Here is a 72,089-nt window from a genome sequence, read left to right as displayed (position 1 = left end):
TGGGGGAGAGAAAAGAAAGGGAGGAAAATGGGATAGGGGAGGTGAAAGTGTTTGTTGGTAAGTTACCTAAAGTTGGATAATTCAATGTTCATACCATTGGCTTGCAAGTGTTTGGAGAAACGATTGCCTGGTCCATGTTTGGTCTCACTGATTTGAATGAGACCACATCTGAGGCACCAAATGCAGTATATGAGGTTAGAATAAGTTCATGTGAACCTCTGTCTCACATGGAAGGGCTGCTGTGGTCTCTGGATTGATGTGAGGGTGGAAGGTAAGAACAGGTGTTGCATCTCCTGTGGTCGCAGTGGGTAGTTTGGGTGTAAACCAAGGAATGGTGGAGGGAGTGGTCTCTGCAGAAAGTGGGGTGGAGATGGGAAGGTGACTGGTGGTGAGATCACGTTGGAGGTGGCATTTAGGTTGGAGAACGATTTTTTGGATGTGGAGGCTGGTGGGTTGAATGGTAAGAACCAGGGGAACCTTATCCTTGTTCCATCTGGTGTAGGAGGAGTAGGAGATGAACTGCAGGACAAAGAGGAGACACAGGTGAGGGATCTATCAATGACACCAGGAGGAAACCATGTTTAATAAGGAAAGAGTACATCTCAAATGTACTAGAGTGGACCATTTCATCTTGGGAGCAGATGTGGCACAGACGGAGAAATTGAGAGCAGTGGATGGCGTCCTTGCAAGAGGCAGGATGCGAGGAAGTGTTTAAGAGAGAACTGCAGATGCTGGTAAAATCGAAGATCGACACAAAATGTTGGAGAAACTCAGCGGGTGAGGCAGCATCTATGGAGGGAAGGAAATGCTGATGTTTCGAGTTGAGACCCTTCTTCAGACTGATGTCAGGGGAGCGGGCAGGACAACAAAAGAATGTAGGTGGAGACAGTGGGACTAGTGGGAGAACTGGGAAGAAGGGGGGGGGGGGAATGAAGAGAGAAAGCAAGGGCTACCTGAAGTTAGAGAAGTCAACGTTCATACCACTAGGGTGCAAACTACCCAAGCAAAATATGAGGTGCTGTTCCTACAATTTGCGCTGGGCCTCACTCTGACAATGGAGGAGGCCCAGGACAGAAAGGTCAGATTGGGTGGGGGAGTTGAAGTGCTGGGCCACCAGGAGATCAGCTTGGTTAGGACGGACTGAGCTGAGGTGTTCAGCAAAACGATCGCTGAGCCTGCGCTTGGTCCCGCCAATGTAGAGAAGTTGACATCTGGAACAGCGGATGCAGTAGATGAGGTTGGAGGAGGTGCAAGTCAACCTCTGCCTCACCTGGAAGGACTGTTTGGGTCCTTGGATGGAGTCGAGGGGGGAGTTAAAGGGACAGGTGTTGCATCTCCTGTGGTTGCAGGAGAAAGTGCCTGGGGAGAGGGTGGGTCGGGTGGGAAGGGACAAGTTGATCAGGGAGTTATGGAGGGAACGGTCTCTGTGGAAAGCAGAGAGGGGTTGAGGTGGGAAGATATGGCCAGTAGTGGGATCCCTTTGGAGGTGGCAAAAATGTTGGAGGATTATATGTTGTATACGACGACTCATGGGGTGGAAGGTGAGGACAAGGGGGACTCTGTCCTTGTTACGAGAGGGGGTGTGAGAGCAGAGCTGTGCGATATCAAAGAGACCCTAGTGAGAGCCTCATCTATAATGGAAGAGGGGAACCCTGGTTCCCCAAAGAATGAGGACATCTCCAGTGCCTTGGTATGAAAAACCTCATCCTGGGTGCAGATGTGGCATAGACGGAGGAATTGGGAGCAGGGGATAGAGTCTTTACAAGAAGAAGGGTGGGAAGAAGTGTAGTCAGGATAGCTATGGAAGTCAGTAGGTTTGTTGTAGATATCAGTCAATAGTCTGTTTCCTGTGATGGTGAGATCTAGAACCGGTAGGGAGATGTCGGAGATGGCCCACGTGAATTTGAGTGCAGGATGGAAATTAGTGGTGAAGTTGATGAAGTCAGTGAGTTCTGCATGGGTGCAGGAGATAGCACCAAAGTAGTCGTCAATGTAGCGGAGGTAGAGTTCGGGCCTAGGGTAGAGTATGCGGGCAGTATACGCCTGGAACAGGGATTGTTCGATGTACCCTACAAAGAGGCAGGCATAGCTAGGGCTCAGGCAAGTGCCCACAGCTACGCCTTGGATCTGGAGGAAGTGGGAGGAGTCGCAGGAGAAGTTGTTGAGGGTAGGCGGAGGAGAGTATTGGTGGATGGAAATTGGCTGGTTCTGCGGTCGAGGAAGAAATGGAGGGCTTTAAGACCCTCCTGGTGGGGGATGGAGGTGTAGAATGAATGGACATCCATAGTAAAGATGATGGAGTGGGGACCTGGGAAAGAGACAAAGAGATGGGAGGAAGTGTAGTCCGGATAACTGTGGGAGTTGGTAGGTTTATGAAAGATGAAGTGAGGCAGGAGATCTTGCAGCTTATTTCAACAGAGCCATTGAAACAGATGTTGTTAGCTGATATTAGGGATTCCAAAGTTGAACTAGACCTATTGACGACCGGAATTGGCAGACACAATCTGTCAGGAGCTGTCAACAGTCGACGGTCCTCAGTTTGTACATTACAGAGTCATTTCAAGCATTCATTGGAGACATTTGCAGACTTATTACTCAGCAGCATCAAATTGTATTCGGCAAGTGACAAATGCATTGTTTGAGAGGACTGCAAAATAGGTCAGCTTTATTCTGTATAATGCCAGTCTGAATGAGACAGTACTTTGTTATCATCCATCCAGTTAAATCTAAACTAACGCCTACCAACATAATGGATTATTTGGGGTTCACTATTGACAGCTCACATGTCGGTGACTTTACCAAAGGACAAGGCTACAGTCTTAACTGAGGACTGTAACAACCCCACGGACATCAGTGAACCGTCTATCAGATTGGTAGCAAGTATAATTGGCATATAGTGTCTGCCCTTCCAGCCACACAATTTGGATCTTTGTATTACCAAAAATCTACAAAGGGCAAAAATACAAACACTCAAAGTTAATACTGGTCATTTCGACAGACCAATAAGCCACCAATCAAAGCTTATGGAATTAAAATGGTGGAGGGATAACATTCAGCATTGTTCCAACCCTATCGTTATCAGCAAACCCTTAGTGGTGCTACAAACTGATGCCAGTGCGCTTGGTTGGGGTACTACCAATTTCCATCTCCATCTGTGGAGGTAGATGAAAGGCACAGGAGGCATCATTATCACAGACACTGGGCATAAACTACCTGGAAACGTGGGGTGCGTTCTATGGCCTAAAGTCATACTGCTCTGGGATAAATCACCAGCATGTTAGACTACAGAGTGACAATCTGACTAATACAATTTGGTAATGGTGTATCCAGAGAAATATTGGAATATCAGCTACTTACCTACCAGGTAATCCAAAATTCAGTGACAGACATCAGGTCACGCAAATTCAATAAAATAAGACTTAATCACCAGTTACCAAACTGTGTTTCTTGGGAACCAGACCCTGGGACAGCAGGGACAGATGCCTTTCACTGCATTGAGGGGGCAATTGTTTATCTATGCATTCTCTCCTTTTCTGCATCATCAGTCGGGTATTACGAAAAATACAACAAGACTCAGCGTATGTTAATTGGTAGTGCCGATTGGCCTACTTAACCATGGTTCCCTGTGATACTCAACATGAGTTTTAACCATGCATCACCATCCTGAAACAACCAGATTATTGGTTCATCCCATAACAGGGGAACCCATCCACGTCAAAAACAACAAACCTATCAATTTGTAGAGTCTAAAGAAACCTCTACTGCAACTGGGACTGGCGGACCGAACATTGAACATTATCTCAGCGGGCCACAGACAGTCCACCAAAAACTATATCTGGTATACATCAGGAAATGGGAGATATATTGTCACAGAAACAACATCACCTACAGTTTGATGAACATAACGTCTGTTCTCGAATTCCTGGCAGGCCTCCATTATGATGAGGGGCTCAGTTACAATGCCATTAACTGCGTCAGAAGTGCCCTTTCAACATATCTATGGCGAGGATCAGAGCGTCATTCTGTTGGGACTCACCCATGGTAACCAAACTTATGAGGGGAATTTTTAATATCAATCCCCAAGAACCAGGTACTCTCTAAATGGGATATGAGTATTGCCCTAACGTTGCTAAGGAATTGGTCTCCAGCAACAGCTCTGTCCCTGCAAAGACTGACGCACAAAACAGTCATGCTGATGGCTTTGGTCACGGCACTAAGGGTACAGTCGTACATAAGTTAAGGCTGGACTATATGACTTCTTCAACAGGAAAATAACGTTTCATATTACGAATTAGTCAAACAGAACAGACCGGGATCATCAGGCCTCAAATAGAATTTAGGGATTACCCTACAGATATCGTCTCTGTATAATAAGACAATTATTGTTCTATATGGAGAACACCGAAAACATCTGAGGCTATGAGATGGCACTACTAATCAGCCACAAACAACCCACAAAAAAGTGTCGGTTCAAACTATTTCCAGATGGCTGAAACAGGTTTTAACAACAGCTGGGGTGGATACTAACATATTCAAATCTTATTCCACCAGGGCTGCAATTACATCGGCAGCTATGGAGTTGGATGTACCAATGAACCAAATCCTCGAGACAGCAGGATGGATCAGGGGAAAATGTTCCAACTATTCTACCACAAACCAGTAGTTAAACTGGAACGTTGCAGAGTCAATTTTAAGTTCTGTAATATAATTTCACCCCATAAATAGGGGCTATAATTTGTTGTTAACAATTTATCATGGATTTCAATGTTGGATTCATGTCTAAACATGTTAACAAAATTCTTCCCACAGTCAATTAAGGCAGATGTGATGCATGGACTCGTTTCCACGGCATGAAATCACAGAGCTTTGAAATCTTCACGTAGTCACTCACGTGACTCCGAAGTAAAATAGTAAGATTAAACGAGAACTTACCAGTTCGAAGTTTGATCGTTATTTTGTGAGGAGTACGTTGAGGGAATACGTGCCCTCCGCTCCCACCCTTGATCATATACACAACTGGTATTTTCTTCTCTAATCTTACTATGTTCAGTCATTACAGTTATCTGTGATTTCACACCGCTGCTTTGAAGAATGACACGCATGCATCCTGGCGGGGTTCTTCACGTATTCCCTCAACGTACTCCTCACAAAATAACGATCAAACTTCGAACTGGTAAGTTCTCGTTTAATCTTACTATTCACTGCCCTAGCCTCATTGATCTAATGTGCCTTTAAAACTGCAACGTCAGACTTCTATTGTTCTGATTCCCATCAGATTCATATGACAAAATAAGCACTCTGGAATCTCTTGGCTGTGCTCACCATCTTCCAGGGATGGGCCACAGTGGAGAGCGCAGTTATATGTTCCAGCATCTCTATCAATTTTGTCCCGACTGTATTTCTCTCACAGGGCAGACTTTGCATCCATATGGAATCACCATGGACTGTGGCAGAAGGATCTTCAGAAACTAATCATTGCTTCCTTTCCCAACCAATTATTTTTGGACTAAAAGTAAAAATCATAACTTTAAAATCAACGAGGGGGATACCATATTAGAGCTGCAGCTATGAGAATTGGCATCCGCTGACCTTAGCAGAGCCTAGCATGTTAATGTTGATAATATTGAAATCAATATGGAAATAAGGTGGCTTCATATTATGAAGTAAGGTCACCCACTATTCTCAATGCAAGCAGAGTACTTGATGCACAGTGTCCCTTTGTCTCTATATTTTGAGAGATTCATGAGGTTTGGACTCTCTGACACTCCATTAGCATCCATTAGATTTGATGCTTGATTCTGCCCTATGGGTCAATATGAGAAATATTAAATTCACTCATTTATATTTATCGAATTAGGTGCTAATTGGTAACCAGCATAAGTTAATAACTATATTCCACATAGATACTAATTCACAATTTTAATGATAAGAAAATAATTATAGGGCAGCACAGCGGCACAATGGTATAGCTGTTGCCTCACAGTGCCAAAGACCCAGGTTCGACCTCGGATACTGTTCGTGTGGAGTTTGCACGTTCTCCCTGTGACTGCATGGGTTTTCTCCGGGTGCTCTGTTCCTCCCCAAGTACCCTAAGGTACTGGAAGAGAGAAGGTGGGTGACAGTGAGAAAGGGTGGGTAGACTGGGAAAATCAGGTTGGTTCAGGACCCCAAGAAAGAGAGTTTGTAGAATGCCTCCGAGATGGATTCTTAGAGCAGCTTGTAATGGTGCCGACCAGAGTAAAGGCAATTCTGGATTTAGTGTTGTCCAATGAACCAGATATGTTAAGAGAACTCGAGGTAAAGGAACCGCTTGGAGGTAATGATCATAATATGATTAGTTTTAATCTGCAATTTGAGAAGGAGAACGTAAAATCAGAAGTGGCAGTGATGCAGCTGAACAAAGGGGACTATGAAGGCATGAGAGAGGAGCTGCCCAAGGTAGACTGGAAATGGATCCTAGCAGGAATGACGGTGGAACAGCAATGGCAGGAATGGCAGTGGGCATAATCCGGAAGACTCAGGATCATTTCATTCCTAAAAGGAAGAAAGATTCTAAGGGGAGTAGGAGGCAACCGTGGCTGACAAGAGAAGTTAGGGATAGAATAAAACTAAAATAAAAGATGTATAACACAGCAAAGAGTAGCCGGAAGCCAGAGGATTGGGAAACTTTCATAGAACAACAGAAGGAAACAAAACGGGCAATACGGGCTGAAAAGATGAAGTATGAAGGGAAGCTGGCCAGGAATATAAAGAAGGTAGGTAAAAGCTTCTTTAGATATGTTAAAGGAAAAAGAGTTGCAAAGTCAAATGTGGGTCCCTTGAAGGCAGACACGGGTGAAATTATTATGGGCAACAAGAAAATGGCAGAAGAGTTGAATAGGTACTTCGGATCTGTCTTCACTAAGGAAGACGCAAACAATCTCCCAGATGTACTGAGGACAGAGGATCTAAGGGGGTAGAGGAACTGAAAGAAATTTTCATTAGGAGAGAAATAATATTGATAGGCTAAAGGGACTGAAGGATGATAAATCCCCTGGGCCTGATGGTCTGCATTCCAAGGTCCTCAGGGAGGTGGCTCTAGAAATAGTGGATGCATTGCTGATTATTTTCCAATGTTCAATAGATTCAGGATCAGTCCCTGTGGATTGGAGGATAGCTAATGTTATCCCACTTTTCAAGAAAGGAGCGCGAGAGAAAACGGGGAATTATAGACCAGTTAGCCTGACTTCGGTGGTGGGAAAGATGCTGGAGTCAATTATTAAAGAGGTAATAATGGGGCATTTGGATAGCAGTAAAAGGATTAGTCCAAGTCAGCATGGATTTATGAAAGGGAAATCATGCTTGACTAATCTTCTGGATTTTTTTGAGGATGTGACAAGTAAAATGGATGAAGGGGTGCCAGTGGATGTAGTGTATCTAGACTTTCAGAAAGCCTTTGATAAGGTCCCGCACGGGAGACTGGTGACTAAAATTAGAGCACATGGTATTGGGGGTAGGGTGTTGACATGGATAGAAAATTGGTTGGCAGACCGGAAGCAAAGAGTAGGAGTGAACGGGTCCTTTTCAGAATGGCAGGCAGTGGCGAGTGGAGTGCCGCAAGGCTCGGTGTTGGGGCCGCAACTGTTTACCATATATATTAATGATTTGGAAGAGGGAATTAGGAGCAACACTAGCAAGTTTGCGGATGACACAAAGCTGGGTGGCAGTGTGAACTGTGAAGAGGATGTTAAGAGGTTGCAGGATGACCTGGACAGGTTGAGTGAGTGGGCAGATGCCTGGCAGATGCAGTATAATATAGATAAATGTGAGGTTATCCACTTTGGCGGAAAAAACAAGGGGGCAGATTATTATCTCAACGGGGTTAGGTTAGGTAAGGGGGAGGTACAGCGAGACCTGGGTGTCCTTGTACACCGGTCACTGAAAGTTGGCGTGCAGGTACAGCAGGCAGTGAAGAAAGCTAATGGAATGTTGGCCTTCATAACAAGAGGATTTCAGTATAGGAGTAGAAAGGTTCTTCTGCAGTTGTATAGGGCTCTGGTGAGACCACATCTGGAATATTGTGTACAATTTTGGTCTCCTAATTTGAGGAAGGACATCCTTGTGATTGAGGCAGTGCAGCGTAGGTTCACGAGATTGATCCCTGGGATGGCGGGACTGTCATATGAGGAAAGATTGAAAAGACTAGGCTTGTATTCACTGGAGTTTAGAAGGATGAGGGGGATCTTATAAAAACATATAAAATTATAAATGGACTGGACAAGCTAGATGCAGAAAAAATGTTCCCTATGTTGGGCGAGTCCAGAACCAGGGGCCACAGTCTTAGAATAAAGGGGAGGTCATTTAAGACTGAGGTGAGAAAAACCTTTTCTCCCAGAGAGTTGTGAATTTATGGAATTCCCTGCCACGGAGGGCAGTGGAGGCCAAATCACTGGATGGATTTAAGAGAGAGTTATATAGAGCTCTAGGGGCTAGTGGAGTCAAGGGATATGGGGAGAAGGCAGGCACGGGTTATTGATAGGGGACGATCAGCCATGATCACAATGAATGGCGGTGCTGGCTCAAAGGGCCGAATGGCCTCCTTCACCTATTTTCTATGTTTCTATGTTTCTATGTTTCCCACATTCCAAAGATGCGCACATTTGTTGTAAATTGACTTCTGGAAATTGACCCTTGCATGCGTAACTGGGACAACCTCTAATGATTGTTGGGGTAATCAGTTATCAGCATGAACTCAGTGGGCCAAAGGGCCTGTTTCTATGCTGTATCACTAAACTCTGAACTCTAAACTCTAATTTAGAAACAAATAGTAAGCAAGCAGACTATTTACTTCAGTATTTTACATCCTTGGTGAAAGTTTGTCTGTGGCAATATTTACATTTGATTGGAAATATATAAATACAAATTTTCTTATTATGATTAACATTCACTTGGAAATAACGCAGCAGTTAATGCAGGTATTTTATTTAATTCACATTTAATCGATAATGTTTTATTATTAATGTTTAATGTTTTATGTGTCATTCCTAACTGTCACTGTATATCATGTTGTCACTTGCGGGCGGAGCACAAAGGCAAATTCCTTATATGTGAATACTTGGCCAATAAACTTACTCATTCATTCAAATAACGACTTGAATTTACTTAAAAGAATGAGATATTAAAACAAATATGTATTTCTTGTAACCACATTATTGATTAAATGCTGCAACAGTCCTGTAATTTCATAAAAAGTAAGCGGTTTCAAAGTCAAATAGCAGATTAATTTCTCCTAGGTTTTCCCTCTATAATTTGAGTTTCACTTTTAATTGCTGCTGTTTGGATTTCTTTCTCTTCTTATATATCTTGTGCTTACTGTGCATACTGCAAATAATGAGTATTGGATTGATAGTGCATTAAACTTATTAAATTATTTATGAGTAACTGCCTAAGAATACCTCTATGAAATAATGTAATATTAAAATAAGTAACTTGACTTGAATAAGTAAATTTTTATAAATGTAGAAAGTGAAAATTACAATTTTTAATAAATATTTATAATGCCTACATAAATACTTTATTAACAGCAACAAGAACGTGCATTTACTGTGTATAGTGTTTTAACATAAAGAAAATGCTAAGGCACTTCACAAGAGCCTTATCAAACAAAAATGGAGACGGATTCATGTATGGCCACAATAGGAAAAGTAATCTGAAACGGTCAATGTATTAAGTTTTAAGGACTATCTTCAAGGAAAAGTGAGGAAAGCAAAGTGGCAGATAAATAGAGTGGAGGAATTCCATTGCAAGTAAACGTAGTGTCACACACAGAATTGGAGGAGCGCAGAGATAAGAGTGGTAGTAAGACTGTGGAGCCTTGTAATAATATTAGGCTGTAATGAAATGAAAAACAGAGAGTTTTAATGTTAGGCTGTTTCCAATATCAATGTCAGTGTAAGCTGGCAGTCCAAAAACATGGTGGTGAAAGCAACTTGCCAGTTAATACAGGTGATAGTAGAGTTCAGAATGAGTTCAAATTTACAGAGTGAGTGGACTGAACTTCTTGTTAAAAAAATAACAAATCAAACTGTGGTTATAAGATTTGATAGTACGAATTAGCAAATAAAACTTTACACCATTTTTCAGAAAGTGTTCCCAGTGATTATCACATTGGTGCATTAACAAGCTATACCAAATATTGATATTATGTCAGATGCTCCTACAAGTTCTTCACATGCACAGGGTTCCTGGGTTCAGCCAAGCCCTGTTAAAATCAGTAATAGTCTGCAGTGCTAAAATCTAAATACCATGCATTTCTTCAGGACCACACTTCTGTGGAATGTCAGTGGAAACTACAGTTTGTCCCACTGTCGCAAGTGTAATTGCAGTAGACTGAGACACTAACAGCAGCTCATTTGGCTAATTTATTTCAGGCTCATAATTAGATAGGTGGGTGTGAGGATTATGATGAATAAACTGAAGGGAGAGCCATCCTGGTGCAGATTCCCAGTGCCAAACATGAAGGCCTTTGACTTACTCAAGGAAAGCGCCTGGTGGAGAACAAAATAAGTCCCACGACTTTGTGAAGGTTTGCTTCTGCATGAGTGGCTTGGACCATCTGCAAGTGACACATTGATGGATCAAAATCAATGAGGTACACTGCCTGCCATTAGATTCCATTGCATAGATTTACAGGAACTCCAGAAGCAAAACTGCTGACTTCAAGAAACTCATAATTCACTTTTTAAATGGATTTTATCTCATTGAAACTGAATCATTCAGTATGAACTGTATAATCAGATGTATGAACCAAATGAAGGTGCTAATTGACTTAGACAACACCAGATAGACATTAAATCAGCCAAGACACAAAGGTCCTTTATATTGACTCAGGTTGAAGCTTCCACTTGTGTTTGGAAGTAAGATTTGATGATTAATAGCCATTTATTCAGTATATTACGCATTCTGCAGGCATTCCAACAGTTCCAATCTTCAGTAAAAGTTCAACCTGGTCAACAGGCAGGAGAACACTGCTTTGTGTTGAATGAGGTCATATTCGTCACTATGTTTGGAGCTGGACACAAAGAAGTACGTAAGTCCAGAGCATTGTTCATAATCTTTGAAGGTGCAGCGAACGAGGCCTTGTTGATGGTGTTGCAGCTTTGCAAAGAGCTGAGTTCTGCACGACAGCATGTATCAACTTCCAGCACACTCTTAACAACATACTAAATTTGTGATTGGCACTGTCTAACTTCCCAGTGATGCCAATAACAGCTCGTAAATAAAGGGTGACAGTAATATTGATCGAAGCATTCATTTAGTATAGCATTAACTTGTTATTTATTATTCCAAATTCAAATCCTTCTAAGGATTTATTGTATTCAGGCATGGACTGCCTTTCTCAGAGTGTGCCCAGACCTCAGGGAGATGAGACCTCTGGAGCTCCAAGATGGCCACTGAGAGTTCAACCATGTTTGGTCCTGGTCTTTTCTTGCCTCCAGCTCATCCCCCCCATCACCCAACCCCCACTTTCAGTCTGAAGAGAGATCCCAATCCGAAACATCACCTATCTTTTTTCTCAAGAGATGCTGCTGTTTTTGCAATTGTGTTCCCCAACACAACCAGGAACCAGGGCTGCAGTGAAAGGTCATGAATAGTGCGCTGTCCTGGAACACTAAGAATTATGGGCCTGTCCCACATAGGCGATTTTTCAGGTGACTGCCAGTGCCTGTCACGTTGCCGGCAGTCGCCTGAAAACCTGGCAACTGGAACGGCAACTGTCAGAGTGGAACACACACACACACATCGCTTCCTTCACCAGCCCGTTATTCAGGTGGGGAACAGGGCAAGCCGGGGGGAGCTCTGTCTGAGTGAAATTTACATGGTGCAAAGCCAACGTGATACAGACACACTGCGAATGTTGGCGCTGTAATTAAGACAGCTAAAGCACAGTGTACGGAAAGTCCTTTAAAAGAGGGGGGGAGGGGTGGAGAGGGGGAAGAAGGGGGGAGAAGGAGTGGAGACAACTTTTAAGAAGCCAGAGATACACGGCTGTGAAGCTCGGCGGACATTTAACATTACCGGTCGGTTATCCTTAGTTCTGAAAACTACTGCTTACGTTTTTTTCCCCAATGAGCCAATGAAATTCACCGCTCAATACCGGCTACAACCTACGAGAACTTACAAGAACCTTCAACTTCTTGGCAATCCACTAGGACCTCCTGGCGACCCATCTACGGCACGAGAATTCTTGCTACTCTACATGGGAATCTGCACCAGGATGGCTCTCCCTTCAGTTTATTAATCATAATCCTCACACCCACCTATCTAATTATGAGCCTGAAATAAATTAGCCAAATGAGCTGCTGTTAGTGTCTCAGTCTACTGCAATTACACTTGCGACAGTGGGACAAACTATAGTTTCCACTGACATTCCACAGAAGTGTGGTCCTGAAGAAATTCATGGTATTTAGATTTTAGCACTGCAGACTGATTCCCACACTGGACCCCCATCAGTTTGCCTACCGGGCCAACAGGTCTACAGAGGACGCCATATCGGCGGCCCTACACTCTGCCCTGACCCACCTGAACAACAACAACTCCTACATCAGGTTGCTGTTCATTGATTTCAGCTCCGCTTTCAACACTGTCATCCCCGCCAGCTTGATCACCAAACTCAGCGGGCTTGGCATCTCCACCTCCCTCTGCAACTGGACACTGGATTTCCTCACCAACAGACCACAGTCTGTTAGGGTCAACAACCTCACCTCCACCACTATAACACTGAACACCGGCGTGCCACAGGGCTGTGTGCTCAGCCCTCTCCTCTACTCCCTCTTCACCCACGACTGCATCCCTAAGTACGGATCCAACGCCATCATTAAGTTTGCTGACGACACCACGGTGGTAGGACTGATCAGTGACAACGATGAGTCAGCCTACAGAGAGGAGGTCCAGCACCTGACAACCTGGTGTGCCAATAATAACCTCGTCCTCAACTCCAAGAAGACGAAGGAACTTATTGTCGACTTCAGGAAGGTCAGAGGAGGCAGACATACCCCCATCCACATAAACGGGACTGAGGTGGAGCGCGTCTCCAGCTACAAATTCCTCGGGGTACACATCTCGGAGGATTTGTCCTGGTCCCTCAACACCTCCAAGCTGATCAAAAAGGCACAGCAGCGCCTTTACTTCCTGAGGAGGCTCAAGAAAGCCCACCTGTCCCCCCAGATCCTGACCAACTTCTACCGGTGTACCATCGAGAGCATCCTGACCGCCTGCTTCACGATATGGTACAGCAGCTGCACTGTTGCGGACAGGAAGGCACTACAACGGGTGGTGTAAACCGCGCAGCACATCATCGGTGCCCCGCTCCTTGCCATGGATGCCCTCCACCGAAAACGGTGTCTGAAACGAGCTGGGAAGATCATTAAAGACCCCTCCCACCCCAACCATGGACTGTTTGCCCTCCTCCCATCAGGGAGGCGGTACAGGAGCCTCAGGTCTCGTACCAGTAGGATGAGGAACAGCTTCTACAATCATACCGTCGCATTGATGAACTCGGAGTCCCGCCGATAGATTCCTCCGGTCCCTCCGTCCCCATTGTTTAATTATTCTGTATTTTTTATTATTCTGTATCCTCTTTTTTTTTTTAATTTCTATATTGCACTACTAAACGCAAAACTGCAATTTCGTTGTACCCATACTCAGTATTTGTGCAATGACATTAAAGTTGAATTGAATTGAATGGTGGCTTAATTCTGGTCGCTGCTAATTTTTCAACATTTTTCAAAATTTGCAGCAACCATAATGAGGTCGCGACTAGTTCCCAGAATGCGGTAACTCCTCGCGACCATGAAGGCGACTCCCTGGCAACCACCCGCGAACATGTGGCGACCATGTGACGACTACATAGTCTTCTGAAGTCACCTAAAAAGTCACCTAAGTGGGACAGGCCAATTATGGTGAAAAAATGCTGCAGAACAATTAAGGCTTTCAACCTCCCTGGGTGCATAATATAGCAATGTTACAAAACTTTGAGATTTCAAAAATCAAGTCTGCAATTTATCCCATCAGATAAAGCATAACAAGAAGTTTAATTTGACACCTAATTCACTTTCATATCTTTCATATCTTCAATATTAAAAAAGTTATGGCCATTTTCATACTCGGAAATTAGCATCTTGTTCCCTATTGCTTTTCCATTGACTTAACACATCAGCTGTGATCAAGGACCATAACTTTCTTAAAAATTAAGAGAACTGAAAGAAATTTTCAGTTATTATAGATTGAAGCATTCTGAAACAAATATTAAACAATCTTACTTGGATGACCTGAAATTAAAGCATATAATTAGTTAGTTACCCAATTGTAGCTAATTACAAAATTCAATTACTAGATCTAAACATCTATCCATTTCTTAAGAAAATATTTACATTTTTAAATAGCCTAAATGTCCAAATAACATTCACACAAGAATTCACAATATAACATGATTTTTAAATCTCATTGTCATGAATTTATAGGCCAAATGGAAGGAATTTAGTGTTCAATTACTGTAAATTAATGGGCATTTAAATCATCTTGCGAGTGGGATTTTGTGGAACGCGATGGTTTGGAATGTTGCGGTTGCAGTGAATTTGAACCCCATGTCGGCAGGAAAAATACTGCCGGTTCGGATGGGCTCCAAGTCACCTTCTCGCAACTTAAAATTTTGATTAAAGGCATCTTAAGAAGTACTTTTTTATGTAAAAATAAACAGCGTGCCTTGCCTTGTCCCCTACGTGAGATCCGTCCCGTTGTCGGCGTCCACGGCTTTAGAAGATGATTTTAAATTTACCCTAACAATTAAATTATCCAACTTAGTTTAAAAATAAGTGCAGAGAACGAATGTCGGAGCGATTTTTCTTGAGCAACTAAACAGGCTGACCAACATCGATTTAAACAGCCTGGAGAATACAGCACTTTAAACCCGCCCCCCTCTCAAAGGCGCCAAAGCCGCGCACACGGGCAGTGACAGAACTGCAGCGCCGCTGAAGGTAAGTTTTGCAACATACCTACATAATCCTAATCATATCAATCCTTTGCTGCTGGTCATAAATTTAAGAAAGTCCACAGCTTTCTAATAGTTGAAGAACCCTTGGTTAACATACAGAGTCTGAAGAGCCACATGGATATAATTTGCCATTCTCTGAAGCCATTGTTTGAGCAATATTATGATAATAAAGTGGTTAAGTAACTGAACTAACAGACTGTACTCTGGGCCACTGTTGAGAATTGGGGAATTTAAATTAATGGCAGTAAATACATTTGATTATTTTCAGTCGCAGTAACCATAAAACTACCAGATTGTTTTAACAAATGATCTACTTATCCAGTTTGGGCAGCATGTGATTCCTAACAATACCTTTGACTCTTAACTGCCCCCTTACATCAGGACATTGATGTGGACAATAACTTTCAGTAACATCCATGAATAGGATATCTCTGAACTTTATTCTTACCTGGAGTGAGTCACCATGGCCCAGAACAACTTTATATCTAAAATTAACATGCCTCATCCCACGAAGAGTTTGCTAAGTTCTGACCTCAACCTTATGGGTGACTAAAGAGATTGAATGTTTCTGATGGCTCTGATATTTATAGACTTAAAAAAAAGGAAAATATTTAAATTCATAAGATGTACCAACACATTTAAATCGAATAAAAGGAAATTACTGTGGACATACACTGCTGTCATCTGAATGGCCCTATGAATTTCAACAGGAAGATATTCAAAGGTTTCAACGGTTTCAAAGGTCTTTTATTGTCACGTATACCAATAAAGGTACAATGATATTTGTATTACCTTACAGCCATACTAAAAAAAAGCAACAAGACATGCAACTACATAAAAGTTAACATAAACATCAACCACAGCGGATTTCCCACATTCCTCACTGGGATGGAAGGCAATAACGTCTAATCTTCTTCCCTCATTTTTCTCCCGCTGTCGTGGCGATCGAAGCTCCTGCAGCTGGCGATCGAAGCTCCTGCGTCGGGGCGGTCGAAGCTTCCTCAGCCAGCGATCGAAGCTCCCGTGTCGGGGCGGTCGAAGTTCCTGCGGCTTGGAGCTCCCGAAGTCGGTCTCTAACCAGAGACCACGGGCTCCGCAATGTTAAAGTCCGCAGGCTCCAGCGGTTGGAGCTCCCGAAGTCGGTCTCCAGCAGAGGCCTCCAGCTCCTCGATGTTATGCCGCAGTGCGGACAGAGATACGATACAGGAAAAAATTGCTTCTGCGTTGAGGTAAGAGATTAAAAGAAGTTTCCCCCAACCCCCACATAAAACAAGCTAAAGAACACTAAAAACATACATTTAACACATGCTAAAAAACAACAGAGAAGGAAGGGACAGACAGACTATTGGCAAGGCAGCCATTGCTGGCGCCACCCGGTTTTCAGCACAGTATATAGAGTTACAGAGTACATCACAGAAACAGGCCCTTCAGCCCAACTCCTGCATGTCGACCATAATACTTATCTACAAAATATGCCTGCATTAGTCCAGAACGCTCTCTCGTTCCTCTCTAAGTACTTTTTCAAATGTGCTTTAAACATTGTAATAAATCGTGTTGTGCAAATGTCTGTAAATTCTGTAAACACCATAAGCAGCCTATATGCTGATCTTTCAATGCAGGGGGCAACCAACAGAAGAACCCTGGCAGAAATCCTGCTTTAGTTGGTAATAACACTCAATTTACTTTGCATGCCTTGGGAAAAATACTTTAAAATAATATTGGCAGAAGAATGCAACTTTAAAAAAATAATCAGATTGTGACAATATAATTGAAACAGCAGGAGACCTCTCAATAAATCATTTGAGCTGAAGAGAGACTACAAAATTCACAAAGGCAACAGCTGGCAGGAAACATCTCTGATATTCTAGTACAGTTAATCACCACTCCCAGGTGCACTGTAGTACAGAGGTAAGTGAATTCAGAAAAAGAATAAAGGAATGATTTCAATAACTTTGTCTGCAGTTTTTAAATCTGTCTTGCTGAAGACGCAGCAAATGTTCAATATATTTTTCTCATACTGTGTTGATCTAAAGACACAAATGCATAGCTTTGATCCCCCAGTGGGAGTCGGCAAGAAGGAGTACATAGCATAAATTTAAATAGGTGCTGTGCTTAGCATTCTGAATTCAAATTACTATTCATAGAGTGGTACACAGGGTACACTCAGTGAATTGATAGACTTAATCATCCTGCACCCTATCATCCTCAGAGCCCACAATTCTGTTCACATTCTCCAGACCTGTTGAAGCCGACTCTCCACACTCAATATGGGCCATAGAGTCATAGAGTCATACAGCAAGTAAACAGACTAAGCCCTCATGCAGACCATGATACCCCATCAGGCCTAGTCCCATTTGCCTGCGTTTGACCCATATCCCTCTAAATCTTTTTTTAGTTTTGTTCAGTTTAGTTTAGTTTAGTTTAGAGATACAGCACAGAAACAGACCCTTCGGCCCACTGAGTCCACACCACCCAACGATCCCCGCACACTAACACTATCCTACACACACTAGGGACAATTTTTTAATTTATACCAAGCTAATTAGCCTACAAACCTGTACATCTTTGGAGTGTGGGAGGAAACCGAAGATCTCAGAGAAACCCATGCAGGTCACAGTGAGAATGTACAAACTCTACACAGACGAGCACCCATAGTCAGGATCGAACCCGGGTCTCTGAAATTGTAAGGCAGTAGCTCTAACCCTACGCCACCATGCTGCCCTATCGATGTACTGGTCCCGGTCTTTTAAGTATTGTTATGGTACCTGCCTCAACTACCTCTTTTGGCAGTTTATTCCATATACCCACTACACTCTGAATGAAAAAGTTGCTCTCAGGTTCATTTTAAATCTTTCCCTTCTCATGTTAAGCGTATGTCTTAGACAATAGACAATAGAAAATAGACATTAGACAATAGGTGCAGGAGTAGGCCATTTGGCCCTTCGAGCCAGCACCACCATTCAATATGATCATGGCTGATCATCCCCAATCAGTACCCCGTTCCTGCCTTCTCCCCATTTCCCCTGACTCCGCTATCTTTAAGAGCCCTCTGTAGCTCTCTCTTGAAAGTATCCAGAGGACCGGCCTTCACCGCCCTCTGAGGCAGAGAATTCCCCAGATTCACGACTCTCTGTGTGAAAAAGTGTTTCCTCATCTCCGTTCTAAATGGCTTACCCCTTATTCTTAAACTGTGGCCCCTGGTTATGGACTCCCCCAACATCGGGAACATGTTTCCTGCCTCAACTGTGTCCAAACCCCTTAATAATCTTTTATGTTTCAATAAGATCCCCTCTCATCTTTCTAAATTCCAGCGTATACAAGCCCAGCCGCTCCATTTTCTCAGCATATGACAGTCCTGCCATCCCGGGATTTAACCATGTAAACCTACGCTGCATTCCCTCAATAACAAGAATGTCCTTCCTCAAATTAGGGGACCAAAACTGCACACAATACTCCAGGTGTGGTCCCACTAGGGCCCTGTACAACTGCAGAAGGACTTCTTTGCTCCTATATGAAAGGTAAATCATGTCTGACGAATCTTATAGAATTTTTCGAGGATGTAACTAGTAGAGTGGATAATGGAGAACCAGTGGATGTGTTATATCTGGACTTTCAGAAGGCTTTCGACAAGGTCCCACATAAGAGATTAGTATGCAAACTTAAAGCACACGGTATTGGGGGTTCAGTATTGATGTGGATAGAGAACTGGTTGGCAGACAGGAAGCAAAGAGGAGGACTAAACGGGTCCTTTTCAGAATCGCAGGCATTGACTAGTGGGGTACCGCAAGGCTCGGTGCTGGGACCCCAGCTATTTACAATATATATTAATGATTTGGACGAGGGAATTGAATGCAACATCTCCAAGTTTGCGGATGGCATGAAGCTGGGGGGCAATGTTAGCTGTGAGGAGGATGCTAGGAGGCTGCAAGGTGACTTGGATAGGCTGGGTGAGTAGGAAAATGCATGGCAGATGCAGTATAATGTGGATAAAGATGTCTGAAGAAGGGTTTCGGCCCGAAACGTCGCCTATTTCCTTCGCTCCATAGATGCTGCTGCACCCGCTGAGTTTCCCCAGCAATTTTGTGTACCTTTAATGTGGATAAATGTGAGGTTATCCACTTTGGTGGCAAAAACAGGTAAGTAGACTATTATCTGAATGGTGGCCGATTAGGTAAAGGGTAGATGCAACGAGACCTAGGTGTCATGGTACACCAGTCATTGAAAGTAGGCATGCAGGTGCAGCAGGCAGTGAAGAAAGCGAATGGTATGTTAGCATTCATAGCAAATGGAGTTAAGTATAGGAGCAGGGAGGTTCAACTGCAGTTGTACAGGGTCTTGGTGAGACCACACCTGGAGTATTACGTACAGTTTTGGTCTCCTAATCTGAGGAAAGACATTCTTGCCATAGAGGGAGTACAGAGAAGATTCACCAGACTGATTCCTGGGATGTCAGGACTTTCATATGAAGAAAGACTGGATAGACTTGGCTTGTACTCGCTAGAATTTAGAAGATTGAGGGGGGATCTTATAGAAACTTACAAAATTCTTAAGGGATTGGACAGGCTAGATGCAGGAAGATTGTTCCCGATGTTGGGGAAGTCCAGAACAAGTGGTCACAGTTTAAGGATAAGGGGGAAATCTTTTAGGACCGAGATGAGAAAAACATTTTTCACACATGAATCTCTAGAATTTTCTGCCACAGAAGGTAGTTGAGGCCAGTTCATTGGCTATATTTAAGAGGGTGTTAGATGTGGCCCTTGTGGCTAAACGTATCAGGGGGTATGGAGAGAAGGCAGGTACAGGATACTGAGTTGGATGATCAGCCATGATCATATTGAATGGCAGTGCAGGCTCGAAGGGCCGAATGGCCTACTCCTGCACCTATTTTCTATGTTGCTATGTTTCTATACTCAACTCCTCTTGTTATGAAGGCCAACATACCATTTGCTTTCTTCACTGCCTGCTGTACCTGCATGCTTACTTTCATTGACTGATGAACAAGGACCCCCAAATCCCGTTGTACTTCCCCTTTTCCTAACTTGACACCATTTAGATAATAATCGTCCTTCCTGTTTTTGCTACCAAAGTGTTTAACCTCACATTTATCCACATTAAACTGCATCTGCCATGCATCTGCCCACTCACCAACCTGTCTAAGTCACCCTGCATCCTCATAGCATCCTCCTTACAGTTCACACTGCCACCCAGCTTTGTGTCAAATTTGCTCATGTTACTTGTTATCCCTTCATCTAAATCATTAATATATATTGTAAATAGCTGCGGTCCCAGCACCGAGCCTTGCAGTACCCCACTAGTCACTGCCTGCCATTCTGAAAGGGACCCGTTAATCCCTACTCTTTGTTTCCTGTCTGCCAACCAATTTTCTATCCATGTCAGCATTCTACCTCCAATACCATGTGCCCTAATTTTGCCCACTAATCTCCTATGTGGGACCTTATCAAATGCTTCCTGAAAGTCCAGATACATTACATCCACTGGTTCTCGCTTATCCATTTTCCTAGTTACATCCTCAAAAAATGTCTTTGGTCGTTCATTGGCAGTCAAAGATTTTTTAACATTTTAAATAATCAGTGATGCCTGAAACTTACTCAAATAGAGTGGGGACTGGGAATGACAGGATGGGTGTGGAAGGGCTAGTTTAACTCACCAAAATCTGCAAATCAAGAATCCTAAACTATCATTGAATTTTGCCTTAATTTACAGTAAATGGTGCACCTGGGCTGGAGATGGGAAACAAAGTGCACAAAGTCACACACAATACCCCAAAAATTACAGCTGATTGGTTATGTTTGAAAGGGATGACCATTGGAATCTTAGTATTCCATTGGAACCAGAAGTATTCGTTCGCTGACGGAATTTGTCCCTGGAAATTGTAACAGGCACCATGATTTCCATATTTAAACAGCCTTCTGCAAACAACACGCTATGTTCTACTTTCTCATTTACAAACTCACATAAGCATAGTTTCTTGAGGGTTTTGAGTGTCAGTGGGTGACTAAAGAATCCCCTCAAAAATTTCAGATAATAAAACAAATAGGTTTTGTATATAAGGTCTATTGATTCTAATAGTATGAAATGGCCTGATTCTGTACTATTTCTATCTACAATTCCAAAATTCACACTTCTGATAATTGTATTGGTTTCTGATCTAATTAACCACAATGCATGTATGACCAGACAAACATTAGAAACAGGAGATGAAGTGAGCTGCGGTCATCGTGACTGCGGTTTTCAACTCGCCCCAGGCAGACATTTGACTAGCACTGGTTAAGCTGCATGCCATGGTTAATGAACACCAGACAGCATATGCCAACACATTGCCCATCATAATCAAGGACTTCGACAAGGCAAGTTTCAAGAGATCACTTCCTAACCAGTACCATAACGCGACCCACAGCACCAGAGGATTAAATTCTATCGGCCATTGCTGCTCCACCACCAAAGATGCCTACTGCTCCACCCCTCACCCTTTGGAAAGTCAGACCACCTGACTGCTCCGTCTTCTTACACATAGGCAGTGACCGAAGAGTTCAGCTCCAGTGGTGAGCATTGCATAGAGCTGGTCCGAGGAGGCAGAGGAAAGACTCTACAACGGCTTGCCATTGATAGACTGGGTGATGTTCAAGGACTTGGCAACATACCTGAGCAAATACGCCATGTCATAAGGAAATGCGTGCAGGAGTTGTGTTTTTACCCAAAACCAGAGAGTTCACTAACCAGAAGCCTTGATGAACCAGGAGGTTCATAATCTACTGAGGACCAGATCTCAGACATATAGTCTGGATTAGCAGGGTTATATAGGAAATCCAGGTACAATCTCGATAACACCATCAGAAATGTAAAGAGACACTTTTGGCCTAAACAGGAGGATCAGATGGATATTTGGCAGCAGCGGCAGGGCTTACACACCATCACTTCTTACAAGGTGAAACCAAGTAGTAGCTAAAGCGACAGTGAGGCATCACTGCTAGACAAATGCAATGGTTACTGCACTCATTTCAAAAGGGAAGACTTCCGGTTTGAGAGGTAGATGGAGTAGACGCACTAAGCGAGTGCTCCGGTAAACTTTACATTTTCACAACATTCCGCCCTCTAACTTTTACACCAGAACGAAGTCAGCTTTTTTACTAGTGTGTCCGTCTCTCTAAATGGAGAAGGATACAAGGTCGAACAAAAAGGAGGACGCTGTTGTTAGCTTGGAGGCTATTACCACACTGCTCGAGCAACACCGAGAGGCACTAGCCACCGAGTTTAGAACTTTGTTTGGTCGGCTCGACTCAAAGCTAGACCAAATTAAGCTTACAGTGGAGGACCATGATCAACGTGTCTCATCCCTGGAACTTTCTGCAGAGGACGTCGACCTTGAGAACATTTGTTCTACTCTGAGTGGTGACAATACTAAGATAAAGGCTAAAGTGGCCGACTTGGAGGGCCGAAGTCGGCGACAAAACATACGCATCCTCGGTCTACCGAAAGCGGACGGCCCACTGAGTTTTTCTCAAGTTTGCTACTAGATGTTTTCAGGAGCGAGGCGTTGACATCCCCTCCAGAAGTCGACAGAGCCCATCGCTCCCTAAACGCTAAACCGGCCCCCGGCCAGAGACCGTGGCCAGTCATTCTCCGCCTGCATCAGTACCAGACGAAGGATCTCCTCATCAGAGAGGCACGGCGGAGAGGGAAACTCGAATTTCGCAGCAAACCAATTTGGATTGTGGAGGATTACAGCCCAGAAGTTCAGAGCCAGCGGGCAGAGTACAGAGACGTCATGGCAGAACTTTACAAACTGGGACTAAAGCCTGCTCTGCTATATCCAGCTCGACTCCATCTCACGTTGTCCGGTGGAGCCAGAAAGTGGATAAACTCAGCCGAGGAGGCGCAGAAATACATCAACAGCCTCCCTAGGTCACCTAAACCCCCATAAAGATTCTGTTTAGGGACTTTGAACCCACTGGATGAGAGGTAACACTGTATAGCTCTACCTATTGGCACGACGTGCAGCATGTCAGCTAACGTCTGTGGTTTGTTTACGTGGCTGAACATGCTCATTCATCCGGGTGTGCTGCTTATTTACTAAGATACTTATACAAAATGGCTACAGCCAAATATCACTATATGTGCACTGTAAATTAGAAACGATTTCCAGCTGGATTTTTGTGTGCTGTTACCACATATGGCCTGGCCCTATATCTGTGTGCTGTTGCATTCTACCTTCGGTTCTTTAAAAGCTTTCATGGGCCAGTAAGTAACTTTCAAGCTGCAATCATATTTTTAAGGACATGTTGACCCATGTGAGTTTTCGGTTACATATAACCATTTAGTTCACTGATGACACAGTTCAGTGTTTGCACTGTTCAGTTATTCCAAAGTTGATATTCAGTCTTCATAGCCATATTTTTTGGGGGGCCAAAATGTTATTATAGAGGTGCTTAAATGTATTTTTTAGTACATAATACTGGAGAAATAGTTTAGCGTTAGACAGGAAGATTCAATTTGTAAAATGTTTGTTTGGAAGAGCTTGCTGCTTCTTTCTATAGCAGCTATCTTGGGTGGGGAGGGGGTTATGTCACTGCCAGTAACATTTTAGCAATTTATATAAACACATCATTACACACTAGTCATTTTCAACCTGCACTGATTCACTGCTTCGTTTTCAGCCTGTCATTTGGTTCATTGTATTTACATTACAACTTAACATTTTTCTTTATTATGCACGGATAGACATATAAAGTTAGTGAGCTAGAATGTCAAAGGTTTAAATCATCCTGTTAAAAGAAGAAAGGTTTTTTCGCATCTTAAACAACTCAAAACAGAAATAGCCTTTGTGCAAGAAACTCATATCCGTTGCTCAGACAATGGCCGTCTCTTGTCACGTTGGGTGGGGCAGGGGTTCCACTCTTCCTTTCAGGCTAAAGCCAGAGGAGTTTCAATCCTTATCAGCCAGAACATTTCCTTTGAGCCACATAATGTGATCTCTGACAAGTTTGGTCGGTATGTAATTGTGACTGGAAAATTATACAATACACTGGTAGTATTTGTCAACGTGTATGCCCCTAATGTAGATGATGTAGGTTTTTTCGAGCGGTTATTTTCATTACTTCCAGACCTGAACACATACTCTCTTATACTCAGTGGTGATTTCAATTGTTGTTTAGATCCTCTTTTAGACCGATCCTCTACTAACCCCAGTACAGTAAGTAAATCAGCTTGTTTCATCCAAGCCTTTCTCTCCCAGTACAGTGTCTACGATGTGTGGCGCTCTTTACATCCACAAGATAAGGAATACTCATTTTTCTCACATGTCCATCATACGTATTCTAGAATTGCCTATTTCTTTCTTGATAACCAACTTGTACCCCTGGTTCATTCTCGTGACTATGAGAGTAGTGTCATTTCTGACCATGCCCCTATTGCTCTGGCCTTGTCCCTTCCAGATCTCCCTCAAAAGAGTAGGCAGTGGCGATTCAATTCAACTTTACTCTCAGATGATAAGTTTGTAGAATTTATGGAAAGAGAGATAGCCTTTTTTCTTTCCATTAATATATCCCCTGAAATCTCTAGCCTGAGCATATGGGTTGCCCTTAAGGCTTACCTTAGGGGGCAGATCATATCTTACACTGCTCAAATGAAGTGGAAATCCAATAAAGACCGTTTAGATCTTGCTCATCAAATTGGAGAAATTGACAAGCAATATGCGCAAACTCAAAATTCAGCTCTTTATAAAAGACGATTGGAACTCAAAACCAAATGTGACCGACTCACTCACTACTCACTCAATTGAACACATACTTTAAAAAAATAAAGCCATGTAATATACATATGGAGATAAAACAGAAAAATTACTTGCAAATCAACTTAAAGGTGCTAAAGCAAAACAGAATATTTCTAAAATTCACATGCTTAATGGCCAGTTCACTTCGGATCACTTGAAAATTAATGACGCTTTCAGAGACTTTTATTCCCAGCTTTATACTTCAGAATCTCAACCGAATCATAAGGTAATGCATGACTTTCTGAGCAGTCTAAATATTCCCAAACTCTCATTAGATTTTTGGGAAAGATTGGATGAACCCATATCATAGGCAGAAATAGCTTCAGCCATTTCCTCAATGCAATCAGGCAAATGTCCGGGCCCTGACAGCTTCCCGACAGAGTTTTTAAAAAAGTTCTCTCTACTACTTTCCCCACAGTTGTGTTCCATTCTATTGGAATCCTACAGACAAGGCTCTCTTCCTCCATCCTTTGCCGAAGCCTGTATTACTCTTATCGTCAAAAAAGGTAAAGATCCAACCGAATGTGCCTCCTACAGACCCGCCTCCCTTCTAAACACGGATGCTAAAATTTTAGCTACGGTTCTAGCTCGTAGACTAGAGAATGTCCTCCCTACTGTTATATCTGAGGACCAAACCGGCTTTGTTAAGAGCAGACATTCCTTCTTTAACATACGTCAATTATTAGATATTGTCTACTCTGCTTCTGAGGATGTCCCTGAGTGTGTCGTATCTATTGATGCAGAAAAAGCATTTGACCGCGTTGAGTGGGTCTATCTATGGGCTGTTCTGGACAAATTTGGTTTTGGAACGAACTTTATTTCATGGATCAGGTTACTATCCTCTCATCCCACAGCCTCAGTTTGGACTAATTCCCAGGTGTCCAAGCCGTCCGACTTGCATCGTGGAACCTGCCAGGGGTGTCCTCTGAGCCCCATGCTTTTTGACTTGGCCATCGAACCACTTGCCATGGCCTTTCGCAGCTGTGAGGACATAGCCAGTATTTGGAGGGGCTGTACACAGCATAAGGTCTCACTATATGCTGACGACCTTTTGCTTTTTGTCTCAAATCCAGGCACCTCTCTGCATTCTGCTATGTCACTGCTCAATAATTTTGGTAAATTTTCAGGTTATAAGATAAATCTTGGAAAAAGCGAACTGTTTCCCATTAACTATGAAGTACAACCCTCGGATCTTACCAACTTCCCATTCAAAATTGAAAAAAACAAGCTCTCATACAGGCATTTCAGTTACGAGGAAATACAAGGATCTTTTCAAAGAGAATTTTATCATTCTGTTAAACCAGATCAAACAGACGCTAACACAATGGTCACCCCTGTCAATGTCACTTGTCGGCCGGATAAATTCAATCAAAATGACCATTTTACCAAACATTTTTGTACCTTTTTCAGGCCTTACCGGTTTTCATCCCCAGGTCCTTCTTTGACCATCTTGACTCAGTTATTTCCTCCTATATATGGAGAGGTAAGCGGCCTCGTCTTAATAAGGCCCACCTTCAAAAAACCAAGGCTGCTGGTGGCCTGGCTCTCCCAAACTTTCGCTTTTATTATTGGGCTGTTAACCTGCGCTGCCTTGCATTTTGGTCTTTTTTTCACAGCCAGCCCGATTGCCCTGACTGGGTAACCATGGAATTACACACAGATGATAATATGTCCATACCTGCACTACTTGGTTCCTCACTTCCACTCCCCTCAATTAAATCTGTAAAAAATCCAGTGGTTAAACACTCTTTGAGGATATGTGTTCAATTCAGGAAATGTTTTGGGTTGCATAACTTTTCTCTACTGAGCCCTATTGCATCAAACCACCTTTTTAAACCATCAACTGAGGACCCTGTCTTTAAATAATGGCATAGGAAGGGTATTGTGCGCTTCAAGGACCTGTTTATGGGTAACACTGTAGCATCATTTGAACAATTAAGCAACAAATTCAATCTTCCAAAGTCAGATTTTTTCCGATACCTGCAAACAAGACATTATGTGTTCTATAAACTGCCCAGCTCTTCTATACCAACAGACACAACCCTTGTTGATACAGTTCTTTCTTTAAACCCATCTCAGAATAGACTTGTCTCAGCTTTATATGGCAGGATGTTGGATCTAACGCGCGTCCCCATGGACAAGTTCAAGGCAGCATGGGAGGAAGACTTGGGCTTCTCTCTCTCGGAAGATACATGGAGTTCCATTCTTAAACTGGTTAATTCCACCTCTCTATGTGCTCGTCCCTACCTGATCCAATTCAAAGTGGTACATAGGGCTCATATCTCAAAAGCCAAATTATCTACTATTTACCCTGAGGTTAGTCCATTCTGTGTTAAATGTAAAATTTCTGAGGCCTCTCTTATCCATATGTATTGGTCATGCCCCAGCCTTAACAAGTTCTGGCTAGAGGTCTTTCATACATTGTCCCAGGTGTTAAACATCAAATTGGAACCAAAGCCTCTAATCACTCTTTTTGGGGTCACTGGTGAGGAGGTTAGATTAACTGCAGATAAACGCCGCACTATATCTTTTGCTTCTCTTCTGGCTCGGCGAACAATCCTGCTCAGGTGGACGGAACCTACCCCGCCCACTCATACACAATGGCTGACAGACATTATGTCCTGCCTAAAACTCGAGAAAATCAGGTACTCACTTCAACATTCAAATGGAAGATTTCAGAAAGCATGGGGACCTTTTTTAAATGCATTCCAGGCTTTGTAAATGCTTGATCATCAAGTACAGTTTAACAGCTTAACAGTCTACCCATTCACTTATCATGGATTATTGTTGTGACAGGCTGATATTTGCATATGCTCACTGGCAGTGACTGGGGAGGGATTATTTTTGGTATCTCGTTTTTCTTCTATTATTGTTGTCTTGTTATATGTTGGCATGTTGTTTTTTATTTATTCTTTTCGTACACTCTGTCTGTAACAAATGGACAACTTTGCACTTTGTTATGTCCTGAAAACGAAATATAAAAATAAAAAAGATTTTGATTTAAAAAAAAAAAAAAACAGGGAAAAAATCAATGTGTCTTTTTGAGCTCCCATAATCCCCAGTGATATAGTAAAGAGATCAAAATTGTACAAAGTAAAATGAAGTGATTAGTGATTGGCAAAAAGTTGGCACATTGATTAAAAAGGAGCGAAATGTGAAGCAATCCGCTGCTGTAGACAGAAGGAATATTTTTTAATTTGTTTATCAGGATCTGAATGTCATTGGCCAGACCAATATTTATTATCTATCCTCAATTTCCTTTGAATTGAATAGCTTGCTGGGTCAATCACATCAGAGGTCCAGAGACACACATGTGTCAGGTAACATTCAAAGATTTCTTTGTAACCTCCAAATCCCTCTGGTCCTGCAACTCCTTTATATCGCATATCTGAATTTTTCCTTCCAAAGTGCCACAATTCATATTTCGGAACATTCTGTCAACACATTCAAATCATTTCATCTTCTCTTTGGTGTTTGCTACACTTGTGAGTTTTGCAATATTTAAAAACTTGATGATCATATTCTTTATACCAAAGACCATTTACTTAATTTGTATCACTATTTGGTTCCTTCCAATCTGAAAAAATATATAATTCATTATAATCCTGTTTCCTCTTTCTAACCTAACTTTGGATCTGCCCCACCATTTTCCAATTATACTGCCAAGTCTACTTATTCTTCATTAGTTCTGCAGAAAGTAGATTTTGATAATTGATCCATGATATCAGCCATATAACTCTCACTCAACCCAACCCCTAAATGCTCAGAGATCACAATTAACTTAGTCAAAACTCAATTGCATTTAATAAATTCCTATTTGTTTTCCATTTAGCTTATTGTAGATTGAGGATAGCTATTCCCCTAGCAGACGGTTGAAAGACCACAAACACAATTTCACAGCTTGGGGTAAAAGGTACATGGGGAATTTGAGGAGAATAATAATAATAATATAATAACACAATTTATTGTAAGTGTAAATACATACTACAAAATTTCAGGCGCACTGCCCGAGCGGAGCTCCAATGTATCAGATACATAATAACGAATAACGAATAACAAATAACAAATAACAAAAACGGCAAGAAAACGCCGTCAAGTCATAATTTGCAATGTGCAATGTGCAATGTGCAATATTTCACAGTATAGTGTTGTGGCAGGACACAATATTGGCTATGGGGGCTGTGTGTTCAGTGCAGAGTTCAGAGTGGTGATGGCCTTGGGGTAGAAACTGTTTGTTAATCTTGTGGTGTATGATTTGATGGACTTGTAATGCTTTCCTGAGGGCAGAAGGGCAAACAAGTGATGTGCGGGATGAGATGAATCCTTTAGTATGCGTGATGCCTTCCGCAGTAGATCTCTTCCAGGGCAGGCAGGTGTGTGTTGGTGATCTTCTGGGCTGCATTGATGACTCTCTGCAGAGCCTTCTTGTCACCCGCAGAACTGTTGCCATACCATATCAGGATGCTATGTGTCAGGACACACTCTCTTTGGCGCAACGGTAGAATGACACTAGCAGCTGTTGTGGCAAGTTGACTTTCCTGAGTGATCTTAGGAAGCAAAGCCATTGTTGTGCCTTCTTTACCAGGGAGTGTGTGTTAGTTGACCATCTGAGATCTGCTGGTCCACTCAGGGAATACTTAAGGGCCTGTCCCACTGTACGAGGTAATTCAAGAGCTCTCCCGAGTTTAAAAAAAAATCAAACTCATGGTGAGTACGTAGAATGTACGTAGCGGGTACGTCGGAGCTCAGGACGTCTCTTAACAGCTCGTAATGCCAACGGAAGGTACTCGGAAAATGCGGTAAGCTCGTGAAGAATTTTTAACATGTTGAAAAATGTCCACGAGATCCCTGAGTTCCTACGAGCGGCTATTACCGTAATTCTCCGAGTTCGAATCAGGGGAAACTCGGGAGAACTCTTGAATTACCTCGTACAGTGGGACAAGCCCTTTATGGTCTGGAGCACACTGCTTTCAAGGGTAGTGGGAATAGAATCACTCCAGGCTTTCAAAAGGGATTTGGATGGGCATTTGAAAGATAATAAACTCTGGGGAAGGATTGTAAATTGGTGAAATTGGCGTAGACACAAGAATCAAATAGGTTCCATCAATGCCAAAACAATTCTATGGTTTCATAATATGTTTCACATATTACCAAACATCATGAATATTTTTCCAGATTATTGCCTCTAAATGATTCCACTATTAGGCTGATTGACCTGCAACTGTCATGTTTATTTCTAATGTTTTTGTGAATAACATTGTAACATTGGCATAATCAGGCACTGACTTCCACAATTTCCTTCCCCCCCTGCTCCCACCCACATCCACTGACATACAGATGCCCTCATGGATTAATTGATTCCATAAATTGAATAGTGTCACATCTTCTTATATTGAAACACAATGTTTCATTTTACTTATCAATCTGGTTAGGAAATCAGTGGATCCATTAGGCCAGTGTAGGCATTTGTTCAATAATGTAAGACTGATTGAATAGGCCAAGCCTCTTTCTTCTCAAGTTTAGAAGAATGAAAGGTGGCTGCATTGGAACACGTACATGTTCTTAGTTGGCTTGACAGATTAGATGTGAAGAAGATGTTTCCGCTGAAGGAGGAGTCTGGAACTCGGGATGATAGTCCCAAAATGTGGGAGAGGCCATTTAGCACTGCATGCAGGAGAATAATCTTCATTGAAAGGGTTGTGAGATTGGAATTTTCTACTCCAGAGGGCTGTGGACTCTCAGTTACTGATTGACTTTAAAACTTAGATCAATAGATTTATGAACTTTAGAGAAATTGAGAGATATTGAAACAAGAGAATGGTGTTGTAAAAGGTCAGCTATGATCTTGTTGACTGGCAGAGAGGAGTCCAGGAGCCGAATGATCTACCTTGACTACTATTTTAAATGTTATTAAGAAAACTCTCCTAAGAATTCCAATCACATGTTGTTGCCCCATCATCAACAACCTTGAACTTCCAATAACTTTTTTGCATGGTGCCTTTCCTTGTCTGATTCAGAAGTCATAAAAATGTTATGCCACAGGATAGGGCCATTCCATTTATGTGGTTGTACCAATCATGGTGGGGGTCAAGGAAAGAGCGTTCACGTCGCGGCTCTGTTTCCACTAATCTTTCCACCACCACGCACAAGAAGCACAAGAAGCGTAGGACAGGCACCGTTGTGCCGATGCCGAGAAGTGTGTTCAGCTCTGGCTGGACAACTTTTAATCTTGTATGTGGACTCGATAAGAATAAGACCAATCATGGAAAAGCTACCATCCTAATCCTATATTTAAAGCACTAGTTCTGCATGCCTGTGGGTCATAGGTCTTTAAGGACTCACAGAATGACAGTGGAATGAGCCAGCAATATCGTTGGTATCGGGTTAGGACAGGCTGACCCCGACTTCATTGATCCTGTGCTGCCAGGACACCAAGCCGAAAGTGAGAATATAATAAATTGCACATCTCCTCAGGCTGTGGTCCCTCTTCACTTTAGTGGAGAGCCAACACATTGTTAAATGCACATGCCTCAACTTCAAGTTTACATTTATTGTCACTGTACCAATTGGTACAGCAAGATTTGGGTTGCTATACAACCATACAAATAAAAAGGACACAACACACGATGAACATCCCCACACAGCGGAATCAACATTTCCCACTGTGGGGGAAGGCAATAAAAGTTCCGTCATCTGCCTCTATGTTCACCTGGAGCCTGTGGAAGTGGCCAATAGAATCCTCAATTCTGACAGAACCATTCACATATCTCTTGAAGTATCTGTGGTTGATTCTGCAGGACATACAAAGGCCACACCATCCACCTCAGAACCTAAAAATCCACCGAAGTGCAGGAGTGGAGTGAGAACAACTAAAAGGTCAAATTCTGTGATCCCTCCCTGCCCAACATCCCAAACCATACATTCTATGCCTCAACGTATATAGGAAAGAAACCTTGTGTTATTTCTGCATTCATTGATCTGTGTTGGTACTTCTAAGGATCCATGGACAAAAATTCCAAGGTTAATTTGGTCATCATGCCCCATCTCCATATCCCCCCCCCCCCCTCCTCCACCCCCACCCACGACTGAAAATATTGTATCAGGATTCATCACAGCTTGGTTTGGGAACAGCTCCATCCAAGAAATTGCAGCGAATTGTGGACGCAGCCCTGACCATCACATAACACAACCTCCCTTCTATTGACTCAATTTATACCTCATGCTGCCTCGGCAATGCCAGCAGCATAATCAAGGATGAGTCGCACGCTGGCCACTCCCTCTTCTCCCCTCACTCATTAGGCAAAAGGTATAGAAGTGTGAAAACGCACACCACCAGATTCAGGGACAGTTTCTTCCGAGCGTTATTAGGCACTGAGTCATCCTACCACAAGCAGAGAGCATTGCTGAACTACTATCTACCTCTTTGATGACTCTCGAACTATCCTTGACCGGATTTTGCTGGCTTTACCTGTTTTATGATCATGTATTGGCTTTCTGCTGACTGGTTAACACACAACAAAAGCTTTTCACTGTACCTCGGTACACGTGACAATAAACAAAACTGAAACTGAAGCAACTGAATTCTCCCATTGATCGTGCAACCCATTACCTTACGGTTACTCCCTTGATGTATTCCCTCACACATCACTGTTTTAAATTCTATCATTCACTATCTTGCCCAACAGACCAGAGAGTGTCAGTACATCTTGCAGACCTTTGACAATTGTCCACCATCATCAACAGCCTTTTTTAAATTATAATCTACAAACTTCTTTATTATGCCCCCTTTAATTTAAATCTGATTTCATCCTTGTGAATGTCCATTTACATTTTTTTACAACAAATGTGCTTTCAAATTTAAGCTATTATTATATTACTACATTAATATTAGTGTTATATTTATGGTGTGTTAATGTAGGTATGTTACAAAACCTACCTTCAGCGGTGCTGTAATTCTGCCACTGGCCGTGTGTGCGATTTTGGCGCATTTGAGGGGGGGGCGGGGTTAAAACGGGTTTTTTTCCTGACCTGGTCCTGAATTATATTTGTTGGAGTGCAAGATTTTGCTAAAGAATCGTTCCTACGGCCGTTCTGTGTGTTTTTTTTAAAAAATTCACCCGACTAGTTAATCGCTGGAATGATTTTAAAAGCAGCTTCTGAAGCCGTCAATGCCGACAACTGGGACGGATTTTATGGAGGACCAGGTAAAAGAAAGTAGTTTATTTTTATGTATAAAAGTGTTTATTAAGGTGTATTTAATTCACATTTTAAGTTGCGAAACGGTGATTTTTCCCCCCCGAAGAACCGGCAGTGTATTTGCTGCAGATATGGGGGTATAAATTCATCGCAACCTCAACGTTCTAAATGGCCCCGTTCCAGAAAATCCCACTCGCAAGCTGATTTAAATGGCCATTAATTTACAGGTATTAAACATTAAATTCCTTCCATTTGTCCTATAAACCCATGACAATGAGATTTAAAAATTATGTTATATTCTGAATTATTGTGTGAATGTTATTTGGACACTTAGGCTATTTAAAAATGTTAATCAATTCTTAAGAAATGGATAGATGTTTAGATCTAGTAATTGAATTTTGTAATTAGCTACAATTAGGTAACTAACTAATTATATGCTTTAATTTCATCTAAGTAAGATTGTTTCATATTTGTTTCAGAATGCTTCAATCTATAATAACTGAAAATTTCTTTCAGTTCTCTTAAATTTTAAGAAAGTTATTGGCCTGTAAATGTTCTCGATCACAGCTTTTGTGTTAAGTCAATGAAAAAGCAATAGGGAACAAGATGCCAATTTCCGAGTATGAAAATGGCCATAACCTTTTTTAATACTGAAGATATGAAAGTGAATTAGGTGGCAAATTAAACTTCTTTTTATGCTTTATCTGATGGGATAAATTAAAAACTTGATTTTTAAAATCTCAAAATGTTGTAACATTGCTAGTTATTGCTGAGATCCCCCTTGAATTAGTAAGAGGAACTCTACTAGTACCACCATGATTTAGGATTGCTAAGCTTTCTTTTAATTATGGGATGTCATGAGGTCATTTCATAAGGTCATAAGCCATAGGAGCAGAATTATGTCATTCGGCCCATCAAGCAATTTAATCATGGATGATCTATCTCTCCCTCCTAATCCCAGTAGCCTGCCTTCTCCCCATAACCCCTGACACCCGTACTAATCAAAAAGCCATCTATCTCTGCTTTAAAAATGTTAATTGACTTCTGTGGCAAAGGATTCACCACCCTCTGACTAAAGAAATTCCTTCTCATCTCCTTCCTAAAGGAACATCCTTTAATTCTGAGGCTATGACCTCTAGTCCTAGACTCTCCCACTAGGGGAAACACCCTCTACACATCCACTCTATCCAAGCTTTTCACTATTCGGTACGTTTCAATGAGGTCCCCCTCATTCTTCTAAACTCCAGCGAATACAGGCCCAGTGCTGTCAAACGTTCGTCATATGTTAACCCACTCATTCCTGGGATCATTTTTCACCTGTTTTCAGCAGTGGGCAAAACTGACACTCTAGGAGGAGCCATCTTGGGGAACGGCTGCTAACCAGCAGCCGTCCGTTTAACTCACTTTTTTTTTGGAGTTTTAGTAAGTCCTGTCCTTTGTCTGTTGGAGAATGGACTTTTTAATGTGGATGGAAGGAGGTCATTATACTTCTAAGTCCCTACCTGGTCGGTGAGGCAGCTTTTTCTCCGGGCTGCCCCGTCGACCCGTCCTCGTGGCCTACCAGCGGGCATGGAGCGCCGTTTCCTGGCGGGGACTGCCCAGCACCTCGGCTTCGGTGGCGGCACAGCGCTGGGGCGCTATCGCGGAGCGGAACGGGCGATGCCTTGCCTGGGTCGCCGCGCTGGATCGACGCGCTGGAGCTCCGGTGAGCTGTGACCGCTGAGATCAATACCTCCGGGCTGCGAGTCTGCGGAGCGGGCGGCGCCGACTCTAACATCAGGAGCCTGGGAGCTCCAAACCGGCGCGGCCTTTTCGGCTTCGGAAGCCGCGGTCCCCAGTCAGGAAGCGGCCATTCCAGGTGGCCCAGCCGCTGAGAGGACTCTCCCGACACCGGGGCAACACCACCCGGTGAGAACGGCCAGGAACATCGGGTTGAAGCAATAGCGGTGGCCTCAATAGGCCTGACTTTGGGTGAACTGTGGATGGGGACTGGACATTGTGCCTTCCCCCACAGTGGTAACCATTGTGGGGGGATGATTTTTTTTTTGTGTGTAAGTAAACATGTTAGTCTGTGTCCAAGATGGCTGTCGGAATGGAGAGTGGACGCTGGCGCGCTTTAGCTGCCGCTGCTCTCTCTTGACATTGTGTTTTTGATTTTTTGTCTTTGGAATGAATTCTGTTTTTCATTTGTGTTTTGGTGATGTCTTTATTATTTATTTTATTCCGATTATATGTTTTATTATTCTTGTTAATCTCTGTAAGGTGTCCTTGAGATTTTTGAAAGGCACCCAAAAATAAAATTTATTATTATTACTATTATTATTGTCCATGTCTAGTTGTCCTTGAGAAGATAATGCCCCTGTCCCACTTAGGAAACCTGAACGGAAACCTCTGGTGACCTTGCCTGCGACCCTAGGTTTCCATGAGGTCGCCGGAGGTTTTGGTCACTCGCCTGGAAAGTCTCGAGCTGCATTGACCAAAGCATGAGCTGCATCTCCCGACCAAAAGATCCTATAGGACCGCACACACACACATACACACACACACACACACACACACATACACACACAAACACATCGCGTAGGTGGGGGCCAAGGAGAGCGGAGCGCTGTCTGCGCGATGAAGAGGAAGGTAAACGGCTGCCACAGAGCATTGTAAGTCCTTAGAGATCGCGGGGGGAGGGGGCGGGGGGGGAAGGGGGAGAAGGGGGAGAAGGGGGAGAAGGGGGAGAAGGGGGAGAAGGGGGAGAAGGGGGAGAAGGGGGAGAAGGGGGAGAAGGGGAGAGAAGGAGAGAGAAGGGGAGAGAAGGGGAGAGAAGGGGAGAGAAGGGGAGAGAAGGGGAGAGAAGGGGAGAGTGGGGGAGAGAGGGGAGAGAGGGGGAGAGAGGGGGGAGAGAGGGGAGAGAGAAGGGGGGAGAGAAGGAGGAGAAGGGGAGTAGAAGGGGAGAGAAGGGGGGGGGGAGAAGTAGTGGAGACAGTTTTAAGAAGTTTAATAAAGTTTAGCAGGCATTTTACCTTCCGATGGGTCTTCTAGGTCGTGAAACTCCAATGAGCCAATCAAAATGGCCGGTCAGCGAAGGAGATGGCCTTCAACTGCCTGTAAGTAAATAGCGACCCCACTCCACTGGCTTTAACCCAACGGCAACCACATTTTTAGTCAAGGCTGGTTTTGATTATGTTGAAACAATCAAAGAAACTTAGAAGAAGCCTCGACCAGGCGGAAACCACTTTCGACCATTAGGGAGAGCGACCAAAACCTCCGGCGACCTCATGAAAACCTTGGGTCATGTGCAAGGTCACCAGAGGTTTCTGTTCAGGTTTCCTAAGTGGGACAGGGGCATAAGGATGAGCCACTTTCTTGAAACATGACAATCTTTTAGGTGAAGATACTCCCATAATCCTGTTTGTTTTGGAGTTCCAAGATTTTTCCCCAGTAATTATGAATGAAAAGCACTTTTATTTGGGGGTAGAACTTACAAGTGGTGGTATTTGATTTTGGCTGCTGCCCCTGTCTTTCTCAATAGGAATGATCATAGGTTTGACCAGTTGTTACAAATTACAGGAATTATCCAGGCGTTTTCAGAGTATTGGAGAGGACTGGAAGTCCTTACTGCGAATTATCAGCCAGGTAAATGCCACATTTTGTAAAAAAACATCTTGGCCAGAGGGTTGGTGTCAAGGGTTTTTGATCTTTATGTCAGCGTATATAAATCAGATCTGTTTAAGCTGTGATGGCAGATACCTGAAGCTCGCATGCAATTTTGACAGTCGTAACATTTCAGCTAGTCATGTTCATTTCTTTTCATCTGTAATTTGAATGTTTGACATTCTCAGAAATAACAAATAATCTAACATCCAGGTCAATAAGCACAGTTTACCTGTCTTGAACCCAAGATGTTGATTAAAATGACATTTTCAATGCATGTACATTATTTTTCAATTTAACAATATATACACTCAAGGCAATGTATCTTGACTCTTCTAGAAGATGCATTGGACATTTAGCAACATAAAAAATAAATGTTTGCAAAATGTAACATTGGACCTTCTCAGCAAATAATGTTTAAATGTAAGTGATTTGATTTTATTACTCGGAAATGGTCGAGATACTTAGGACTTTGGTTTAGTTTTTTTGTGTTCCTTTATCACAGAGAAAAAGGCTTTGTCATATTAGAGTCATAGAATAATGTAGTCTTGCACTGCGACCTATGAGGTCCATGGCAGATATCAAATACCTACTTGTTAAAAATTGGTCCATAGCCTTCTATGCCATGGCAATTTAAATGCTTATGTAAATACTTTTTAAATGTGCGAGAGTCTCTACCTCCATCACCCTTTCGGGCACTGTAGTCCAGTTTCCAATCACCCTCTGTGGTTCTTCCTCAGTGCTGCAAGACAATTTACTCACCCTGATTTTAGCATTCATTAAAGGAGGGATATTGACCAAGATATCATTTGATTTCCAAAAAAGAGTACATGCCAGCACTTTTCCCTCAGGTTGACACTGGAGCAAGAGCTTAAGCATAGGGGGTTTAATCACACCTGTACAGTATTAATGGAGATAAGCTTAAAGCTATTGGCATAGTAAGGGCTGGTTAAAAGCAATCAAGGTATACTCTTTAATTTAATTGTCCCATCATTTACTCTAAACTTTTTGTAAGATCATTGTTGTTAAAACTGTTGAAACCTGCATTAACAGTTTAATATTGAAGTAGGTAAGAAAATATAAACTGCTGGAACCAAAAGAACACAGGTGTCATGCAGGTCATTTTTTTCTGGTCCAGAACCTGCAATAGTACTCAATGCAGATCTTCACCCAAAGCGTCAACTATACCTTTGTCTCCACAGATACAGCTTGACCTTTAATTTAGTTCAGAGATGAATGAATGAATGAATGAATGAATGAATGAATGAATGAATGAATGAATGAATGAATGAATGAATGAATGAATGAATGAATGATTGAATGAATAGGTTTATTGGCCAAGTATGTACACATACAACGAATTTGCCTTGGTGCTCCATACGGCATGGAAACAGGCCCTTCGGCCCAACGAGTCCATACTGACCAATGATCACCTATACTTTAGTTCTATCCTACACACTAGTAATTTATAATTTAGTAATTGTCAAGTCTTCTAATGTTTTTGTGCAGATTCCCCGCTTGAAAGGGATCTGATTCATCCACCCCGAAATGATGAACTGGATTTCACTCAATGACCAAACCACTTCTTTTCCATTTTTTTTTCTCCTTTTATTTTGGCAGATTCAGCAATTAATTGACAGTTTCACTTGATTTATTGCTTCAGCCATTACTTTGAAGGCATTTGGATGTTGTAGGTCTTAAGGTATTTAACAGTTTAGTCTTTTAGCAGGTGAAAAACTGGCTGCCAATCGGGTGCTGTAGATAATCAGTCCTGCATGCCTTCGCTGGCGATCGCGGCAGTTTTTAGGACAGTCTCTTAGATTATACTGTTCAAGTTTTTAGCCGCAAGTCAACTTCCGTCTTTTTCCTCGCTTCCGGTGCTGTGTGCCCTTTTTTAAAGCCCCGGGCGGAACTCGGCTTATCTCTGCTTCTCTCGCGGGCCTGTCCGCTTTTCTGTTCATGGTCGGGCTGACTCTGCTCCCGACCGGGCTTTCTCTGCTTTCTCCCCCCACCGGGTTCTGTTCCCAGTTGAGCTGAAGACTCAGCCTCTGTCAGTGGCTCTCTGGACCTGTCCGTGGCCTACACGGTACTAGGCCCTCACCTGACGTCTGTGGCTGCTACTGGGGCTGGCCGTGGGCTACATGGCCCTCTTGTCGGTGGCTTTTCTGGACCTGTCCGTGGCCTTCACGGTACTAGGCCCCCACCCGACGTCTGTGGCTGCTGCTTGGGCTTGGCTGTGGACTGCACAGCCCTGGATACATTCCAGGTAAGCTGACACCGTGCTTGGTGACCCTTACTGCCCCTGCTTGTTTTCCTAGCTCTTCCCTGAGCTATTGCTTCCCGTTCCTACCTTTTTTCTTTTTGGCGCCAATTCAAAACCATTTGGCTTGGTGCTGTTCCACTTGTTTCCAAATACTACTTCTATTTTTAACTTTTGTTTTCGATTCTTCTTGCTGGCCTTGTTCTTATCTTCGTTCTTTTCTCCTCGTCGCCAATTGTTGTGTATTCGGATGCTTTGAACAGTCTTGAATAAAGGCTCGGACACGGGAGGAATCATACAAGCTTCTTTACTGCAGGACGCCACCTTGTCTTTTTTGCTCCTGCGTACTTGCCCCAGACATCACAAGACACCAATTACTTATCCTAATTATCCCATACCTAACACTCCTCCCCCTTTAACTTGGAGGCCGGTAACACCAATTATATTACATACATAATACTCCTCCCCCTTTAACTTGGAGGCAGGTAATACCTTTCATTACAGTTTGACTTGACAGTAATAGAGTAATAGACAATTTACAGTAGCCTACAAACCTGCATGTCTTTGGAACATGGGAGGCAACTGGAGCACCTGAAGAAAACACATTCAATCAAAGGAAGAATATGCAAACTCCTTACAGACAGAACCCGTAGTCAGGGTTGAACCGGGGTCTCTGGGCAGCAACTCTACCGCTACACCACGGTGCCACCCCTTTTTAATTATTATTTTCATTTTACTGAGCTCTCCTGAATTGTTGAGTTTTCATTACGTTTTAGTTTTAATTTTAGAGAAGCAGCCCCTTCAGCCCACCGAGTCCACAATGACCAGTGATCACCCATATGCTAGTTCTATCCTACATATGAAGAACAATTTACAGAAGCCAATTCACCGACAAACCTGCATGCCTTTGGAATGTGGGAGGAAACTTGAACACACGGAAAAATACCCACGCGGTCATAGGGAGAATGTACAAACTCCACACAGACACCACCCATAGTCAGATCGAACCCGGGTCTCTGGCGCTGTGAGGAAGCAACTCTACCACTGCCCCACCAGCTACAGCAATTTATTTATTGCTCCATATTTCAAGATCTGCAGCTCTTCATGTCACTAATATGGAAAATTGTCTGGTCCACTTACACAATAAAGGAATTATTAATGCAAATATTATTTAACTGGCTTTAAATTCATTACATTATAAATGCACAAAACCTGTCAGTGCTAATAAAAGAACAATTGGCGTGTGTGCTACATTTTCCTCAACTTCATTTTTGGAAATGAATCTGCTTTTGCATCATATGCCAAAGATGAAAGGTTTTTGATCCATTTCTGGATCAAAGAAAACTTCCTTCCCAATTTTCGGGATATACATTTCCTTGGTTATCTTCCTTTGGAATAGGAAGTGCCCCTGAAATAGTCAGAACCAGTTACACTGTCTGAGAAATAAACAAATTATTTTGCATTAGCACAAATATTTGAAAGTCCCGAAACACCCAATGACCCCAGGTTACAGCACTGATGATGTGTTCAGGAGCATCAAGAGATGTATTTTATCAATCAAAATTGATATGTTAGGTTATCATATATGTCATCAAATACATCACACAATATTTGGAATGTACAGTATATGTCATAATCTACACTTAGCTTCAACTTGTGATGATCTGGGGTTCTTTCCAAAAACTCTCCCCTAAATAACTCAGAAAGTTTCCTTATTTGCAGTGAATGTTTTTTTCCATCATCTAAATAACACACAGCTTCTAGTGTGTTTCGATATGCTTTACATCACAGAAGATATATGTTAGAGTGCCTTATCCAAAATATAGATTTGTCACCTCCAGCTGCTAGCCAAATATAAAAGTAACAATGGAAAACATCTGTGGTGGTTAAAATTGTGCATTGTCCCATTTGCACCTTGCCCCGTTTATTTCATTTGATATGATCCAGAATACCTTTGGATAGTTGATGTTAAGATTTTCTATCAACCAGTTACTTGCGAAATATTACTCACTGAGAGTATGGTGGATAAATGTTCATTGTTAAAAATGCCATGAGACTTTTATTTTTCCATCATTACCAATGGATTTACCTTCTGGAAACATTGCATATTCAGGCTCTGCATTCCTCCAATTCTGTTGATAAGTCTCATCATCTCATTTTAGATAGTGTTCTGGCTCAAAGTTGATGTGCTTCTACTCGAATTACGTGGGTTCCGGCAGGGTTAATGAGACCAGTTTGAGAACCTCAGACTCTGCTATAGGGTGGGCTGGGGATGCTAATGGGTGTGTAGGACAGGAAGCAGTGCTCTCCTTCTGCTATTTTTAGAAGTCTTCCCTTGTTCCTAAAGAAGAGCCATGAAGTTCTCAATGTCATCCTTCTTTGTCTTGAATAATTATGGGCCAGGATTCCTGTGGGTTTCGAGATACAAGGAACTGCAGATGCAGGGATCAAGAGCAAATCAGAAAACTGCTGGAGTAACTTAGCAGGTTAGGCAGAATGGATCGGCAACATTTTAGGTCCGGACTCTTCTTCAGACCCATGGTTGGTGGGAAAGTTCCATATTTTGGACAATGTCGTTGAAACTCTTCTGACCACCTAATATGAGCTTGCCTTGTTGGAGCTCAGTCCAGCCTGGTGACAAATGTGTGTTCGATGTCGCCCATTCATCGAAGTTGACACAGTGTGATTAAAGCATTCATGCTGGGCTGTCATCCTGGGAGAAGAGGTCATAAAAGTACTTCTCCACCTTTTCGCACAAAGAAAATTTCATGAAACAATCACCTTAACATTTTCATTATCTAATAATTAGAAAATAGACAATAGGTGCAGGAGTAGGCCATTCGGCCCTTCGATCCAGCACCGCCATTCGATGTGATCATGGCTGATCATCCACGATCAGTACTCCGTTCCTGCCTTGTCCCCATATCCCCTGACCGCTATTTTTAAGAGCCCTATCCAGCTCTCTCTTGAAAGGCAGAGAATTCCACAGATTCACAAGTCTCTGTGTGAAAAAGTGTTTCCTCATCTCCAAATGGCTTACCCCTTATTCTTAAACTGTGACCCCTGGTTCTGGACTCCCCCAACATCGGGAACATGTTTCCTGCCTCCAGCGTGTCCAAACCCTTAATAAATCTTATATGTTTCAATAAGATACCCTCTCATCCTTCTAAATTCCAGAGTGTACAAGCCCAGCCGCTCCATTCTCTCAGCATATGACAGTCCCGCCACCCCGGGAATTAATCTTGTGAAACTACGCTGCACTCCCTCAATAGCAAGAATATCCTTCCTCAAATTTGGAGACCAAAACTGTGCAGAATACTCCAGGTGTGGTCTCACTAGGGCCTTGTACAACTGCTGAAGGACCTCTTTGCTCCTATTATTCAACTCCTCTTGTTATGAAGGCCAACATGCCATTCGCTTTCTTCACTGCCTGATATTAGGCCTAAATCTCTAAACCAACATGTAGAGGAACCAACTTCTAAACCAACATGTAGAGGAACCAACGAGAGAGCAGGCTATTCTAGACTGGGTATTGAGTAATGAGGAAGGGTTAGTTAGCAGTCTTGTTGTGCATGGCCCCTTGGGCAAGAGTGACCATAATATGGTTGAGTTCTTCATTAGGATGGAGAGTGACATCGTTAATTCAGAAACAAGGATCCTGAACTTAAAGAAAGGTAACTTTGAGGGTATGAGACGTGAATTGGCCAAGATAGACTGGCGATTGATTCTTAATGGGTTGACGGTGGAAATGCAATGGAAGGCATTTAAAGACTGCATGGATGAACTACAACAATTGTTCATCCCAGTTTGGCAAAAAAATAAATCAGGGAAGGTAGTGCATCCGTGGATAACAAGGGAAATCAGGGATAGTATCAAAACAAAAGATGAAGCGTACAAATTAGCCAGAAAAAGCAGCCTACCAGAGGACTGGGAGAAATTCGGAGACCAGCAGAGGAGGACAAAGGGCTTAATTAGGAAAGGGAAAATAGATTATGAAAGAAAACTGGCAGGGAACATAAAAACTGACTGCAAAAGCTTTTATAGATATGTGAAGAGAAAAAGATTAGTTAAAACAAATGTAGGTCCCTTGCAGTCAGAAACGGGTGAATTGATCATGGGGAACAAGGACATGGCAGACCAATTGAATAACTACTTTGGTTCTGTCTTCACTAAGGAAGACATAAATAATCTGCCGGAAATAGCAGGGGACCGGGGGTCAAATGAGATGGAGGAACTGAGTGAAATCCAGGTTAGCCGGGAAGTGGTGTTAGGTAAATTGAATGGATTAAAGGCCGATAAATCCCCAGGGACAGATAGGCTGCATCCTAGAGTACTTAAGGAAGTAGCCCCAGAAATAGTGGATGCATTAGTGATAATTTTTCAAAACTCTTTAGATTCTGGAGTAGTTCCTCAGGATTAGAGGGTAGCTAATGTAACACCACTTTTTAAAAAGGGAGGGAGAGAGAAAACGGGGAATTACAGACCAGTTAGTCTAACGTCAGTAGTGGGGAAACTGCTAGAATCAGTTATTAAAGATGGGATAGCAGCACATTTGGAAAGTGGTGAAATCATTGGACAAAGTCAGCATGGATTTATGAAGGGTAAATCATGTCTGACGAATCTTATAGAATTTTTCGAGGATGTAACTAGTAGAGTGGATAAGGGAGAACCACTGGATGTGTTATATCTCGGCTTTCAGAAGGCTTTCGACAAGGTCCCACATAAGAGATTAGTATACAAACTTAAAGCACACGGTATTGGGGGTTCAGTATTGATGTGGATAGAGAGCTGGCTGGCAGACAGGAAGCAAAGAGTAGGAGTAAACGGGTCCTTTTCACAATGGCAGGCAGTGACTAGTGGGGTACCACAAGGCTCAGTTCTGGGACCCCAGCTATTTACGATATATATTAATGATTTGGACGAGGGAATTGAATGCAACATCTCCAAGTTTGCGGATGACACGAAGCTGGGGGGCAGTGTTAGCTGTGAGGAGGATGCTAGGAGGCTGCAAGGTGACTTGGATAGGCTGGGTGAGTGGGCAAATGCATGGCAGATGCAGTATAATGTGGATAAATGTGAGGTTATCCACTTTGGTGGCAAAAACAGGAAAGTAGATTATTATCTGAATGCTGGCCGATTAGGAAAGGGGGAGATGCAACGAGACCTGGGTGTCATGGTACACCAGTCATTAAAAGTAGGCATGCAGGTGCAGCAAGCAGTGAAGAAGGCGAATGGTATGTTAGCATTCATAGCAAAAGGATTTGAGTATAGGAGCAGGGAGGTTCTACTGCAGTTGTACAGGGTCTTGGTGAGACCACACCTGGAGTATTGCGTACAGTTTTGGTCTCCTAATCTGAGGAAAGACATTCTTGCCATAGAGGGAGTACAGAGAAGGTTCACCAGACTGATTGCTGGGATGTCAGGACTTTCATATGAAGAAAGACTGGATAGACTCGGTTTGTACTCGCTAGAATTTAGAAGATTGAGGGGGGATCTTATAGAAATGTACAAAATTCTTAAGGGGTTGGACAGGCTAGATGCAGGAAGATTGTTCCCGATGTTGGGGAAGTCCAGAACAAGGGGTCACAGTTTAAGGATAAAGGGGAAATCTTTTAGGACCGAGATGAGGAAAACTTTTTTCACACAGATCACGGATCAGGGGGTATGGAGAGAAGGCAGGTACAGGATACTGAGTTGGATGATCAGCCATGATCATATGGAATGGCGGTGCAGGCTCGAAGGGCCGAATGGCCTACTCCTGCACCTATTTTCTATGTTTCTATGTTTCTATAATATATGGATCTGAAGTCATGTTCACCAGGTCAATTAGTCATAAATCAATGCCAATAATTACTTATTCATCAGTGTAGATGCTCCATAAAATATAATAAAGTAAATTTAGTTATTTCTTAAAGTTTATTTAATTAATTTTCCAGGCTTAGCATTAATGCCTTAGGCCATTCTTCTCGAAAGCCTGAAAAGTCTCGGAAGATTGTAATCAATCAATTTGGTGTATTGATCGGAAAAGCCTGACAGCACCTCAAATGCATTTTATATATAATTAATGTTGCAGATACTGTCATTTAATGTTTTAATGCAGTAACTATGAAGGAAAACGTAAAAAAGCACCTATGTTTTAAATTGATTCATCTTTTTATCGATTGCGTCTGTTGTCATTGTCACCAGCAATATGTCTTTGTGAATGTTATCCGACGTGATAATTAGTAACATGACAGCAAGTAGAAAGTGGGTTGCTCGGCAAGCTTTCCTAAATCCCCGGCATGACATTGATAATGTGAGGATACATACATCACTGTCAGGGTGAACTGTCACATAATTCTCCTCTTGCACAAGCCTCATCAATCCATCATCATTTAGCACTTGGCATCTCAACAGACACATATACAACGGTGAATGAAAATTAGAGGAAACTGCCAAGAGTTGGGAATACAGATTTGAGAATCTCAGGATGAAATTTGTATTTTGAACATGAGTGCCAATTCCCTTGAAATGAATCTTCATTGCCCTTTCACCACAGGGAACACTCGGGCCTTTGTTAAAAGTACAAACAACTCTCCTTGACAGAATAAAGTACAATGATTTCACTTTGAATTTCTGTACCGTCCCCAGAATAAAACGCCTTGCATTCTAATATTTATTCTTGAAACTTGCAACACTCGTGACTTCACTTTTTCTCTAGCCAAATTACATTTTTAAAGCAAGATTTGAAAACTCAATAAAAATGACACATTTGCAACAGTTCAGCTAACCATCTTAAAATAAAATCCCTAATTACTAATATCAGAAGATTTGATCACTAAGTAAAATGTGTACATCTTTATTATAATTTATGCAAAGTAAATGCCAATTTTAAGATCAGTTATCATCGGGACGGTGCATATGAATTCTAACGTGTACATGCCATCATGTTTGCACCTGCATCAAACAGATGGTCACAATCCAATAGTATTATTTGTTGCACGCATTAGCTTTCTTTATGTTAAAAACAAATGTGAAGGGAATGCAAGAAAAAACTTTACTGCCTTTCATGTAACACAAGCAATATTAATTTTATGTAAATAACCTGTTATGAATTAACACAAAGTTCAATGAATAAGGACAGTTGTTTAAAACATCCAAAAACATCAATATGGTCATGACTTTTAATCATCCTTGACATCAGCACATTAGTCACTATTTGGTCATTGGGTGAAATCCAGATTGATTGATGAAATACTTAGTCAGGTCACTTAGAAGGTCTTTTCAAATGACACAGAAAGGAAAGGCAATGTTGAAATGTGTGATTAATATATGTGTAGAAATGTTTTGGCAGCCCTTGAAACAGAAGAGATACAAATATTTAAGTTCCATACTTTTATAAATGACAGAAAATGCGTGGATAAATGGTGAAAGCTAAACTGCAGAAGTGTAACAGTATTATAAGAACGTGAGAATTCGGAGCAAGGATAGGCCATCAAGCCACTCCAACTTGACCATCATTGATCACGACCTTTATTGCATGCAAATGACCAGAGCAAAATCCTGTGGGAAATGGCATTTAATGATGGTACAATACATCAAAGACTTGAGATGTTACGATCAAAAAGGTATTGAATGTACAAAGGCATATACATATGATATGTCATTTCACATTATTCAGTACCCGGGATGGAAACAGTCCAATTTTGTTTTATGCTCCATCTTCCCAAGAACTGTTGATACGTGCCTGATTTAAAGCATTGTTGGAAACCAGAACGCATGTGCCAAGTAAACTTAATTTACGAATACTCATAGTTCAAACATCCACACGCACGCATTCGGTACAAAAAGTCTGAAACGAAAATTAAGCAACCATTGACCACGAACATTGACATGTAAACGTCTTTAACTAACATCTAATTTAGATTTCGGAATGCCTCGACTATATTACTTAATCTGGATATAAAATGAAACCCGAGAAAGTGCTGTATTTGTTATTGTTGCCGCCGTGTGCTTTCCCGCCGTCTAGTTTGATATAAATCTCATCTCCAGAGTCCAGGTGAAGAACCACACTATTACTGGCGTAATCATAGTTCTGGTCTGCGTCTTGGGCAATCGCACTGGCACGGACCTAAACAAAAGACAAATCAAAGAGGCATTTGATGGCATCGAGTAGTCTTCGCGGCAGTTATCAGAAGCAAACGCGTTCAACAGACAACAATTTATCAGATTACTTCCTCCACCTTTAACGATGTTGTAGGTGGACCTCGCTGCTCCTAGTTTCATGCTGAAGCAATGTCGTTTTATACGTCGCTAACGTCGAGTGACCTTCCCGTTGTTTAAAAAATAAGCAGAAGACTCAATTTATTAAGAAATAGTACCTTATAAAATGTAACCATTGTCTTCTTTAAACTAACATAAAAGGGACATTTAGAGGTAATTGACTCCGATAGTTCCTAAGAAGGTATAGTGAAATACCTAAGATAGATACAAAACGCTGAAGTAACTCGACCGAAACGTAACCTATTCTTATTCTCCACAGATGCTGCCTGGCCCGCTGAGTTACTCCAGCATCGTTTGTCTATCTTCGGTGTAAACTAGCATCTGCAGTTCCTTCCGACACATAGTAAAATACCTAGGCCATTTCCGTGACCTCTGAATTGAATTGGACTGGGTAAAATATGACTTTTACTTCCTCTGCGGGTGGTACCTTTGTAGTCGTGCCCGTGAAACCACAACCAAACAGCGTGGACCGTGGACAGTTAAAAACTTCTACTGCCGCTGCAAAAGGACAACCCTTGCTCACCTGGCCGTTTTTGCAGAGGTCTGCCCACATGCTTGTCCCGTCCCCTCCTCTCATCAGGACGTGGTACGTGAAGAAGTAAATCCCGGGCACCGCACACGTAAACTTTCCAGTGGTCGAATCGTAGTAGTTTCCCAAATTTGTGACCACGTCGTCAAACTTAAGGACTTCGTAGCCTTCGTGCGGACTTTTCAAGCCGACATAAAATGCGATCTTGGGACTAGTGAGAGCGGTGGCACTCAGCGCTCCAGTTACCTGCCCCCCTGAAGCAGTCAGCGCCGGAAAGCCAGACTTGACCAGATCACCCTTCTCTCCCGGCGGTCCCCTTGGACCCGGCAGACCGGCCTCACCTGGAGGACCTCTTGGCCCGGGTTTCCCTGTCCGTCCGGGTTCTCCCTTTGGCCCTTGGATGAAGGGAGGTGGAGGGATGGCACTAAAATCCTGCATGGCCTCCACGGCCGAGTTCCCGTGTTGGGGGCTGTAAGGATCGCAGATCATCCTGCAAGTTCCCAGCATCTCGTAGTGGGCGGCGGCTTTCGTACCGTGGACCACGAGTGGGATAGCAACAAGGAGGAACAGCACCATGATCACGCTCACCAGTGCCGCGACCAGGCGCTTCCTTCGGAAGACCCGAGAAGCCAAATCCAGCAATTCTTTACTTTTAGAAGTAATGATGGTAGCTTAAGTAGATGTATTTCCAGCAGGATAACAGAGGGAATCAGTCTTCGCTGTGCTTCGATATATATGAGGAAAGAAAGCGACTTTCCCTAACTGAAAACTCGAAGCTCCCCGGGCGAAGACAGTCCTGCCAGTCTCAGTTAGCTTCAGCGAGTTCAATTCATCGTGGCATGGCTTGGCAGAAGCGAACGCGTTCAACAGACAACGGCAGCACACAGCCAGTGGACTGCAACAAAACCACTGACGTAATGGGTCTCGGGCAATGCCAAATGCAATGTGGATTAATCACGGATCAATATTCACATCATGTTTTATTTTAATAGCCCAGCCGCCCCATCCTGAGGATATTTTGTGATGCAGAAAGTTTCACAAACACATGTGTCCTTTGGAAGTTTGCGGACAGCCTGTGAAATAACTGATATATATATATATATATATTTACGCTTCTTGAGGAATACGAGGACCGGCGCTTTCAATCAATTGACTGAAGGATGTTTTCAAAACGTACGGCATTTGTTTTCCTGGTTGACAGTGGTGATGTGTGCTCAATCATAACAAAGATATGAACCAGGATCACATTAATATTCTGCAGTTTTTTTAAGGTATTGCCAATTCAATAAACATCGTAGTCAGATAACGTTAAATGGCTAACAGACCAGAAGGGGTACTCGGAAATAGCGCAGGAGGACATTCAAAGTATCGGGTTTTTTAAAAATCAACAACTTTGTGAGTTTAAGTCAATGCTCTTATTATAATTGGTCACGTTGGAGTACTGGATAATGCTTTTGATTAACCATGCCAACAATATTTTAAACCCAGGATATAAATTAGGAATTAGAAGGATAGTCAACACCAAATCTATATTCATACAGCACAATTCAGCAATGTTTCCCTTTGAGTGACCTAATTTGGTCCATCTCAGGAATTCTATAACAATGTATTTATTTGGAGTAGTCATTATTAATTTACTACAAAGCTAACTGACAATTACATCTGGTAGATTAAAGGGAAATCGGAAAGCAAGCTGTATAGAAGCAGTTAACTACACTCGCATCTAACCAACCAATAATGCTGCAAGTGACCTTTCATCGACCTGACATCTTCACGGTTGCTACCTGACCTTTTCAATACTCCAGTATCTTCTTTTTTCAGATATCCAGTATCCACAACATTTTGCCTTCATATTAACCGTATCAGTACATTTGCGCTGGAAGAACAATAATTTCTATTTACATAGTAGTCCAACAACCTAAAGAGCCTGGCCCACTGAGATCGTGTCAACCTAATTCACGAGTTTAGAAGAGTTTGCCCTCGACTCATACTCGCAGCAGGGTCGACACGAGGTCCTATGAGGTCTTTGTAAAATTCCTTCATGCTCAAGACTAGTCCCTGCGTACTCAAGGCCTCACCCAGTTCGCAGCGTTTTTTTCAACATGCTAAAAAATGCCCACGAGTAAAAAAAGGTCGCCATGGAAAAATTCGATATTTGTTTTAATCGTAGGTTTAGTCGAGGTAGGTCGTAGTAGGTCATAATGCTATCGTAGGTAATCAAAGGCAATCAAAGGTAATCGAAGGTAGGCGAAGGAAAAGCTCGTTGAGACAAATAAGGTAAGTGTTAAATGCCCACTAAGCTTTATTAAAAGTTGTCTGGTTTCTTAAAAGAGTCTCCACTCCTTCATCCCCCATTCTCTCCCCTTCTCTCCCCTTCTCTCCCCCTCTCTCCCCCTCTCTCCCCCTCTCTCCCCCCATCCCCTACAAGCTCTCTAAAGGACTTACCGTAACTGTGCCAGCCGCCCTTTACCTTCTTGTTCATCGCGGGTGTGAATTTCAGACAGCGCTCCCCCACTTTCCCTGGCCCCTGCCTTTGCGATGTGTTTGTGTGTGTGTGTGTGCGTGTGTGTGCAGACTGTCGATCTGGCTCGCGGTTTCATCGCTGAAGGTCGATCCAGCTCGAGGTTTTTCAGGCGAGAGTCCTCGAGCTTGAAGGTCGAAGACAGTCGCTGAAAGGTCACGTTAGTGGGACAGGCCCTTTGGACTAATAAGGACTATAAGCCTCAACCACTTTGGAGTTTGACTGTGTAACCATAGTCACAGGATGGATTTAAATTACAATATCTCAATTATTTTTACATTCTTATTTTGACATTTTCAACTTAAATTGCTGTTATTGTAATCTCTGCAATAGTATTCAGACATCATATTGTGTGACATTCATCCAGAGCTGGCATCCATGGACATTAATTTCTAGGACGATCAACTTGTCAAGTTTAACCTCCAGCACTCCAGAAAAATACAATCCAAGTCTGGCCAAATCTGTCCTTGTAGCTAATACCCCCTAATCCCAACAGATTTAACCTTCACAATACACACAGAATGGTCTGTATTCTTAATTAAAATAAGACACTTAGGAAAAAGTCAGACCTTGAGAAGTGATTATTTGGACCACCATGACATGATTGCTTTGTTATTTTAGTTGGAGGATGGTGGCGTGGGGTGATGTGAATGAAGCGGTCATCCTTTAGTTTTTAGTTTTAGAGAGATGGTGTGGAAACAGGCCTTTCAGCCCACTGAGTCCATGCTGACCAGTGATCACTCATACACTAGGTCCATCCTACACCTGATGTACAATTTACAGAAACCAATCAACCTACATAACTGCACATCTTTGGAATGTGGGAGGAAACCGGAGCACCCGGTGAAAACCCACGCAGTCACAGGGGGAACATGCAAACACCATACAGGCCACACCCGTAGTCAGGATCAAACATGGGTCTCTGGCACTATAAAGTAGCAACTCTGCCACTGAGCTGCCCAGGTCGTGCTTTTGTTCAGAGGCAGCAGGTGGCCCGATAGTCAAATTCGATAAGGTGCTTACCATGAAGTATCAGCCAGCCAGGAAACAAATAGGGGAGATTGATGAATGTGCTGTGCTGATTTGCATGTATTCAAGGGGTGTATAGTAGCCTGGGGGACTTTCTGCAGTTATAGACCTCACCCTGCCACCGGGCTTGTGACTGGTGCAAGCGAAAACTGCAAGCCAAATGGTGGATGAAGCTGCCTGATCAAGAAAGGATCCACCAAGCATTGTTAACTATAAATGTTTCGAATGTAATAAAACTTGCATTGATTGAGTGCTCCCTGCTTTCCAAACCAAATAGTTGCAGTCAAAAGCTACTTGGTATTGAATCCTTAGAGACATCTTGAACTTCAGAGTACCTTTACTTTCCCGCAGTCTAATCAATAGGCTGTAATTATAAAATTCAAAACAACTCTTTAATTGTTCAGGCTCATCTCATTTTATATTCTTGCTGAGGAATTATGACTGTGGAATGTGCCCAAAAGAATCTTTGCGACAACCATCAGTATTTTCCAATATGTTCACACTTTCATTTCATTATTTATTTTTTGCTAAAATGAATTACATTTCCACAAGTCTTTACGAACCATTAGTCTAACGCCATTCAATTCTAACTGATTTTTAATTTTGAGTTGTCAGCAATTTTCCCTGCGCAATATCAACAGGACCAACCACATAAATGCTCTGGTTACAAGAACAGGTAGAGGATGGTTATGCTGTGATGGGTAACTCATTTCCCAACATCAAAAACCTTGCCACCATCTACAAGGCACACATCAGGAATATGATGGGATGCTTCCACTTGCTGTGCCGAGAAGAAGCTCAGCACCATCAAAAACTGCAGTATTCTTGATTGGCACCTCATCAAATAATGAAACTTGAATAGACTACATTTACTTACCCAGACTACTCCGACAGCCCCACCCACACCTGCGACCACCGATATCAGGAAGGGCAAGGGCAGTGGGTGTATGGGAATGTGAGAGCCTGCAGGTTCCCCTCCAAGTTGCACATCGTCCTGTCCATGCTGTATGACTCTATAAGTTTGTCAATACTGGTTCTAAATCCTGGAAATTCCCATCCAATTGCATTATGTGTGAGCATCTTCACCAACAGAAATGCAGAGGTTCAAGATGACAACTCAACAGTACCTTCCTCAGGGTGATTATGGATGAACAATAAATGCGAACCTTGCTGATGATACAAAAGTGGATGGTATTGCTGATAGTGAGGATGGTTGTGAAAAATTGCACTAGGATCTTCATTGGTTGGCCAGGTGGGCTGATGAATAGTTGGTAGAATTTAATACAGAGAAATTAGAGGTGTTGCATTTTGTGAAGTCTAACATGGGCAGGACCTACACAGTGAATAGGAGGGCTCTGGGGACTGTTGTAGAACAGAGGGATCTACGAGTACAGGTACATGGTTCCTTGAAGGTGGATTCGTATGTAGATAGGGAGGTCAAAAAGGCTTTTGGCACATTGCCCTTCATCAGTCAGAGTATTGAGTACAGAAGTTGGGAAGTCATGTTGCAGTGATATAAGACGTTGGTGAGGCCGCATTTAGAGTATTGTGTTCAATTTTGGTCACCGTGTTTTTGGAGAGATGTTGTCAAGCTGGAAAGGGTGCAGAGAAGATATACAAGGATGTTGCCAGGACTCGAGAGTCTGAGCTGTAGGGAAAGGTTGAGTAGGCTGGAACTCTATTCCTTGGCGCGCAGGAGGATGAGGGGTGAACTTATAGAGGTGTATAAAATCATGAGAGGAATAGATCGGGTAGATGCACAGAGTCTCTTTCCCATAGTAGGGGAATCGAGGACCTGAGGACATAGGTTTAAGGTGAAGGGGAAAATATTTAATAGGAGTCTGAGGGGTAACGTTTTCACACGTGGGTGTATGGAACAAGCTGCCAGAGGAGGTAGTTGAGGCAGGGATTATCCCAACATTTAAGCAACAGTTCGACAGATACACGGATAGGGCAGGTTTGGGACAAACGCAGCCACAATTTGAGAGTCTATCCAATCAGTATTACTCCCTTGTCCTTTTCCCATTTCCCACCAATTTTTACAGCTGCAAAATAATGCAGATGTTGGAAACCTGAATTAGGAACAAAGGAGCAGGATAGGCTATTTAACCTTAAAGCCTTTTCTGCCAAATAACTGAAATTGTTGATTGATCTGTTATCTAACTATATATTTCCATTTTCCAATCCTGCTTACTGTATTTGGATAAAAAAACAGTCAGTCTTGGTTCAAAGTTAAAATTAATCGTCATCAAAATAAGTTACAGAAAAATGTTCCACATTTCCAACGTTGAATTAGTGGAAGCATTTCCTAACATTTTTGAAATACCCAGGTCTAACGATTGGACATTGTCCTGTGATGATAGCCATACCAATGCAGGTAATTTCCCTCTATCGTCTCTATTAATTTCCTTTAATATCCTGATCAAATCACCCTCTAATATTCAAAATTGCAAGGAAAGCAATATTAGTTTTTGTAATCTCCTCATAATTTAACTCGGAGTCCATGTCACTTTCTGGTAAATTAATGCTCCATTCCCGCCAAAGTCTATCCATTCTTCATAAATGGTAAAATCAACAAATGCTTCAGGATTCTAATCTTAAGAGTCAGGAGAGTCAAGATCAAAAGTGTTTAATTGTCCTATTTACCGACAACGGAACAATGAAACACTTAAATACAGTAACACAATAGGTCTGTAGAAAGTACTCTAATCGATCCAAAGTCAATCAGTTCATAATCACCAACACCAAAATCCCATTGCAAGAGTTTTAATAATTTGCATAATCTATTAATTTAATTGTAACAATGCATCCATCTTCATTGTTTGCAATATTGCCCATCTTTATATCATCAGTCAACTTGGATAAATAACTTTCTAACCCATTTACTAAGTATTATATAAATACCATGAATAAATAAGACTCTTATAAGGCATCAAACCACAGTTTCACAGTTACCCCTATGTTCTGCCTTTTGCAGCTCAACTAATTTGCAAGTTAACTCAATAATTTGTCTTCAGTTCTACGAGCTTCAACTTTAGCCCAAATGAATAATCATCCATATAAATTGGAACAATACATCTTCTCCTGTCCTCCACTTACCTCACAATTTCAAAGAATTCAATCAAGTTTATCAGTCATGACCTATCCATTCCAAATTAACAGGTTCTCCCTATTTAACTGTAATAATTTGTGTTTAGATGACACCAAATTATGATTATGGCTTGTAATTTCCCAATGGAATTAAAGTTGTGTTTATGAATTCTCACATCTCTATTTTTTATCCTACTGTACTTCATGTTTGTGCAAAGTATATTTATTTATTTTATGCAGGTTTTATTTCGTTAATGCATTCAGAAAGTCTAAATTATAACATTGGAAAGCATCATCTGCAGTCTGACTGGTACTTCCATTTGTTTTGATTTTGCATGATATAAACAAATCACACTCAATTCTCACATATTAGCAATGCATAAGCCAGGTTTTATAATGAACCAAAACTTACCTGCTATTATATTACACTTAAACCTTACAGATACCACTATAAGGCTTCTATTTCACAATCTCACCCTCATCACCTGTCCTGATTAATTCAGCTTGTGCACCTGTGCTTTTAACGTGTCACTTTAACATAACCCTGTAACCCATAGGAACATGAAACCTATCCATGTTCTCCAGAGATACTGCCTGACCTGTTGCCTGACACAGCTTTCAAACATGCTTGTTCCATTTCTTCCACTAACCAATGTTCCAACTACTGTGCTATGTGATGCAGCAATTTACGTGTAATTCTTGCAGTTTATTATAGTGTATTGGCTGCACATGGAGTGAGGTTTTCTGCTGTGGGGAAAGCAGTCAGGAATTGGATGATTATTTAGACACAAGGAGTTACAGATGCTGGTTTATCAAAAAAAGACACAAAGTGCTGTAGTAACTCAATGTTAGCACCTCCGGAGAACCTGGATAGGCGATATTTTGGGTTGAGACCCTTCAGACTGATTGAAGTAGGGGGAAGATAGCTGGAAGAGAGGTGAGGCCAGCATAAAGCCTGGCAAGTGACAGGTAGATATAGGTGAGGGGGGGGGGGGGGGGGTTGATTGGTCTGAGATAAAAAGACAAAATTGTAAGATAAAGAGATAATGATACAATTTGTGTAAACTCAGATGCCAGATTAAGCAATATAGACAATAGACAATAGGTGCAGGAGAAGGCCATTCCGCTCTTCAAGCCAGCACCGCATTCAATGTGATCATGGCTGCTCATCCACAATCAGTACCCCATTCCAGCCTTCTCCCTATATCCCTTGACTCAGCTATCTTTAAGAGTTCCATCTAACTCTCTCTTGAAAGCATCCAGAGAACCGGCTTCCACCGCCCTCTGAAGGAGAGAATTTCACAGACTCACAACATTCTGTGAGAAAAAGTATTTCCTCATCTCCGTTCTAAATGGCTTACCCATTATTCTTAAACTGTGGCCACTGGTTCTAGACTCCCCCAACATCAGGAACGTTTCCTGCCTCTAGCATGTCCAAACCCTTAATAATCATATGTTTCAATAAGATCCCCTCCCATCCTTACAAATTCCAGAGTATACAAGCCCAGCCGCTCCATTCTATCAACATATGACAGTCACCACCATCCCGGGAATTAACCTTGTGAACCTAAGCTGCACTCCCTCAATAGCAGGAATGTCCTTCCTCAAATTTGGAGACCAAAATTGCACACAATACTCCAGGTGTGGTCTCACTAGGGCCTGTACAACTGCAGAAGGACCTCTTTGGTTCTATACTCAACTCCTCTTGTTATGAAGGCCAACATGCCATTCGCCTTCTTCACTGCCTGCTGTACCTGCATGCTTACTTTCAGTGACTGATGAACAAGGATCCCCAGATCCCGTTGTACTTCCCCTTTTCCCAACTTGACACAATTTTGATAATAATCTACCTTCCTGTTTTTGCCACCAAAGTGGATAACCTTGCAATTATCCACATTAAACTGCATCTGCCATGCATCTGCCCATTCACCCAACCTGTCCAAGTCACCCTGCATCCTCATAGCATCCTCCTCACAGTTCACCCAGCTTTGTGTCATCTGCAAATTTGCTAATGTTACTTGTAATCCCTTCATCTAAATCATTAATATACATTGTAAATAGCTGCGGTCCCAGCACTGAGCCTTGCAGTACACCACTAGTCACTGCCTGCCATTCTGAAAGGAACCTGTTAATCCCTACTCTTTGTTTCCTGTCTGCCAACCAATTTTCTATCCATGTTAGCACCCTACCCCCAATACCATGTGCTCTAATTTTGCCCACTAATCTCCTACGTGGGACCTTATCAAATGGTTTCTGAAAGTCCAGGTACACTACATCCACTGGCTCTTCCTTGTCCATTTTCCCAGTTACATCCTCAAAAACTCCAGAAGATTAGTCAAGCATGATTTCCCCTTCGTAAATCCGTTCTGACTCGGACCGATCCTGCTACTGCTATCCAAATGTGCCGCTAGTTCATCATTTATAATTGACGCCAGCATTTTTCCCACCACTGATGTCAGGCTAACTGGTCTATAATTACCTGTTTTCTCTCTCCCGCCTTTCTTAAAAAGTGGAAGGAGATGGGGAAGGTAAAAGGAGGCAGGGGAAGTGAAAAGGTAGAAATGGGTATGCGAAAGAGTGGGAGAATAAGAGGGGGAGGCGGAGGGGAAAAGCATAACTTGAGGTGCTGTTCCTCCAGTTTACATGTGGCCTCACTCTGTCAATGCAGGAGGGCCAGGACAGTAAGTTCAATATGGGAATGGAAGGAGAGTTAAAATGGTTCAATCATTGCTAATCTAAATCTCTCAAACTCATTCTCCTGTCCTCCCCATAACCTTTGAGACCTTTACTAATCAAGAATCTATCAATCTCTGCTTTAAAATTACCAATGAGATTCACCACCCTCTGACTTCGGGAATGCCTCTTCATCTCCTTTCAAAAGGGACATCCTTTTATTCTGAGGTAGACAAAAAGCTGGAGAAACTAAGCGGGTGAGGCAGCATCTATGGAGCGAATGAATGGCTGACTTTTCGGGCCGAGACCCTTCTTCAGACTGATGTGGGGGTGGGGGGGGGGAAGAAGAAAGGAAGAGCGGAGACAGCAGGCTGTGGGAGAGCTGGGAAGGGGAGGGGAAGGAGGGAGAAAGCAAGGACTACCTGAAATTGGAGAAGTAATTGTTCATATCGCTGGGGTGTAAATTACCCAAGCGAAATATGAGGTGCTGCTCCTCCAATTTGCGGTGGGCCTCACTCTGGCCATGGAGGAGGCCCAGGACAGAAAGGTCGGATTCGGAATGGGAGGGGGAGTTGGAGTTCTGAGCCACCGGGAGATCAGGTTCGTTAGAGCGAACCGAGCGGAGGTGTTGGGCAAAGCGATCGCCAAGCCTGCGCTTGGTCTCACCGATGTAGGGCAGTTGTCGCCTGGAACAGTGGATGCAATAGATGAGGTTGGAGGAGGTGCAGGTGAACCTCTGCCTCACCTTGAAAGACTGCTTGGGTCCTTGGATGGAGTCGAGGAGGGAAGTAAAGTGACAAGTGTAGCATTTCCTGCGGTTGCAAGGGAGAGTACCAGGGCAGGGGGTGGTTTGGGTGGGACATCCTTTTATTCTGAGGCTTTCCCACCTGGTCATAGACTCTCCCATTAGTGGAAACATCCTCTACACATCCATTCTATCCAGGTGTTTCACGTTTTGGTAAGTTTGAATGAGGTGTCCCCTCATCCTTCTAAACTCCAGGTTGTCAAAAGTGCTGTCAAACGTTCATCATATGTTAATCCAATCATCTTCATTCTCATAAACCTCCTCTGGACCCTCTCCAATGCCAGCATATCCCTCCTTAGATATGGGGCCCAAAGCTACACACAATACTCAAATGTGGTTTGACCAGTGTCCCAGCATTACATTCCTGCTTTTATATTCTAGTCCACTCAAAATAAATGCTAACATTGCATTTGCCTTCCTTACTACCGATTCAACTTGCAAATGAACCTTTTTGGAATCCTGCACCAGCATTCCCAAGTCCCTTTGCAGCTCCAATTTCTGGATCCTCTCCCTATTTAAAAAATAGTCTTCACCTTTATTCCTACTACCAAAGTGCATGATCACACTTTGCTATGCTGTGTTGCATCTGCCAATTGTTTTGCCACTCTCCCATTCCATCCAATCCAAGTCCTTCTGCAAAGTCCCTGCTTCCTCTACACTACCTGCCCCTCTCTGAACATAATACTCCAAACGCAGCCTCACTGTTGTAGAATAGTAATATTACATCCCAACTTCATTTTGTTCTGCATTTTCTCACCTCCAGTACCACTGCCCCCCCCCCCCCCCCCCCCCCCACCTCCAGTTTAAATTCAATTTGGAATATTTTGGAGGACCAAGAAACCAAGAAACCAAACCCCCCCATCCACCTCTATCTTTCAATCTGAAAAGGGGTTCCAACGTGAAACATCACCTATTCCTTTTCTCCATAGATACTACCTGACATGCTGAGTTACTCTAGCATTTTGTGTCTATCCCAACTTAAATACCTTTACTGATGAAGGACTAGGTAATGAAAGTCTTCATGACCATCCTATCTACCAGTGATGACTCTTTCATGGAATTATGTACCTGTACATCTAGATCCCTCTCTTCCACAACACCTCCCAGGGTCCTACCATTCACTGTGGTCCTACCCAGTTTGACCTCAAAATGTAATACTTCACACATATCTACATTAAACTCCATTAGCCTTTCCTCAGCCCACTTGCACAACTGATGTAGATCTGTGAGTTCCAATAAAATAATAGTATTCCAGCTCACCGCCTGTGCAACAGATAAGGCCAGTAAGGCCTCCAACACCACACACACAGAAGACACTGAAGAAATTTCATGATATCAAGGTAAGCCATCGAGTGCAATAATGAACAACGCAAAAATGGGAAAAGAGAGGAAACCAATAAATATTGTCATTGTAAGTGTAAAATCACTTTAAATAAGAGTAATTAACACTCATTGACACCTGTATAGACAGAACAGTCTCTTGTGTCAGTTCAAGTCAGATTTAATCAAAAGGAAGACTAAGTGACAAAAATCAAACAGCTTGCCTGCCATCAAGTCTGCTGATTCCTCAATATGAACTATTTATAATCTAATTTAAATTAATTATTATATATTAAAAACATGCAAAATAAGTATATATGAAGCATGGCTACTCAGGTTCCAGGAGCAATCCTAATGTAAACAGAAGTCAGATCAATATTTTGCACAGCACAATTACTATGTATTAAGGATAGCATGTCTTATGGCTGTCAAAATGGAGGAAATCAATGTAGATGGAAGAGCCTTCTGTCATGAGAAAAGTTCATAATCATTCTGAATGTGAATGAAACATTACTACTGGGCATATAAATTGCATAAGACCACAGTGTTCTATCAGTGTTCATTATATTCCTAGCCCTAATTTTATAGACAACTAGAGCAAGTGCAGACCCGCTGGGTCTGTTCTTCCAACGCACGTTTGCGGGGGGCGGGGGTCGGGGGGGGGGGGGGTAGAGTGAGGGCAGAGAGAGAATGGGGAGAGACTGAGAGAAAGGGGCAGATAAAGAAGGGCAAGAGACAGAGGGAGAGGGGGGTGGAGGGGAGGAGGAGAGGAGGAGAGGGAGGGTGGGTGAGGGGGGGTGGGGGAGGAGGGGTAAGAGAGGGGAGGAGAGAGAGAGGGGAGAGAGAGGGAGGGGGAAGGGAAGGGGTAAGGGAGGGGAAAGGTGGGGGGAAGGGATGGGGAGGGGGAGGGGAGGGGGAGGGAGGGAATGGAGTAGGGGAGGGAAGGGGGTGAAGGGGGTTTAGGGGAGGGATGGTGGGGGAGGGCAGGGGGGTGGGGGAGAGGAAAGGGGCGAGAGAGAAGGAGGGGGGAGAGAGAGGGGGGGAGAGAGAGGGGGGGAGAGAGAGAGAGGGGAGAGAGAGGGGAGAGAGAGAGAGGGGAGAGAGAGATGGGCAGAGAGAGAGATGGGGAGAGACAGAGATGGGGAGAGACAGAGAGAGCGAAATACAACCATGCGTCAAGCTTTCAGAATGTTCTGGAAATGAAGCATCCGCGTCTCATGCACGATAGCTGTCGGCAGCTCTATGGAATTCAGGGGAGGACCCCCCCCCCCCCCCCCCACACACACACAGCGGGTCCGTTATAAGCTGTCAATGAAAACAGCACATTTTTTTTTTTTTTAAACTGTCTGAAATTAAAGTTAATGTTAAGAATTAGTGATGGTAAGTGAGAAATAATTCAATTCAATTCAATGAAAAACAATGGTGTCAACAACCTGGCAGGCTGGGGCGGCAGGGCTGGGCGGGCAGGGCCGGGCGGGGCCAGGAAGCAGTTGGGCCAGGTGCAAAGGCATTGTGAGGTCAGCGGGTGGGGCCAGGCGGGGCCACCAGGCAGGCTGGGGGGGCAGGGGCGGGCGGGACCAGGAAGCAGTTGGGCCATGTGCAAAGGCATTGTGAAGTCAGTGGGCGGGCAGGGCCAGCTGGGCCAGGAAGCAGTTGGGCCAGGTGCAAAGGCATTGTGAGGTCAGCAGCTGGGCAACCTTAATATTTTTTTTAAATGTCAGTTTGGTTATAAATCTGAGTAAATATCTTGGGAAATAATTGACCAAATGTATAGAGGATTGGATTTTTGAAATCATAAGGAAAATTTCTACAAGAGGATGTAAAAATGTCTCTGTTATTGTAACGTCAGCAGCTGGGCAGAGATGGCACTGTGACTCATGCATCAGTTTGATTTTATTGGGACCATGTGAAGGTTCCAATCTCCCACCCCTGTCCCATTGTGATGTCATATATGTAAATGAGATCCATTGTGATTGGACATTTGTGAGGTGGCACTGTGACTCATGCAGCAGTTTGATTTTAAATTTTTTTGATGTTTTGTGAACAATTTTATTCAAAATCTGGGGAAATAATCGACTGAATTTAGAGAGGAGTGGATTTATGAAATCATAAGTTAAATCCCTACCATAATTGTAACAATCTCCCGTTTTTGCATCTGGTTTTTGAGGAGATATGTTTCACATGCAAAATGACACACACACACACACACACACACACACACACACACACACACACACACACACACACACACACACACACACACACGCACACGCACACACACACACACACACAGTTTTTATATATACCAGACCAAGTGCAGACCCGTTGGGTCTGTTCCCCCAATGTGTGGTTGCGGGGGGGGGGGTGCTGGGGGGGGGCAGCATGCGGCGTCACACACACTAACTACCCCCCCCCCTCACTCACGCTAACCACCCCTCTTGATATTTTATTAATATTATTAATTTGCTCCTTTTACCCCATAACCGCCCTATTCACTGACGCATAGCCCCCAACTCGCAGGAGCATCTAGAGAGAGAGGGGGGTAGAGAGTGAGAGCAGAGAGAGAATGGGGAGAGAGCAGAGAGAAAGGGGCAGAGACAGAAGGGCAAGAGACAGAGGGAGAGGGGGTGGAGGGGAGGAGGAGAGGGAGGGTAGGTGAGGGGGGGGCGGGTGGGGGCGGAGGGGAGAGGGAGACGGGGAGAGAGTGTGGAGGGGGAGATGGGGAGAGAGTGGGGAGGCATTGTGAGGTGGCACTGTGACTCATGCAGCAGTTTGATTTTAAATTTTTTGATGTTTTATGAACAATTTAATTCAAAATCTGGGGAAATAATTGATCAAATCTATAGAGGAGTGGATTTCTGAAATCATAAGTTAAATCCCTACCGAAATATGTAATAATCTCTACGTTTTTGCATCTGGTTTTCGAGGAAATACATTTCAAAGGCAAAATGACATATACACACACACACACACACACACACACACACACACACACACACACACACACACACACACACACACACACACACACACACACACACACACACACACAGTTTTAATAGATACTAGACCAAGTGTAGTCCCGTTGGGTCTGCTCCCCCAACGCAGCCGTTCCCTACCCGTAGCCCCTACGGGAGACGTGGTCCTCCAACTCAAGCCGTTCAGGACTCAGCAGTGTGGCTGTTTTTAAATGGCGTCTTTGAGGCGAGATGCGGGCGCCATCAGCCGTTATGGTCGCTGGCCAGCCGGAGGCGACAAAATGAGTGAGTGGGGGGGGGAGAAGGATTTTATTAAAAATGTGTACATAAACACAACGAAATTTAATCAGGAGTGGATACTTGGAATGAAAAGTGAAATCTCTACCGAAATGGAAAAAATCTGGGCGTTTGTGGGTCTGGTGTTGGCGTAGCAATGAATCAAAGGCTGGCACCCACAGGCTGGCAACCACAAGTCAGGCAGAAATGCAGCCAGCCAGCAGCCACAGAGTTTTAATATTATATAGATATGATATATATGATATGATGGATATGATATGATAAGATAAGATAGACAATAGACAATAGGTGCAGGAGTAGGCCATTTGGCCATTCGAGCCAGCACCGCCATTCAATGTGATCATGGCTGATCATCCCAAATCAGTACCCCGTTCCTGCCTTCTCCCCATATCCCCTGACTCTGCTATTTTTAAGAGCCCTATCTAGCTCTCTCTTGAAAGCATCCAGAGAACCTGCCTCCACCGTCAAATGAGGCAGAGAATTCCACAGACTCACCACTCTCTGTGAGAAAAAGTGTTTCCTCGACTCCGTTCTAAATGGTTTACTCCTTATTTTAAACTATGGCCCCTGGTTCTGGACTCCCTCAACATCGGGAACATGTTTCCTGCCTCTAGCGTGTCCAAGCTTTTTTGCCAAGCTATGTAAGTAGAGCACAGTTTTCATTGTGAAACTGCTGGTTTTCAAGCTCAGTGACAATTCTGAGTTTCTAAACTGATATAATATTGTTTTTCAACACGAGCCCGGTGTGTCCTATTTGCAGGAATATGAGTACAAACAAGAGCTTGCATTTATGTGATCTAGCAAAATGCCCCCAAGGCACTTTGGTGGGAGAATTATCAAATAAAATGTGATAAGAATCATGTATGGAGAATGATGACAGATGAGCAAAAGTGAGTTAAATTATGTAAATTTTACAGACTGTGTAATAAAATGTCCAAGGTAAGGTCATTAAAATAGATGGTCATAAGGGCAAGGTAATTGATGGATTTGAAAATTGGGTTGAGAATTTATACACTGGTGGTGCAGTGGTAGCGTTGCTGCCTTACAGCTCTTGCAGCACCAGAGACCCAGGTTCGATCCCGACTATGAATGCTGTCTGTACGGAGTTTGTCCGTTCTCCCCGTGACCACGTGGGTTTTCTCCGAGATCTTTGGTTTTCTCTCACACTCCAAAGATGTACAGGTTTGCAGGTAAATTGGCTTAGTACAAGTGTTAATTGTCCCTAGTCTGTGTGAGATAGTGTTAATAGAAACATAGCAACATAGAAAATAGTTGCAGGAGTAGGCCAATCGGCCCTTCGAGCCTGCACCGCCATTCAATATGATCATGGCTGATCATCCAACTCAGTATCCTGTACCTGCCTTCTCTCCATACCCCCTGATCCCTTTAGCCACGAGGGCCACATCTATCTCCCTCTTAAATATAGCCAATGAACTGGCCTCAACTACCTTCTGTGGCAGAGAATTCCAGAGATTCACCACTCTCTGTGTAAAAAATGTTTTTCTCATCGCAGTCCTAAAAGATTTCCCCTTTATCCTTAAACTGTGACCCCTTGTTCTGGACTTCGCCAACATCGGGAACAATCTTCCTGCATCTAGCCTGTCCAACCCCTTAAGAATTTTGTATGTTTCTATAAGATCCCCCCTCCCGTGCAGGGAGGTGCAGGGATTGCTGGTCAGCGCAGATTCAGTGGGCTGAAGGGCCTGTTTTTGCACTGTAAACTAAACTAAGCTAAATAAACATTGGGACAATGTGTATTAGCACTTTTTGGGTGTTCAGAGTGGATACAGGCATACAGATTGGATACAGGCATTAGACTTTGGATGTGATTGTTTATCATTTATCAGAGCCAGCCAGGGAAATGCGTGTTTAATTGTGTCCAGAAGTAACAAAGGCCAATGATGAGGCAGCAGCTGAATTAAAACTCTAGGTGGATGGAGCCATGGCTTTTCAGGTGTGCAGAAGAAAGTCTTTGTGACAACTCAAATATACCGCCCAAGCTAATACAGAGTCCTAAGGTAGGTATGTTATATATCATAAATCTACAAAGATGTCCTCTAATTTATTGTAAATCCTTGTCATTTTGATTACATTTTCAGTAATATTTTTAAATTAATTCATGGTGTAATCTGAAAATAATTATTCTCGATATTGTTCCAACACTTACAGAGCAAACCTCCACCCTCAATGAACAATTCATTTAAACCTAGCTGTGTAGGAAGGAACTGCAGATGCTGGTTTAAACCGAAGATAGACACAAAAAGCTGGAGTAACAGCAGGGCAGGCAGGATCTCTGGAGAGAAGGAATGGACGACATTCGGGTCAAGACCCTTCATCAGACAGTGTGCTGTCTTCTTCAAACCTTGCTGTCCACCCTATTCTCCTGCACATATCTCAGTCATTCATTATTTGTGTTCTGTCTCCACTGGCTCCTTATCACCTAATATTTACATTTTAAAATTCTCATTCTCAAGTTTAATTACCACTAACTACTATTCCCCCCCATCCCACCTCACTCCTTCAGACTGTGTGCTGTCTGTGGGCAGTTTGCATATTTCATGAATGACCATGCTTCCGTTGGGTGCTCCAGCTTCCTCCCACATCTCAAAGTTGTGCTTGTATGTTAATTAGACGACAGTAAATTACCTCTCAGGTCGGTGTAGCTAAGTGTCAAAAGAATCAACATGAAGTTAATTGGCATGAGAGAGAAAATAATTTGTTGAGTTAGAGGGAGGGAAGGGGAATAGGATTGCTTTATTGGGAGTGTGTGGATATAATAGGCTAAATGGTCTCCTTCTGTGTCATATTAAGTAAGTAAATTGGAAGTGCATTGTGGAATTTCTTCACAACTTCCTCTTTGTTATGCTTTTCCTAATGTGTTCCTTCAGTGATGTGTTCCTTCAGTGATATGACAGTGATTTATAAATATTATAAATGGTATTCATTTGTGAAGCAGTATTGTTATGCTAGTTGGGCATGAAAACTCAGCAACAAATGTTTTTGCCTTGGGTCGTTTTAGAATAAGTGATTGACCATTCACCGCTGAGATGAGAAGAAATATCTTTACCCAGGTAGTAGTGAACTTTGAAATTCTCTACCGAAGATGTCTGTGAAGATTCAATGATTGAAGTATCTTTATGGCAGATAGAAATGTTTGATTTTTGTGATGACTAAGGGATATGGGATTAGTACTGGAAAGTTCGCTGAGAAACATTAACTGTACAGGAAGGAACTGCAGATGCTGGTTTAAACCGAAGATAGTCACAAAAAGCTGGAGTAACTCAGCGGGACAGGCAGCATCTCTGGAGAGAAGGAATGGGCGACGTTTCGGGACAAGACCCTTTTTCTTGAATGGCAATGCAGGAACAAGGGGCTGCATGGCCTATTTATAGAACACAGTACATAGGACAGTACAGCACAGGCACAATCCCTTCGGCCCAAAATGATGCCCAATTAATCTCCGCTGCTTGCATGTGATCCATATTTTTCCATTACCTGCATTTCCATCTGCCCATCTGAAAGTCTCGTAAATGCCACTATCATCCCTTAGCAGGGCATTCCAGGCATCTGTATAAAAAAAACTTTCACCCACATATCTCCTTTAAACTTACCTCATCTGATCTTTGAACAATACCCTCTAGTCTTTAACATTTCCATTGTGGGAAAAAGACTGACTAATTATCTTATCTTATCATTGTATATTCTGCTATCGGGTCACTGCTCAGCTGACACCCCAGGAAAACAATCCAAGCTTGTTCAACTTTTCCTTATAGCTTCTCTTCTTATTCCTTCCTCTGATTTCACATTTTTTACCTCTTATTTTCTTCTTACCTCACACTTTGTGTCTATCTATGGTCTTTGTATAACCATTTGTCAATCAACCTGCTCCACCCCCACTCAGCTTTCTATCCCCTACTACAAGAAGGATACTAACCTAAAACATCACCTGGCCATGTTCTCCAGAGATACTGCCTTACCTGCTGAGTTACTCCAGTACATTGTGGGTTTTTTTGTCTTCTTATAGCTAATATTATCTATCTATCTATCTATCTTCTATCTATATTTAAAACTCTCTGTGTGTGTGTGTGTGTGTGTGTGTGTGTGTGTGTGTGTGTGTGTGTGTTTGTGTTTGTGTTTGTGTTTGTGTTTGTGTTTGTGTTTGTGTTTGTGTTTGTGTTTGTGTTTGTGTTTGTGTTTGTGTTTGTGTTTGTGTTTGTGTTTGTGTTTCTGCCTGTCTGCCTGTCTTGTGGTTGCCAGCCTGTGGGTGTCAGCCTTTGATTCATTGCTACGCCAACACCACACCCACAAACGCCCAGATTTTTTCCATTTTGGTAGATATTTCACTTTTCATTCCAAGTATCCACACCTCATTAAATTTCGTCGTGTTTATGTACACATTTTTAATTAAAATCCTTCTCTCCCCCCCCCACTCACTCATTTTGTCGCCTCCTGCTGGCCAGCGACCATAACGGCTGCTGGCGCCCGCCTCTCGCCTCAAAGACGCAATTTAAAAACAGCCGCACTTCTGAGTGCTCAAATCTTCAGTTGGAGGACCACGTCTCCCGTGGGGGCTATGGGTAGGGAACGGCTGCGTTGGGGGAGCAGACCCAACGGGTCTGCACTTGGTCTAGTAATTTATAAAAGGCAGCATTCTGATAAACCTCTGCATCCTCTATAAAGCCTCCACATCCTATCTTGTGTTCATGATTCTATTCCTTGCATTCTTTTTTATAATGTTTGACGTTCCAGAGAAAACAATGCAAGTCTGTCTAATCTCTCACTGTACCTAATACCCGCTAATCCAGGCAACATTCTGGTGAACCTTTCCTGTACCTTTTCTAAAGCCTCCATATTCTACCTGTATTTGGACGACCAGAACTGCACGCAATATTCCAAATGTGGCCTCTCCAATGTCTGCATCATGACATCCTGACTCAATACCTAATTCCCCGACCTATGAAAGCAACCATACCACATACTTCCTTTAGTACTTTATCGACTTGTATTGCCACTTTGAGAGAGCTAAGGACTTGGACCTCAAGATCCCTCGTTACATCTTCACACTCTTCTAATTCTTTTACCACCATCTGACCACATTACATGTTTTTGACCATGTGAATAGAGAGATGTAGGGTTGGGTTTGGATGGAGGAAGAGAAAGCCACAGGTGCCTGCATACACCATCTGAATCTTGTAAATTAGAGGAGATTGGAGGATGAGGCAATTTGGACGTGAGGAGCATTAGATATGAAATACAATCACCTTCCATATTAGGAAACCTGCTACTGACCACATACTAATTTAGCACTTTCCAGTATGAAGACCACTGTCTGTCCTCCAGTAACATCATTTTCTTCAGCGAGTGAACAGGAACAGATTTAGTGAGTATTATTCATGCATTTGAATGCTCTGCATGTCCCAACTGATTTGTCAGCAAGTGCAATTTGAGGTGTATGTGAGAGGGCTCTAAGTGCATGAGGCTAAGGTGAAGCTTTTGCATTTAGGTACAGTATCCGAACAGAGGGAATTCATAGGGAGGTAGGTGGTGAGCCGTATTTGAGGATTGGTGGAAGGTGATACTGACTATGTCCAAGTATTTATTTCTATTGAACTCCTTGCGTCCAGATCCTGGTGTCATAACACATGGCACTGACCAACACTGCCTTCCATGTGTGTGTGTATGAAGAGCCTTCTGGTCTCTCTGTGGAAATAAAACAACTCTACTTCCATTCCACCATCTGCACCATAGGCAGTAAGAAAAATGCATAGAATTATTTTCTAAATGGGGAGAGAATCCAGAAATCGGAGGTGTAAAGGGACTTTGGAGTGCTGGTGCAGGATTCCCAAAAAGTTAATCTGCAAGTCAAATCGGAGGAAAGAAGGCAAGTGCAATGCTAGTATTTATTTCAAGAGGGCTAGAATTCAAAAAAAGGGATATAATGCTGAGACTCTACAAGGTGCCGGTAAAGCCGCATCTGGAGTATTGTGAGAAATTTTGGGCACCATATCTGAGGATGGATGCGCTGGCCCTGGACAGGGTCCAGAGTAGGTTTACAAGAATGATTCCAGGAATGAGTGGGTTAACATGATGAGCGTTTGACGGCCTGTACTCACTGGAGTTTAGAAGAGTGAGGGGGGGCCTCATTGAAACGTATCGAACAGTGAAAGACTTGGATAGAGTGGATGGGATGAGGATGTTTCCGTTAGTGGGAGAGTCTAGGACTGGAGGTCATAGCCTCAGAATTAAAGGACTTTCCTTGGGAAGGAGATGAGAAGGAATTTCTTTCATCAGAAGGTGGTGAATCTGTGGAATTCATTGCCACAGAAGGCTGCGGAGGCCGTCAATGGATATTTTTAAAGCAGAGATAGATAGATTCTTGATTAGTATCGATGTCAGGGGTATGGGGAGCAGGAGAATGGCGTTAGGAGGGAGAGATAGATCAGCCATGATTGAATGGCGGAATAGACTTGATGTGCAGAATGGTCTAATTCTGCTCCTATAACTTATGAGTATGACCTTATCACAAAGACCTTCAGTATGTTGGAAAGCAATGTGTGCTGTAACCATTTTCTGATTCTATGATGGCGTAGGCTGCCTCTGACTGCTGCTTTGACCACATGCTGTGTAATGCACTAATGATGCATGATATATTACAGCTGCACAATGAAATTATCTTTATGATTAGGAAGCACAAATTTAGGTTCCTGTTGTAGTTAATGAATCTTTGTGGATTTATTACACATCACTGGCCTCACTCCTTTTTTGGGGGTACTTAAACCCCCGTCTCACGGTGCGAGTCCACCCACGAGTGATCCCGAGTTTAAAACAAATCAAACTCGTGGTAATCCCGTAGAATTAACGTAGCGGGAACGTTGGAACTCGTAACGCTAAAGGCAGGTACTCGGGAAACTTGTTAACTCGTGAAAATCTTTCAACATGATGAAAGATTTCCACGAGTCAAATTTACTCTTGAAGTAAAAAATTTAGACTTTTAAACCCGTTGTAGTTTACCGTAGTGACTCGTGAGTCTACCGTGGGCACTCTAACTCTGCGGGACAGGCAGCATCTCTGGAGAGAAGGAATGGGATGACGTTTCCAAAATTCTGCTGTATCTTTGTGTTACTCCAGCACTGTGTGTTCACTTTTTGTCAACCAGCATCTGCCCTTTCTTGTGTATGACATTATTTGTAATAATGCCATCCCTCACAGATGGCCAATCGCAATGGATCTCATTTACATATGCCTTTGCTCCAGCCCCGCCCCGCCCCCCGCCACCTGTGTCGAAGCGTGTGATCATGTGATCAACATGACGGCCGTTGAGACTCTCTTCGCCCACAACCCGCCCCAAAACTCAGGTATTATAAACATCAAAGTATTAAAACTGTGTGGCCCAGCCGCCTGGCCACCCCCTGCATTAAAGTTAAGTTAACTCGCACTCGCATCCTCTGCTTTCCCCTACATCCTCTGCTTTCCTACTCTTTCTCCCCCCCTCTCTTTCCTCCCGACCACTCCCCCTCTAGCCGTTCATCGCCGCTGTTAACCGCTCCTAACCTCACAGCTGGAAGCGATGGTAAAGTGAACCATTAATTTAAAGCAGCCAAGCTGCTGCTGCATTTACACTGTATGCTCACCCGAGATCCGAATGCATCTTGCCATAGCGGCTGCTGTCAACTTCAAACGGCTGCTGTCGAGCTCTCCCGTGCGTGGCGCCTCTTGAAACGGCTGCGGGTGGCACGAGGCCGAGTTACGTCAACAGCCCCCACCCCCCCACACGTGCAGGCATTTGGCTCTCTGACTCCTTTTCCCTCCCGCTGTCCATCTGTGTTCCTGTTCTGTGTCCCTCTCTGTGAACGAGCAAGTTCTGCAAATCCGGAGGTCACGGGGGACAGGCAAGATGGAGGGAGGTGAAGGGAGGTGAAGAGGGGGAGTGGGGGGCTTGAGGGAGAGGAGGGAGTAGTGAGGGAGAGGGGGGAATGGGGGAATGGGGGAGGTGAGGAGGGAGAGTGTGGGAATAGAGGGAGAGGAGTGGTGGTGATAGGGAGTGGAGAATAGATGGACTGTCCCTACCTCTCCCTCCCCCTCTCCCCCTCCCTCCCCCCCTCTCCCCCTCTCTCCCCCCTACCCGTATCCCCCTCCATCCACACTCTTCCCCCTCTCTCCCCTATCCCTCTCCCTACCCCTCTCCCCCTCCCTCCACACTCTTCCCCCTCTCTCCCCCTATCCCTCTCCCCCTCCCTCCATACTCCTATGAAAGATAATAGGTCATAAACATGGAACATAGATCAATACTGCACAAGAGCGGATCCTTCTGCCAACCATGTCTGCAGTAACCATGATATCCACGGAGAGGCCAGTTTTTCCAGGTCGCCTCCCCCGTGGCCTAACATCAAGGATCGACGCTGCCTTTCCCGGAGACGCGCCCGGGGCTTCAGCGGCGGGCACAGCGTGGACTCTCGGCGTGGAGCGGGCGACCCTCGCTGGGGCTCGCTGGAGGGGAGCACTCCGTTTCGCTGGCCCGGGGCAGCCGGCAGCCTGAAGTCGCAGCCTGAAGCCGCGGTCTGCAGATCTCCAGCTGGTGCGGCGTCTACAGCCCGGGATCTCACGTTGGGGACCCGGGGGAAGAAGAAGCCATCACTGACGGCCCGCGGCCAACTTCTACCGCGGGGACGGCATGGACTTACCATCACCCCTGGAGGGGAGCTTCGACCGCCGGCCCTGCAGTCTACGGTGCTTCTGGCTGCGGCGGGGACTTTAAATCTTGACCGCCGGCTTGCGGCCTACAACAACTTAAAGTCTCCGGTGAGGAAGAGCCGATCCTGGACTGACTCTGGACTCTGGTCCTGACTACGGGGGGGAAATGGAGGAGGACTGGCCAAATGTTGTGCCTTCCACCACAGTGATGAATGCTGTGGTGGATGTTTGTGTTACAGTTTTATTGTGGTTGTGTGTTCTTTATTATTGTATCGCTGCAGACAACCCAAATTTCCACCAGCCTGGCTGTGTGGCAATAAATTATATCTAATCTAATCTAATCTAATATCAATCTAACTAATCCCTTCTGCCTGCATATGCAACACTCACCTTGTAAATCTCCTTTAAACGTTCTCCCTCTTATCTTAAACCTACTGTATGTTTAATACTTGACATTTCAATCTTGGGGAAAAAGTCCCTGAACTTCTACCCTCTCATAATTTTATGTAGTTCTATAAGGTCTCTCCTGAGCCTCCAATGCTCTAGAAAAACAAAGTAAGTTTGTCCGTTAAACTCTTACAGCTGACCCTCCCCAAAGCCTCAACATCTTTCTTGTAGTGTGGTGACCTGAACTACACATACAATAGTCCAAATGTGGCCTAACTAAAGTTTTACTCAGCTGGTGCCTGACTTCCTGACTTTACTATTCAATGCCGTGACCGATAAAATATGTCATGTCCCTTCTTTACCACCATTTCCACATATGTTGCCACTTTCAGGGAGCTATGGATTTGTATCCTAAAATAGCTGCACATACTTCTCTGAAGAGTCCAGCCATATTGCAAATTTTCCTTTTGCAAGTGACCTCCCACTTGTTCAGATTATCCATCTATCATTTCCAATTGATCTATATCCATTGAATCATTTGGCAACCTTCCTCCCTATCTACTACTATCAATTTCCATGTCAACT

General features: G+C 43.2%; 1 protein-coding gene across 1 annotated transcript; it reads right to left on the bottom strand.

The window, feature by feature from the left end:
• Nucleotides 1–46,040: 46,040 nt before the first annotated feature.
• c1ql2 (complement C1q like 2) lies at nucleotides 46,041–48,573 on the bottom strand. The gene is made up of 2 exons (XM_033024619.1): nucleotides 47,708–48,573; nucleotides 46,041–47,032 (listed from the first exon to the last, which is right to left on the bottom strand). The coding sequence occupies exons 1-2, from the start codon at nucleotides 48,287–48,289 to the stop codon at nucleotides 46,853–46,855; spliced, it is 762 nt and encodes a 253-aa protein (XP_032880510.1). The 5' UTR covers nucleotides 48,290–48,573; the 3' UTR covers nucleotides 46,041–46,852.
• Between the last annotated feature and the right edge of the window lie 23,516 nt (nucleotides 48,574–72,089).

The sequence above is a fragment of the Amblyraja radiata genome, chromosome 7, assembly GCF_010909765.2.
Source record: "Amblyraja radiata isolate CabotCenter1 chromosome 7, sAmbRad1.1.pri, whole genome shotgun sequence".
Classification (NCBI taxonomy): domain Eukaryota; kingdom Metazoa; phylum Chordata; class Chondrichthyes; order Rajiformes; family Rajidae; genus Amblyraja; species Amblyraja radiata.
This window is presented reverse-complemented; position numbering and strand designations above follow the sequence as displayed.

Excerpts from the sequence above, each read along its gene's own strand:
- c1ql2 (XM_033024619.1), bottom strand. The coding sequence starts at position 48,289 with ATGGTGCTGTTCCTCCTTGTTGCTATCCCACTCGTGGTCCACGGTACG. Across the intron at positions 47,033-47,707 it reads ACCTCTGCAAAAACGGCCAG|GTCCGTGCCAGTGCGATTGC; the intron begins GTGAGCAAGGGT and ends TCTTTTGTTTAG.